This window comes from Tyto alba, unplaced genomic scaffold, assembly GCF_018691265.1.
Source record: "Tyto alba isolate M040663 unplaced genomic scaffold, T.alba_DEE_v4.0 Super-Scaffold_2, whole genome shotgun sequence".
Lineage (NCBI taxonomy): Eukaryota > Metazoa > Chordata > Aves > Strigiformes > Tytonidae > Tyto > Tyto alba.
The window spans coordinates 68,572,364-68,644,452 of NW_024881282.1; the positions used below are offsets into that span (position 1 = coordinate 68,572,364).

General features: G+C 38.3%; 1 protein-coding gene across 1 annotated transcript; it reads left to right on the forward strand.

Annotated features, from left to right (window-relative positions):
* The first annotated feature begins 7,783 nt into the window (after positions 1-7,783).
* IL17REL (interleukin 17 receptor E like) lies at positions 7,784-54,372 on the forward strand. The gene is made up of 17 exons (XM_033011480.2): positions 7,784-7,886; positions 26,496-26,523; positions 32,279-32,428; positions 33,212-33,321; positions 34,861-34,975; positions 36,646-36,690; positions 37,467-37,606; positions 37,771-37,842; positions 40,145-40,199; positions 43,400-43,563; positions 45,874-45,921; positions 46,583-46,640; positions 46,975-47,120; positions 49,706-49,765; positions 50,816-50,873; positions 53,249-53,303; positions 54,273-54,372. The coding sequence occupies exons 1-17, from the start codon at positions 7,785-7,787 to the stop codon at positions 54,298-54,300; spliced, it is 1,434 nt and encodes a 477-aa protein (XP_032867371.2). The 5' UTR covers position 7,784; the 3' UTR covers positions 54,301-54,372.
* The last annotated feature ends 17,717 nt before the right edge of the window (positions 54,373-72,089 follow it).

The following is a 72,089-nucleotide window of genomic DNA, read 5'->3' on the forward strand; positions in this document are numbered from 1 at the left end:
TAATGTATGAGAGTTCTCAACTGGGAAAAAATGTAAAGTAAAAGATGTGCAGACAAAATCCTTTGGGCACGCCAATTTCCCCAGCTGTCCTGTACAATCTACACAGAGGATTCCAGATCCAAAACTTTTCACACCTATTAGTAAAAGAAAAATGGAAAAAGATGCAAATTTCTGGAAAAAATATCATGCATGTCTTCCCTTTCAAAGAATGAATTCTTTTAACTGGCTTTTACACCAGTTTTCTAATATACCAGCTAGTATCCATTTAGTATATATTTAGCTTTTTTAAAGTTCGTGAACTTTTAAAAGTGTAATTTTTACAAGTATAATGCTAATAACACAGTATAAGTCTTAAATTGATTTGTCTGGTTTATTGTACATCTGTATCATATCCACCCTTTGCTTCCTCACTTTTTTATCTGGATCCAGTCTTTCCAGCTTTTTCTTTTAAGGCAGTCTGCTAATAGCAACTGAAAGTTAGGTTTCCTCAAGAGTCTAGGAAGAACTAGGTGGTGGTCTGCCTAAAAGCCTTGTTCTAGGAGCATGTTTAATGCACTAGTTTTGATCAGGTCCATTTAAAAAGTGGCTGTGACTGCTTTAAATAAAGTGCTGATGCCCATGTTTTACATACTAGCCTGTGGATCAGACCACTCACTGGAGAGGATGAGCAGTTGGAGCCTGTGTTGTTCTTAGCTTGGAGGGGTTTTACACTTGTATCTCCTGTCTCTGAGCTGTTGTTTCATAGATGGATAGGCTGGAATAGATGAATCACGTAGAAGTGGAAGCCACCATGGATTGTATATGTATCTAGGGTTTGCTTTGATATCCTCTGTGCACGATTTGGTTTTAATCCAGTCGCTATTAATGCAAAATGTCCTGCTTTATTTCTCTTTCCAGTGTTTAAGTGCCTTAAGAGAAGATATAATTGCCTTTTAAGAGAAGAACTGTGGCATTTGAAAAGTGAACAAAGGCGTATCTTTGCAGTCATAAATGCCTGAGGGGGCAAAGGGTTTGAGCACAGCCTCTTGTTAGCATTTTCCAATAGTCTAGCACTAGGCAGTTCTGCTTAGGGTGCTTGCAACTCTGGACCCTCTTCCCAACCTCTGCACGTGCTATATAGAGAGCCCTAGTAGCTCACTCTGAAGTTGGCTTCAGATTAATTTCTGAGGAAAAAGTGCCTAATTTGCAGCTTAAGCAGCTACAGCCACTGAAAGTCTTAAGAGCACTCACTCACTTATACTTGGATGACAGCCTATATATACTGTGCATCTCTAATAAATATTTTAAAGCTGAATTTCAAGTGGAATCCAAGTGAAATGAGGTTTCATGACTTCTTTTTTCCCCTCTGATGGTATATGGAATAATATGCAGAATAAATGTATCTGCAAACATTTTCAAGTGGGAGAAAATAAGTAAATGCTGCAGCTTGTTTTGCTATTGCAATATTGCGATATTGCAAATACATAGATAAATATAAAAAATATTTATCTGTGAATGCTTGCCCCAATCCAGAAAAGATGAATATCATGGTGATAAGTTGAGACTGTTTTCTGTCCATACATCTGAAGTCATTCAGAGTACTTTGTTTTATGAAAAAAATGTGGGGTTTCTTTATTTCTGGGTTGTTTGTTTGGTTTAGTTTTTCTTAAATAAATAGAACTGTGCAAGACTTTAATACAGTGCTGTTGAAGAGGATGATTTGTCACTAACAACTATCTTGCAATACTATAAACAGAATCCTTAAATATTTAACAGCGTTGTTAGTGCAAAAACTGATCTATGAGTCAGTACTTTGTAGCCAATCTTCTATGTATGGAGAGCTCAGAATGCAGTCAATTACACCATTTTTGAAAGCTTAAAGAGTGAAATCATTTTACTGAAGTGTCAGACTAGTGCTGCTGAGAATATGCAGAGGAAGAGCAGCACTGCCCCTTCAGCTGCAAGAGTTGCTCAGCTTGTCTTACCCAGCTTATACCTGAGGCTGTTTATAGAAACAGATCTGGATGGGGAAGAATGGTATCAGCTCACAGATTCTGTGGGGATGAAAAAACCCACCAACTGGTGATCCCCTAGTAAGTAAAAAAACTTCATGCACGTAATTTTATACCTACCAATTCAAACTATTGATTGTGCTAAATGTCTTGTTAGGGGATGTGTTATAAGGGGCTGCCCCTCCAGCAGCTCTGGGGATGGGGGTACCTCCTGCCAGGCTGCTGGAGCCCAGCCCAGGCTGTCCCGAGGCCCGGAGGTCTCTGTCCCAGGCTGATGGACACAGCTGCTGCTTTCCTCTTTGCAGGTTCAACCAGCAGCAAGGCTGAGCATGAGTCCCAGAGTCACACACACAGAGGACACTGAGACAGCTGACTACACACACTGCCATGAGGAGGCACTGCCCTCAACAGCACCCACATGTAGTACTGCCAGGACTCATGTAAGTGCAGACAGCCAAGTCCTCTTGACCTCTTCAGCTCATCACTAAAGCATACCCACCTACCACTCACAGATCCCTTGAGCATCAGCATCAGTTCTCCATCCACTACCCCTGCCCAGATCCCAAGTCCTCTTACCTGCTCCACAGGCCTCCTCTCAAAGGTCCAAAATTCCAGCTGGTCCAGCTTGATGTGTGCTAGCAAACACACAGAGTCGTCTCACAGGTACCCTGTGTTTGTGGGTCCACTCAAATACCAGCATGGACCCCCTGCCTGTCTGATACCTGTGGTGGGTTGACTTCAGTGAAGGGCTGAACTCCAGCTCCTCACGCCCCTCCTCAGTGGGACAGGGGGATAAAATAGGACAAGAAAACTCTCGCATCGTGATAAAGACAGGGAGGCTGCTTGCCAGTTACTGTCACAGGAAAACCAGACTTGACTTGGAGAAAATTAATTTGTTGCTGATTAAAATAGATTCAGGTAGTGAGAAACAAACCTTAAAACACCACCTTTCCTCCCTTCCTGTCCCAGTCTGAACTTCGCTCTTCCAGTCCTGATTCCTCTACCCAACCCTAAGCGGTGCAGGAAGGATGGCAGGGGTATGGTTGATACACAGTGGCTCCTCTGTCTTTCTCCTTCCCTCTCCATGGGCTGCAGGGAAACAGCTGCTCCACCATGGTCCTCTCCATGAGCTGCAGTGCTCTGCTGTGGTCTCTCCCCAGGCTGCAGGGGAATCTCTGCTCCAGTGCCTGGAGCACCTCCTCCCCTCCTTCTCTGACCCTGACGGTCACAGGGCTGCTGGTTCTCACACTTTTGTCCTCACTCCTCAATGCCATGCAGTGTTTTTGCCCTTTCTTAAATACATTTTCTCAGATGTGCCACCACTAACTCACGTCCATTCCCCCCAGTAGCTGCTTTTTTAGGACACACAATGTTCCCACCCCAGTGGCTGTGGCCAAGACCTCCACCCGCTCCAGCTGCTGATGCCGTTGGCCAGGGGTGTCTGCTTCCCGGGGCTGAGTCTGGTTCCTGGCACTGACTGCAGTCCCACCTGCCCCTCCACATGCTGGCACCTCATCCTCACGGTGCTCCCTCATGCAGGGTAGAGTGCGACGACAGAAATAGTTAAGAAAGGATTCAGTAAGAAGATAGGACAGACTGGGCCCATCAAGTTCAGAGTTTGGTCACACGCATACTGACTGGATGCTGTTTAGATGCAGCTGGCTCCTTTCTGTCTATTCCCTCTTTGTTCTTCCCTGATCCCTTTCTCCTGCACATTCTTTACTGAGTTTTGTGCAGTCCCATAGGCTCCTCTCAAAGGTCCAAAATTCTCACATTCTTCCTGTTTTCCCCTTCTTGACAGCTACTGCATCCAGGCTTGCCCTCTCCAAAGTTATGTCTATCTATCAAGCAGATGCTTTGGCATACCCTTGCATTATCCTTTCCTCAAAAAGGGAAGATTCATAAAAAATGTAATGGAAAAGCATTAAGTAAATGCAGTTTTTATATTAAAACAAGTATCTGCAAAGAAGCAGAGTGACTGGGACAGAAGAAAATAAAACTAAAGTGATCAGACACAGGAAAAAAACCCCAACATGTCAAATAGAGGTCATCATCTTTGAGAGTGATCCTGATTGTACTAAGTAAAAAACTGTATTTTCACAGACTGTATTAGTGAATATAGTACTCAGCAGACAAGTATGTTAATGTGGGTATTTGTATTGGAGGGAGAAGGGTTGGGGGCAGTGACATTTTCAGCCTCTATCTGCAGTTCTGGGTGTGTTTTGACTGCTTTTACAGATCGTAGACAATGCTCCTAAGGTGCTATCTACTGTAACATTTGCCGTTGTTGCTGATACTTGTCACTCTTGTAGGGAGGGCACAAGGTGGGGGAAGTGAGTGAGGGTCCCCTTGGATCATGTAGATGAAATAACAAGTAATTGTTTTTGGACAGTGAAGCAGTAACATGCTGGATACAGGAGAACTGGGCAGCTTCTGTTTCACCAACCTGTTTCGTGGCTCTGTGGGACTTAGGTGCTTTGCTGGTAGTCTCCACTGAGTACTTGCCCTGGCCGTGCAGGCACGCGCTGGACAGGACATGTAGGCACACTCCTGGAAAAGTGCAGCTCCCAAGTAGTTCTGAATCATTGTGAATATTTTATTGTGATGACAGTAGCACCCCACGCAACTTTGCTCCAGAGCTTGCCCAACATGACAAGTAGCTGTTAAGTTATAAACACCCAGCTGTCCCGTGGTTGATGTGAGTGGCCCTGAGGCAAGCTGTCTGTTGCCTGGTGCAGGCAGTACAACTGCACACTAAAAAAAGAGCCATGGGACTGTGCCAGACATGGTCCTTCATCTCAAGAGTGTGGAATAATAATAATAATAATAATAATAATAATAATAATAATAATAATAATAATAATAATAATAATAATAATAATAATAATAATAATAATAATAATAATAATAATAAATAAATGTGTGCCTGTATTGGTGAGACATGAAAGCATGTAGTGCTGTACCACAGAATACTCTTGCAAAATGTAGAGTGAATGTGGCTACTGTGCTCCAAAGAACGCTGGGAATTCTCCAGTATGGATGCGACAGGGTCATGCCTTCCAGCCTAGGCATTGACATGTTCATCTCAGCAACGTCAGTAAATGTGTAGCCAAGGTAGAAACCTGTGTGGAGTTCTGTGCCTGAACTCCTACATAAGTCATGAAATCCATGTCTGGCTGCTTAGGTATGTCTGGTGATACACCTGTCCTAACTTTTATTTCCATGTAATGCTTCTTGAAGACACTTGAGCAATGGTGGATTTATATTAGTGGTCTCTTTTGACATGGGCCAAATGCATTGCCAAGCATGCAAAATTTGTGAAGCCAGACAGCAGTTGAGAAGAAGGGACCTAGGGCAATGGTCCAGGGGTCAGGCTTGACCCAAGAGAAAATGGAGAATGGGAAATACTGGATTTTGATCTGTACTCTAGGGTTCATCTCTGCATTTTATTAAAAAATCCTGAGCAGCCAGACCACCGTCCTGAAATGTACAAGATTTGGACTCAAACCTTCTTGGACTGAGAAATGTTTAGATTTTTGCTTTTCTGTTTCCTTGACCAGTGATCTAATAAGGCTTTAGGGCACAAAGTGTCTGTATTACCAAAGGGCAAAATGAGGCACTTCCTATTAAGGGTTTTTTAGAGAGTATTTATTCTTAAAATGGAGGGAACATTGGTAGAAGCAGGATAGTATATAATTTGCTATCATCTGTTCTTCAGAGATGAAGTAATAAAAACGTAAACCACAAGACAAGTGTTGACTAAAATATAGGTAAGGTGTAGTGAGGAACAAGGAATAAAAGGAATCTGTTATCAAGAAATTATTTTGAAGAATTACTGTCAAGAATTAGAGTCCCATTTGAGCAGGGACCCCAAGAGCTAGTGCCTGTATAAATTTCACATGCATAGCTGATTCTACATAAATGATAGTTTTTAAGAAACATGGCATGAGTCTATTATACTGCTCAGCTCTTAGTGGGAATGTTAGTCTAATGGGGATTCTGTAGCTTGGCTTAATAAAAACAGTGAATGAACACTGTAATTCTAGGATACAAATCATGTAGGAATGGTAAAGTAGATTGTGCCTAGTTTCGACATGATTTTTAAAAAGCTTACTGTCAAATAAAGTAAACAACAGTAAGATTGTTGCCTGCTGAACTTAATAATGGGTATTACAGAAACTGTCTGGGCTGAAATGCTGTTCCTGCATCATTAACATGAAAACAAAGCAAATAAATGTAGTTTAATTGTGTAATTCATTGCCACAAGAAGTATTGAAAACCAAAAAGATAAATAGATACAAAGTTGTTGTACAACTTAGTCTAAGAAGGATCCAGAAACATCTATTAAAAATAGTGATATGCACATGGCTTTCAGTTCAGGAAATCCATAAGATCCAGGTCATTGGAACTGGGCAGTATACAGGTTAATATAAACACTTGTATAGGTTAAAATATAAACCCCGTATAGGTTAAAAAAAAAGTAGCATATTTAACTTCTTTCTTATTTTTCCTAAGCATCTGCTACTGGTCCTGTTAGGCACAGGAGAGTAGACTCGGCAGATATTTGATCTGGGGTATTTTTATGTATAGATGACAAAACTGAATTGTTATTTTTAACCAAAATAATTAAATAACAATGTGTTCAGTACTGTGATTAATACTGCTCTTTATCTTCCAAAAATAGCATCTTATTGGAAAACTGACAAACTGCACTCACATGAAAGTATCTAAAATACAAGTATGATAGATACACTGCCAGAGTAGACATTGTCTTTTACCTGTTTATTAAAAAAAATATTGGTAAACCTAGATTCTACCAGGTGGTGTTAACTGTGTACTCCTTGCTTTAACTAACGTAAAAGCTTTTGCAAGAGCACCTGAGGACTTGGGTTCTGGCACTTTCCTACTGAAAGATATCTCTCTTAGTTGTGAGCAAGCCCTTTCTGGGGAGGAATAACTCCCTATTCCACCTATGGGCAGAGCACACCACATACAGACTCCACAGGAACTAGAGTGTGTGTTTTTTGGAATACTTGTTCCTTGTGATGAGTAGTGGGACTAGGCAAGGTAGCACCCAGAAGGGCATTCCTGGCTATTTTGTTGTGCTAACAGGTATTGAGGTGGTGTGACTCACTCGTACCCTGCTTTCAGAGCTGGTGGTGTTGAGCTGCTTTGGCAAAGCATGCTGTGTTGAAAATCCAAAAACTGGAGATGGGCTACAGAACAAGAGGGTTCTGTTGATAGAATTAAATAATAAGTGAAATAAGTTCATGGCACAGATTTCTAGGGTAAAATAATTTGTTTTTCCTGCTGGTGATAAACAAGAAACCAGTCTTCCAAGACTACCTACCTCAGCAAAGATGTTTTTATTCAACACATTAGAAAACCAGGAAAATAAGTAGACATAGAATGCATTTGGATTCCAGTGAACCTGCCTGGTACATCGCTCTAGAAACAAAATTCCCATTTATACATGGGATTTACAGAAAATAAATTTACTAATACTGATCTAAAGCTGACATGATGAAATCCAGAAGGAAAAGACTTTTACTGTGACTGTCAGAAATTCACATTTCCCATTTTTTACTATGGAACATAATAAATTAGTTGAACATGCTTTATATTTCCCATAACTAGCAATTTTCTGTCTTTGGAAAGTTTTAGAGGGAGGAGCTCAGATGTGCTGTGGGAGGGACTAAAAATCATATTAAAGTTTTGGCATGAGAGGGAGAATTGTCAGAGTAGAAGGTTTCTTCTGAGGTTTTGCCTTTTTTTTTTTTTTTCCAATTTAGGATGATAAGTATTCATGTTCAGATTCTTCTAATAATTCTTTTTTGGAATTCGGATTGTCAGATTATTCCCAGAATTGAAGAATGTGGACTTTCATGTTCTCAGGTAATCTGTTACTTGTTCCTATTTACTATCTAGTAATATAGTAGTTGTATGCTGACAAAATAATTGTAAGAAAAGCAAGAAAGCAAAAATGGAAAAATATTTCAGCTGTTCTGAACATTCACTTTATATTCCTGTCATTCTGAATTAAGTATCCAATGTGGCAAAGATGACTGTTAGGAAGGGAATAAGAAACTGCATCTTACAGTATTTCCAACTGCTGTTGTTAGTACTTTTTAAAATCTGTTTTCTGTATCTGAAAAAAATGATTTAGTTCATATTCATTACTTTGGAGAGTCAGTTTTTACAGCTGCAGTGGTGCCAAAGAGATGAGGGAGGGAGGAATGGGAAGTTTCAGAAATTGCTAATTATGTTAGGAGTATATGAAACACTTGACTTTCCTGTGAAGAAATGAATTAAGCTTGAGAAAGAGTAAAACCTGTTTTTCATTTTGTGGGATGAATGTAACTGCACTATTAAATTTAATGACTTATGTATGTGCCTAAATGTGGAGTGTGAACCATACCATCTCTTTAATAGCTTTGAATTTTGTATGTTTCCAAATATCCCCACAAAGGGGCAGTATGGAGATACTCTGCTGCTGTTGGCATTCTGAAACTGTAAAAATAGAGTAAATTGAAAGATAAATTAAAAAAGGATAAAATAGTAGGGAATCTGACTTTCAGTCTTAGTAGAGGATGATAACTATGTACTTGCTAAAGACAAGTGGAATTGATGGCATGAAAGAATTTGTCTGTCTGTACAGACTTTTGCTTGAAGTTGTCAGCGTTTAAGACAGGCAATGAGATATACTAAAGATTGTCTAAATGTTGTAGTACTACCTAAATATTAAGTTAGTACTTGTTACAGGAATTTACTCTATATTTTATACATGTATCCTAGAAAATATCAGGAATAAAGATGCTTATAAAATACTGGATTGAGGGGAACACCCCCCCCCCCCCCTATTTAAAGTTGTTTAATATTCCTGCATTCAAATTCTGTAGTCTGTATCCACTTAGATAATGTTTTTAGAATAATAAAATATAGTCATGAGATGAATCTCTAGATGTACCTGAGCACTTTTCAATAATTTTTATGTACTTATGTTTATGAATGCAAACACACATGTATTTTAAATAATCTATGCTCCTTGGTCTGCCACAATGAAGGCTTAATATAGAAATGATTTACTGTTCTAATTTATTTCTCCAAAGAGTGTATGACTATCAGTCTCAGCATGTAAAAAACAATAGCAACCTTTTTCAGTGGGGTTAAGTCTAGGGGACAGAATTTACCTCTGGGAAACTTAAAGGGCATCTTTCTCCATCATGTCTTAGGTATGTATGTTAAGAAGACTGATTCACTAGATACCTAATATACAGACATAGCCCTGAGGTATGGTAGACTGCATCCCTTCCTTTGCCTTCAAGAATTTGTCTTACAACTTTTCCAGTACTCTAGGCTGGGTAACTGAGAAGGGTGTATTTTTTTTTTTTTTTAATTTACAAGGGAAATACATGAAGTTAAAGACAGATTCAGTTCAAGTTCTCTACGTAATGTTTCTGCTAGTTGTGTTCAGTAGAATCTTGAATGCATTAATGACTTTTTAAGACAAAAATGTTTTCTCACTGGGAACAATAATGATCTCAACAGGATAAATCGCTGCCAGCTTAGCATTTTCAATTTAGTGCAAAGCATTTTAGTTACATGGACTTTAGAGTCTCATAACTAGCCTGTTAGAGAAAACTCCTTCTTTCTTTTCCTTTGGAAGTAACTTCAATTTCCCTACATAAACAACCACAATTTGTGGCCTCAATCTCATTCCTACCTGAGTTACTTTAAAAGGGAGTTGTTTATCTTCTCCATAATTTATAAATCAACGGTCTTTATAGGGGCACTAACCAGGGGTTACGATTTATCTTTGTCTATGTGCAATATATGCATGCTGCCTTCTGCTATAGCACATCAGATCACAAAGCAGAGAATCAATGCTGGTTTTCCTGGCAATTTGCTTAATGTGATAATAAGATACTGTAATTTTAAGTTTTCTGTAGCTGCTATTGTTACAAGTGAGTATTATAGAAAATAGTCTTTTTGTTTATGAAGTATTCCCATAAGTTAGTCTAGCAGTTTCTCTTTGGCAGAAAAAACCCTGAGGCTGTGTCGTTCTTCATAAAGCAATAGGTAAATGAAAAGCAATGAATTTGCATTTTTCTGCATTTTTCAAACTGTGCGTATTGACAAAAGGTTTTGAGCAGGTTTAATAATGGAAACTGTTGAATTTGACCAGCAGACTAGATTTTAAGGTGGCTATGTCTCTTGAATATTTGTAAGCAGTTTTGACCTTCTTGCTTTACTCCTTACCAGAGTAAAGCATTGATTGTACTTTAAGAGGGAAATAGTGACGTAATTGTTATGAGGTACATGACTTAAAACCCCTTGACACTGAACTGTTTAGATCTTGGATCTTAGTACAACTTTATGAATATTTCTTAGTTTACCATGAGTATTCAGCAAGACATCCTTGCATTGCCTTGTATAAGGCAATATCTAGGTTTCATTACTATACCACAAACTGTACTTCTGTTCAGTACAGGAAAGGAAAAAGCAAAAGAACATTGGGTGTTTATGCAAGTATTACATGAAAATTTAAACAGCATGAAAATATACAATTGTGGGTTGAGTGATGGCAAAGGAATAACCAAGCTTTTGTTATGTATTATGGTTTATTTCTCCTTCCTTACTTTAATGACTTGGCTGTAGAGCTCATGTGATATTCTGGTATTCAAAGGTTAAATACAATGGGCTTGGTCTCCATGCCTCACCCAATAGCAAACGCAGTTATCAACCAAGTTTCCCTGCAAAAGCATAGGGGAATCCCAGCCTGCAATTGAAATTGGGTTTGTGCCCTACTCATTTTACAATCCACATTGTTTGCAGGCTGTACACAAAGAAACAGGCTTATGCCAAATTTGACTCAACAGCTGGTAAAGATCAGGAGCATTACATTTAAAAAAACTCTCCAGAAAACTATGAAATAGTATTTGTATTGTCTGCCATTAAATGTAGTAACTTTTCCAAAGTCCATGGTTAAAGAAAGAAACCCTAAAGTGAATCTGGGATTTCCCTACAATTATAAAGGTTATTGGCAGCAAATTCTTGATATAGCTGCTGCTGGTTCATGCTATTCATAGTCAAAATATGCGGTGTTTTTTTATGGATATTTATGCCTTGGATCAGTCCATTCTTTGCTGAATACAACACACTGCAAAACCAGTGATACAGTACAGCCATTAGGCCGCTAACTCAGCTGATATAAATTGGCATTCTTGTTCATTATTAAGGTAAGCAATTTGTATTTTAAAAATTGGACATGATAATCTAGGTGACATAATTCAGTTGTTCTCTAAAATCTGTTTGAAAACTAGTTTTAGACATGGAAAATATCTAAAGAGACTGATCAGAGACCTGGCTTCCTCAGAATACAGTGTGAAGTCCTGACATAGGAAGATGATTCACCATAGACTTTTTTGTGTATGCATTGATATACATGATGACTGGAGGAGACGCATGAAAACATAAAACCTATCGTCTGCTAATATTTGCTGAGATGTAGTACAGTCCACGAGAGCATGCCCTAGGTACAAAGCCTGAGTTTTGTATCGCTGCCTGTCATTGACTCACTTGTGTGGTCCTATTCAAGTAATTTCCGTTCTCCAGTTTTCACAAGTAAAAAATAGTGCTGACCTTCCTGTGTGATGTGTCTTAATTATGTGTCTTAATTAAGTGCTTTGAATGCTATAATTAAGTGTTAAGTACTCATTAGTCAAAGCAGTCATATTTAAGGGGCTCATGATGAGTCACTGTATTTGAGTGATACTAACTCATTTGCTTAGATATCCCTGCTTGCCTTCTCTGCTGGTAGTCAGGAGAGATGCAGATAGCAAATTTAGGTGACATCTCTTGTACTGTGTTTTACATTTGCTCTTAGGGTCAAAAATAGCTTGGTGATGACATGAGACACTTAGCTTCCATGTCTCCTGCTCTGTCTTATGCTACCGGTTGAGTGCCATCACATTTTCTCACCCCCTGAGAAGAAACCAGCTGGTGACAGGTGCAAGCAGGGACTCACAAAACTCTCCAGTGTTCCTCATTATTAGAGCATCTACCACCACTTCTTTCAGGAGAGGTGGAGATTGAGAAAGCTCTGCAATTCAGAATTTACAAAAAATGCAAGGTTTGGAAGGAGACAAGCCACCAGAGTAGCAAGCACAGAGTCACTACACAGTCATGAAAGTTGAGGGCACAAAATTAACAGGTGTTGGAAGTGGACCTGACAAGGTGTCCTGCAACTGAAACACAAGGCTGTGCAAGAAGCTTCACCACCATGAGACATCAGCATAAGTATGTGCAATCAGTAGGAGGAGGTAGATAATAATAATACTAAAAGAAAGAATGTATAGGGATATATAAGCAAGCTCATCAGGAGGTAGAAGCAGCTGACAGTATTAGCAGCTAATTTCAGCTCACAGATCTCTCTCAGCCCTGATCTTAGGGAGGGAAGGTATCCTTCATCTCCATTTGGACCCAGAGCTCAGTGATGAATATTGAGATTTGGGAGTAGGGGCTTTTCACAGCTGCAGAATGTTGCTGTCTGACTGACTGCTTTGCAATTGGAAAGCTACTTGTAATTTAATCAAATCTAGGCAGGACAAATTTTTTAGGGGTGGTAATAACTTTAATGAGACCATGTGGTGTAACCTAGCTGGAATTCTTGCAGTAAGGTCTAGGATTAGCTAAATTTGTACATTTGCAAGAGCTGGCAATGCTGTACCTGTTACTTTGTCATGTTTGTCTATACTGTCCTGTTCTTCCTCTCTTGCCAGAATGCCTGTGCATGGGTGAGAACCAGGGATGATAAAAAATGAGAAGGACCAAAAAGAGGTTTTATAAGACTTCTTTATAATGATAGCTTTGGATACTCTTCTGTTTTTTTGGCTCAGCATTAAGAATCTAGGTCTCACTCCCAGATAGGTAGGTAATTTGGACCTAAGAAAGGAGTCTCCTTCTATTTTTGACTGAAAATAATTTGATTTCTAGGAGCCATGAATTCCTGCGTGCCATGCTGTGGCCACCAGGCTGTTCAAACTGGGAACCCACATTTGAAGTTCTATGTGTTGTGTTACCATCATCCCCACAAGAGAACACTGGGTTTTATATATCTACTCTGGCACAGATGTTTTCATAACAGTTTTCATACTCTCAGGAAAATATTTTTCCTTCTAAAACCTTTTTCTGATTTTGTTAACATTTAATTGCTGGTTTTTGAAAACCAGGAAATTATTTGCTATCTTAAAAACACAAAACAGAAAATATGCCCTGAACAACAGTGTTGCTGAAGTTCCATTCCAGCTATGAGCTACTTGGCTAGGGATGGTCACAGAACTGGTAAATTCATGTGTATTCAGTTGTGATAGGGACACATCACAGCCCTGACCCTGCCTTCCCAGCTGTAGGAATTCCTTGGGCCAGAGTTTTCTGAGGCTGTGAATAAGCTGGAAAGTCACAGTAACTAATGATGCTGAGTGCTGGAATAGATTGCCTGCAGAGCTGATAGAGATCTCTGTGCGTGCTAAGCAAATACCTCTCAGAGGTGTCTCAGATAAAGGCCATTCTTCCTAAGGCAGAAATGTAGAGTAGATGGTACCTTGAGTTCTTTTCTAACCCTAATGTCTCTGCTTTCATTCATCATTTTCTCTGCTGTGGGATCTAAAGATGGTCTTTCAAGTCATATTCAACTTACTCCCTTGGATCAATCAACAGAAACAAAGATCTGTCTTGCTGTATTATATATCCTGTCCTTTCAACACGCAAAATATGGGACTCACTGTGAAAACTGTATGGGACATGCAATCTCATTCAAGAAGTGTCTATGCAAAATTGAAGAGAGTTTCAGTTTTCCTTTGTAAATTATCTGTGGCTCTTTCTCTTTCAAGAAAATGTTTCAACTTAGTTGTTTTGAATATGTGTGGTAAATTTCAACCATTTCTGGAAAACTGATTGTCCTGGAGTTGCCTCTACATGCCTGCATACTTTCAGAAAGTATGAATCATATAAACAACATTGTACAGTACTAGATGTGCATTCATCATCTTTTCTTGGAAAAACTTTACGGAAATAAAATTTATTGCAGTTAATACATTTCACTGTCTCCAGTTATTTTTCCCTTTCATGCCCATATATGCAAACTTCCTTGACCTTTTTCCCACTTCCTCATCTCCTTGACCTCCTGTTCTTCCTTCCATGACTGCAATGACAGTTTTCTCCATTACTTTTCAAATTTTGATATCTTTGTATTATATTTTTTCCCCATTTGTGGTTTGTTTGCTCGTTTATTTTTTAATTTATTTTTGTAATTATAGTATCATGCTTAGTTTTGGTCAGTAGTATGTGTTCTTTTAATTTTTCCCTCTCATTTTCAATATATTATATTTATATGTGATATAGTAGAATAATTTTTAGAGCATAGTCACACCTGTGGTGCTGTTCAGTCTGCCTATGTAGTTTATTTTCTCTTCCACTTAGCGGTGAAAAAACACATACACTTTTCAGGCAAATGTGTGGCATAGGTGGTTTTCAGTAAGGGCTATGATTAAAAAAGAGACATAGGATGAAGCAACATATAAAGGTATTGAACACTGATGGGTGTATTAAGCTGAGGCCATCCCCAGGAGTTATTTCTGCCTCTAGGGACAACAGCATGATCAGGAGAGTCAGGTGAAACAATGCTGCTGCTGTAAAGTTGGTAGAATCCTGCCTCTTTGAAAGCTTTCCTTTTGGACCTCTGCCTCTTTTAATTGGATTGTGCTGACTTTAGCAACTACAGTATTTGGAAGATACACAAGATAAAGCCAAACTATATGATTATCCATAGTTTGTGGTTTTTTTTTTTTTTTTCTTCCCTCCCCCAAACCCCCACAAAATTATGAGTTAACAGTAAAAAGAGAAATAGACTTTCTAGTGACTTTGAGTAATTAATTTTTATTTTGTATTTTATATAATTTATTCTTCCTTAGCATTTCAAAATTTATTCATATCTAGCTTCTATACCAGTTATCCCAAACTGCAAATTTTTCAGCTGGAATGCACAGTATAGTTATTTTCAGCAGTTCTTTTCTACATGGCAAATTTTGAATGTATTTTTCATGTGTTCACACTGCTAGCTCTTTCAGGGAAAGGTGTTTTTGGCTTTTGTTGCTCTTGATAGGAGGGGAAAGGCATGTGTGCAGGGATTCTGGTATAAGATTTCTGATGTAGGATTAAGACTTTCAGATGCCATAATAATACAAATATGAATAGTTAGAAATATTCTTCTCAAAAATTTTCAAGTACAAAGCTGTAAAAAAAAGTTTTTTGCCTACATTTACTTTTCCTCATTTTGCTGTGGCTAGAGTGTTTCTGTAACTCAAGCAAGCAGAATTAGAGCTAGTCAGGCACCTTTATCATTAAATCTTTAATGGAAGCAGTTCCTTAACTGATACTGTGGCACCAGGAAGGAATGCAGTGGCCTCTCAGGATTGCCATCTGAGACTACTCTACCACTGCTTCTAGAATGGTCCAAGGGATCATTTGTACAGTCTTACATCTTTATACAACAACGTAACAAGCTAAGGCTAGAATAAAACCAAAATCAATATTCAAAAATATTTTTCAGCAGGAAGAGTTATAATCAGGGGTAGTTCCAAGTTTATTTAGGTTTTAAATTCTCTGTTTAAGAAGAAGAGGGAGAAACACTATTTTTATGGGAGGTACAAAAACCAGAAACATGTGCTCCTGTGTTTCTCTCCATGGCTTTGAAGGGTGTCTTAGCCTAGACACGTAGCCTCCAAAGTCTTGAAACTGTTATAAGAAATTATTGCCAAGTGTGCTTTGTTGTTCTAAATTTTAGCATGACTTTGTGATCCGTGATGGCAGGATTTGGATTAGCAAACTCATTTTTATTTTTAAGACCCTCCACCTCCAACATTTCAGGATAGTATCTGTGCAACATTCACCCATTCTATGTTCCTTTTCTATGATTCCAGGTTGTTAAATGCAGATGGAAATGGAAAGCATTAGTGACTTGTCAGGTCAGTAGAGAAACCTGAGGCATGCTCAGCATGGTGCTGCCTCAAGTTAGTCAAGGGAACAAGTTAAGCACCAGGTTAGTCTGAACTCCACTCTCTAGAGACCAGGAACCTGAGTTATGAGCCAGAGTTTGACATTCTCTCTTCACAGTAGCTGCTGAGAGCCACTCTTCCAAAGTTTCAGTTTCTCATTTTTTTTTTTTTTTCTGATGACTGCTTAAAAGAAAATGTATGTGGCCTTTGAAGTAGGGAACAGATCTCCGATTCAAATGTTGAATGCACTCAGCTTTAAAAAACTACACTGCATCTTGCCTGTCCTTCTGTCAGACCATCATTCTTTCACTTTTTTTCTCACTGCTTTGACAGGAGGCCTGGGAAATCCCCTCATCTATAGGGCAATGTGGCAAACAGATATCTTAGGGTTAGAACTGCTTCAGGTTAAGGAGGATGTTGAACCTGGCTGTACCTTGAGGTGAGGACTTGAAAGCTAGACTATGAAAGCTGGAACATGCCCATATTCTGCTCTTTTCTTCTAATATTTCCAGTTTGAAAGAAGCTAGGCTTGAGCTTTGTTAGTTTGATCTCTGTTACTGTTAAATCTCTTCCCGTCACCTGCCACGCTGGGGGGATGTGGATGTCTCACCAGTGAGTGTATGCTAACCCAAAGAGCTTTGGCATGAACTAGGTGTCATTCGAGCTTTGTTCTGGTCATGAACTAAACATCAAACTACATTCATCCAGGGACCTTTCAGATCAGAAAGGGAGGTGCCTAATAAGCTTAGATGTCTCTAGCATTAGGTAGCAATTAACAGGGTATTATTGATCACGGTGTTCAGCTGAGTGTTAAGCACACTACAGTGTGCTTAAATCATGTTTCAGATACCTAAATCCTCTTTTAGATTTGGCTGACAATCTTATTTTGCAAATGACTACAAACTTCATTTCACTGCCAATAGTAATGCAAAATTCGCAGAGAAATTGCCTTGGAGATGATGTGACCCTTTTCTTACGGGCAAAGCTGAGTTTGTATAGGTGTATTGGGTTTGTGTGGCAAGATTTTGGTGGCAGAGGGGCTACAAGGGTGGCTTCTGTGAGAAGCTGCTAGAAGCTTCCCCTATGTCCCACAGAGCCAATGTTGGCTGGCTCCAAGACGGACCCACTGCTGGCCAAGGCCAAGCCCATCAGCAATGGTGGTAGCACCTCTGGGATAACATATTTAAGGAGGGGAAAAAGATGTTGCACAACAGCAACTGCAGCCAGGGAGAGAGGAGTGAGACTATGTGAGAGGAACAACCCTGCAGGCCCCGAGGTCAGTGAAGAGGGAGGGGGAGGAGGTGCTCCAGGTGACCTGCAGCCTGTGGTGAAGACCATGGTGAGGTAGGCTGTGCCCCTGAAGCTCATGGAGGTTCATGGAGTAGATATCCACCTGCAGCTTGTGGAGGACCCCACACTGGAGCAGGTGGATACCCGAAGATGGCTGTGACCCCATGGGAAACCCACGCTGGAGCAGGTTCTTGGCAGGACCTGTGGACCTGTGGGGGACCCATGCTGGAGCAGTCTGTTCCCGAAGGACTGCACCTCATGAAAGGGACCCACGCTGGAGCAATGTGTGAAGAACTGCAGCTTGTGGAAAGGACTCATGTTGGAGAAGTTCATGGAGGGCTGTCTCCTGTGGGAGGGATCCCATGCTGGAGCAACAGGAGAGTGTGAGGAGTCTTCCCCCTGAGGAGGAAGGAGCGGCAGAGACAATATGTGAACTGACCACAACTCCTATTCCTCATCCCCCTCTGCTGCTTCTGGGGGAGAAGGTAGCGAAATTTGGAGTGAAGTTAAGCCCAGGAAGAAAGGAGGGCTGGGGAGGAAGGTGTTTTAAGATTTAGTTTTTATTTCTCATTGTCCTGCTCTGATTTGACTGGTCAAATAGATCAAGCTAATTTCAACAAGTCGAGTCAGTTTTGCCCATGACGGTAATTGCTGAGTGATCTCTCCCTGCCCTTACCTTGACCCATGAGCCTTTAGCTGTATCTTCTCTACCCTGTCCAGCTGAGGAGGTGGAGTTATAGACTGGCTTTGGTGGGCACCTGGCATCCAGCCAGGGTCAACCTACCACAATAGACAAAATGTTTTACCGCACTTGGATGTGATCCAAAGTTAATTCAAACCAGTGGAAAGCTTCACTCAACCATAGTCCTCCACAATTTGTGAATGTGAGCAGGATGGCATTTATAAAGGTCACAGTGTACAGCAGAGCACTGTTCTGCTCCTGGGACTGACTCTAAACGTAAGTAAAATTAGTAGTTGCCTGGAGCAAAATGGTGAGGGCTGCACTGTGTATGCCAGAGCACTGGAAATCTAGACCTGCAATATATTCCCTCTTTTATTGAGCAATAGTATTAAGATGTATGAAATAGTGTAAGGATGTAACTGGAATAGAAAAAGATCTTCAGGCCAAAAGATAAATAAGTATTTCCAAAGAAATAACCACTGCTTCCAGCAGCAGCAGCAGGAAGAGCAATTCTATCCTGGAGGGTCTCTTCTCATAATCTTCACTTAAATTCTTGACTTTTTTTTTTTTTCTTTTTTTTTTTTTTTTTTTTTTCTGTGACAATCTTATTGTCCACTGGTTCCAGTCACCTCTAAGGCTGCAAGTCTCAGTGCTGTCAGTGATGCTGAGGGATCTGGACTAAGTTTTTCCTGTAGCCTCTTCTGTGCTACAGAGATTATTATACCATCCTAACCTCAAAGCGTGGGATATCCATGGTTGTCTGGGATGCTCATGGAATCTATATCCTCCGGTTTTTCAAGAAATGGTCAAAATAATGGCTGACTTGATCTGGTTTGGTGACAGTACTGATTCTAGCAAGAGGCTGGACTTGGTGACCTCCAGACGCCCCTTCCACCTCAACTTTCTTTGATTATGTTTTATCATCCTCTGTATGAGATCTCCAGTCATTCATTGAAATAACCATTAATACTGTGTTAGAATGTCCCTGTCTCATTGTTAGTCTAGAAGTGCTGATTTGGTAGCTTAGTTGTTCTTTCAAGTAGCTGAGTGGTCTGAAATTTTTGACACTCTATGTATGGGATAGTGCTGATTTATACCAGCTGAGGGTATGGCATTCAAAGTGAATTTTAATTTTACTTTGTCTATTGTATGCAATTCTGTTTTGTTAACAACTTGTATTAATATTTTAGGAAACATGACATCAAAATGATTGACAATTTTTTTGTTTTATTTTTTTGGTTTTTATTTCTAAAAAAATAGAAGCTAGAGCATACTATTGCTTCAAGCAAAGTCTGCTTCTAGTCCTGGAGTTGAAGCATACAATAGAACAGGCAGCTATTATTTCAGACTGTCATAGCTCCCTTTGGTCCAATAAATTTAAAAGCAAGTGGTTTCTATGTAGGTCCTTTTTGTATCACATCATTATTTTTGCATACAAGTCACTTAAAAAAAATACAACAAGGGAATATTCTTCCCAGTTGTGTGAGCTCAAAGCAATATTGTTTTGACTGGACATTCACTTATAGGATAAATGCACATCACTGCAAAGAGTTCCCAGAAATATAATTACTGTGCTGCCATCTCTTTCACTTGTTCTGCTGTGTAAAAACGATACAGCCATACAACCACAATAATGGTCAGAAGATGGTATATTCCACATGCAGTCCAGATAAAATATGGGACAGTCCAGTTAAAATATGAGATTGGGATTCCTCTGCATCAATACAGTGCAGGAGGAAATACATAATGGCTTGAAGACAGAAACCTCTGCTATACCTGAGTAGTAGCAGGTAAACAGAAAGACAAAAAAATGAAAGGGCCTGAGGGTCTTGTGTTAGTCATGTGCTCCTGCATTACTGGAGTACTTTTTGACCATAATGGAAGTGTTGGCCTTGTGAAAAAAAAAGCAGATTCCATACATTTGCATATACATGTGAAATGGAAAATGGTGCAGCAAACAAAAATTGGTAAAAGGCTATGCTTTAGACCACTGTGAAGCCTTATTAAAGATTCTCCAATAATCTTCAATAAACCAATCTCTTCCCTGTTTGTTCATTGTCTGTTCACTGTTTAGCTGAGAGCACATCGACACGGCGTTAACACAGGCAGACGTTAATCTTGCTCTGTTGGACAGAAGCCAGCTCTCATCCAAAGTGTGTGGCCTCGTTAGCACTGTACTGAGCCTGAGCTTCATATCCCACTTCTCAGTAGTACTTACCCCCTCAGGTTCAGCACCACACTAATGTGATGGGATGGTTTTTGTTCAGCTTGGAACACACGCAGAGAGACTTGGAGCTGGATAATGCATAGGCATGACTCAGATGTTTTGTTTTTAGCATTCTGGAAAAAAATCCAGCAACATTCAGGCACTCTTGTAGAAACAGTAGTTCAAAGTAGTCCAAAATAATGCTTTGCCGTAAGTTCAGGTGCCTGTGTCTTTTCTGCATGGATAACAATCCAACTGTTTCCTTCTGTGGTTGCTTAGCTGATCGCATTTCACACTGTTCACATGTATCTGATCACCACATTGTCAGTAAAAGTTGAAGAACAACTTTGTGGTTTGCCAAAAATTAAAAAGGATCATCAGTAAGGTAGTTTTACCTTGGCAATGAAAGTAATTACACATGACATCAAAACAAATACAGATGCTCCTTTTAAGAATAGGTCTTTTGGGGACACTGCATCAGCAGTGCTATGAATTTTTAACAGTTCTAATTTTTCATATTATATGCACTAATCATTTTATTTCCTCTGGTTCTCAGTAGATATAACCACACTTCCATTCAATTGCCAGGTGTGTTCTGTAAGCCTATTATTTTTTCTCTTCACTCATTTCCAATAACCTGCTGTTTTGTATAAACATTTGACTATGATATATAGTTAAGACTTTTTTTAGTGGGACAGGAATCATTATGTTATCCCTGTGTTTTCTCTTACTGTAAAGAATTCTGTTTACTTGCATTTGGTAAGATAAATACAGTGGTGACCTTTGTAAGAATAGAAAGAAAAGTCCTGTGAGGTTCCAATCCCTACCAGCATCAAGGACATGTAAAGTGCAAAGCCATTATCTCCTTCATCCGTGAAAATAGCTCTGGAAAAAGCTAAAGCATACTCTGTTGTTTCCATTTGTGAAGTTGTCCCTGGATACTTTCTGGGTCTAACTGAAAGAAATTACAGTTATTTGTTGATAGGCCGAGGAGCTTATGATACAGCTCAGAATCCTCTCTGTTTCCACACAAAGTTCTTAAATTGTACAGATCCATATCACTTTGACTGTGGCTCTCCAGCGCCCAAAGACCTTTTTCTTTATGAAGGTGATTGAGATCACATTAGCATGGTCAGGTTTTTCACTAGAAGTCATGAGAAATAATTTAGGAATCTGTAGGCTCTTCCTTCAAAGAATTGAATGGGGTGAGCAGATGAAGAAAAGAAAGCTGCTGCTGGATTGCTTACATAGAAAGGGGTAAGTATCTCCCTCTCTGTATTGGAGGATAACTACTGATATGACATGGTTGTGGTGCTCCCAATTACGACAAAGGATATTACTGCTTTACAAGGCACCAGGTAAACCCTAGTGGAAAACATCATCAGAACTATATGTGGTTCTGATCACTCCATTTGGACAAATGCATTAAAGTAGAAATAGCTGCTGTGAAGAGTGATGATAAGAAGGAAAGCCTGTTTTATTAGAGAGGAATAAAAGAGCTTGGCTTTTATAGTCTTGCAAAAAAGCTGAGAAAAGGTATATTTCTGGTGGTAGAGAAAAGATATATTACTGGTTGTGGATAACTGGAAAGTAAATTCCAAGGTGGAAAGCATCTGTTTAAGTGAAAAGATAATGGGTACAATCAGAAGTCAATGCAAGCTAACTGTTATTGTGTTTAAGTTAGAAATTAAAAGCTTTGGTGCTATCAGGGAAGAGGGCTTCTGTAATAGTCTTGGCTATTGGAGCAGTGCACGTGAAAGTCTGACTGATTTTAAAATGAAGCTTCACTAGTTTTTGAAAGGGATTAGATGATGTGGTAACTGTGGTTTCAGGGGACTAGACCCATTGGGAGATCCTTTCTAACTGTGTGCAGAATAAGATGGATTGGTGGAGACCATCCCCTCTCAACTGGAAATCAAAAAGAACGTGATTAAATTCATCATCTTTATCAGCATTTTGGCTACAATTTCAGCATTGGTTATTGCAAGACCACACTTTTCCTATGTTGTAAGAATACATACAGTCCCTTGTTTTTTTTCTTTTTTTTAATGGTGGTCAAAGAACAGAAATTGCTGGAATAGGGGGAAACATCAGAATATGGTCATGTTCCTTTTTTCTCTGCCCTGTGAAGTATGAATGTAGGTAATAGCTCTGCCACTGATGTTCTCTCAAAAGGGGGAAAAATTGTTTACTCTACATCCACTGATTTTTCTAATGTAGTCAGCATAATGAATAAATGTTAAGTGTCTGACAACCTGGTCCCAATTAAAGAAAACATTTTAAGCCATTTTCAGGCATATTAATATTCCTTGGTGGAAGAGCTGCCACCAACTCTTCTATTAATGAGGTACAGAAGAGCTAACAGGTAGACAGTGAAACCAAATTTGCCTCAGACTCCTTCCTGCATGACAGAACATTCATGGAAGAATTTCCACAATTCAGTTTCTCTGTGCCCCCAAATCCAAGTCTTCCCCTGCTGATCTCACCTTCTTCTCTACAGTCTTTAAACAAAATAATGTGATATTACAATTGACTTAGATTGAGGAGAAGTTGCTGTGCTAGCTAAAATGTTGGCATCACACCTTCTATTCACAATGCTGCACGTTGGTGGTGTCTGTTCAGATAACCTCTAGCTACAGTTGAGTAATACCACAAATGGGGAAAACCCTAGAGAAATAGGAAAATCCCTAACTGTTTGTGCATTGTGTAAGTGTATTTTGCCTAGGCTCTTTGCCAAAGCACATATGAATCAAACACACTGTCAGTATAGGAGTAAAATGTACTATCGTTCAGGATCTTATTTTTGCATAAAAGACACCCACGGCATTTGTGAAAAGGGAAGAAAATTTCCATTCTGGTTTTAGTGTGTTATGTTTTTCTATTGCATTCATGACTGAAAATTCCTGAAAACAAAAGATATAGAAGGGGGAGGGGGGGAAGGAACTTGGTTAATTTATTTGAGTTCTTCTTTGAGACAAATGGTCTCTTTTGACTATTTTGCAAAATAATTATAAACGAAAAATACTACTCCCACCCCCCTTGGTATTATACAATAAAACAGAAACACTTATTAAAAAAAATGAATTGAGCTGTGACCAAGTGCTCAATGTAACTGGCAAATGTTTGTGCAAATGTTTGATTATTTATGTAAACCTTCCCAACAACTCCTCACCCAGAACAAAACCAAGTGCCCAAGAAAGAGAAAACATCTCTCTACCAGTACAAAAATCACTGACGGATATCTTTCTTTTTTCCATGGAGAAGATGAGCAAATAAATGCAAGATGGTACTGGAAAGAGCTCAGATGGTAGGATTCATCTGAGCAATAGTGAAAAATGATAATTAGGATAGACTAGAAAGTACAGGAGGATTTTTGCATCATTCCACAGCCCCACAGAATTGGGTGTTGTTTTTTTTTCATGTTTGCAACTTAAGATAATTTATTTACACACAATTTTCAGGTGTCATAACTGGGGCTTCAAAGCACTGGCCTTCTTTAAGTAAAAGGCTGAATCCTCTGAGTTGTGTGAATTTTTTGTTGTTTACTTCAATGGGATCTTGATTTTTTCCTAATGTATTTTTGCACCATGACTGTAACCAGAAAGAATGACTAGAGAAGTTAGTTTAAAGAGGATGTTCTAAGAAATTTTGACTGGCAATTGGGAACTTTCTCAAGCCACCTAACCAAAATATTTTCAATAGTCTGGCTGCAAATTGGGAAGCTAAAAATATGGAAGTAATTTGCTAAATTATCAACCTCATGAGAGATTAATTTCTTCCAGTCAGCAGTGGCTCAACAATTAGTTGATTCAACAGTTAGGTTTTCTCATCAAGAAAGCTAATTCCCTAACTCACTCACTCACTTGATTTTTTGCAGTAATTTTGTATATTTGCCTATTCCACTCCCTAAGGCCATGGGATAATCTCAAGTAAAGAAACTGAATTCAAATTGTTCTTCTGCATTCTCCTGCAGGGTTTGATAAGAAATAATTCAAAATTAGGGCTTTGAAACAGCAGTTAAAATTCCACTAGTTTTATATGATCTGGCATGTTCCACTTTTATTGGTTTAGTGTTGCACTGAATTATTCAGAAAGCTATAGTCTTTCTATTGATGAATGTGCATTGGGAGAATCAGCAAACGACCAATTAAGATTTTTTTTTTTGGGGGTAGACATAATTAATAAGTGACAAATATTTATATGAACACGTTACAGCATAAATGAGGTCTCATAAGTTAGATTTTTTCAATCATTCAGGAGGATTTGAGGAATTTATAAAACCAATGAAATAGAAGTATCTCAGTTTTAGAATGGTTACGTAAAGAAGTTTGATTTCCTTTATAGAATCATAGAATAGTATGGGTTGGAAGACACCTTTAAAGGTCATCTATTCCAACCCCTCTGAAATGAGTAGGGACATCTTTCACTAGCTCAGGTTGCTCAGAGTCCTGTCCAACCTGACCTTCGATCTTTCCAGGGAGGGGCCATCTACCACCTCTCTGGGCAACCTGTTCCAGTGTTTCACCACCCTCATCATAAAAAATGTCTTCCTTGTGTCCAGTCTGAAAATTAGTTTAAGAGGATCCTTATCACAACAGTTGACAGAGTTGTCCTATCACAACAGGCCCTATTTCTTTCAGTGTCAATCTAGTATTGTGTAAAAGCAGTCAGAGTAATATCTTTAACAATGTCACAAGTAATTTTGATAAACTTTGGTCTATGAAAGTACATGATGATCTCTAACTTTCTATAAGAAGTTACCACCTTTTATGCACCTGCAGTTTTATGTCATAGTGACAAACTACCAATTGTAAAAGATGACAACTTAACCTCCAGAAGTGATTATTAAAAATAAAAGTGACAAAAGGACCAAGGAATGAGAACTAATACAGGTTAGATACTGGTCCCTGGTTTTATTAAGACCTTCTTTAAAAACAAGCTAATCTAGCTAAAATCTTAAAAGCAGCGATGAAGGACAGAAAACACACTTCTCAGGTACTCCAGGCAGCTGCCACAGGGTAACTCACATGCTGCTATTTCTCACCTACAGCAATAATATGATTTTTCCCTAGAGCTGTATTTATGAGAAGGACAGAATTTCCTGTGGACGAAAGCTTCATGGAAGACCAAGCAATATTTATTTTATGACATGCTAATGCTTACCTAGGCTGCAGTCTCTGTGTTTGTCTACAACTTGAGAACTTCCAAAAGTCCACTAAGAGACTTTTGCTGGCTCTAAACCTCTAAACAAGATCCTAAAATGTTTTAAAAGGACTGGGAGCTGTCAGTCCGCTTGAGAGCAGAGGAGGCAAGGTGGTGCCTGCTCCTTCTGTGGGTGTGACAAAAGCATCTCTGTGAATAAGACACTGATTTTAAGGGAAAGCAGAGGGGAACATATATGCCATATACAAAGGAATACTGGTATGTGCTATGTCCAAAACTTGAATGCCAGAACAGCAGAAAACAGTATTTGCTGGCTAAGTAATAGCCTTTCTTTAGAATGACTTGCATAGTAGTTAAATAAGATTTGCTATTTTTATACTCTACAGAATTTTAGTGTGTGGTTAAGTGTTAATTTTAGTGGGAAATTGGATATATTTTGTCTAAAAGATAGCCGAGAACTTGTTAAAATCTCCGTATCAGGTTCACTTTGCCTCTTACAAAACCACTTTTACACTTGAAGATGGTACATACTGTGCTTGCGTAATTTAATTTTCAGGATTTTGAGCCAGATAGTTCTCAGAAATAAGAAGGCAAGTCTTATTTCTAACCTTCATTTGCAATTACTATAATACTTCCTTCCATTGGCCTAGTGTGATCTTCTAAAAATCATATAATATTCAATAGTGTTCTAGATATCTTCCATTAAAAAATGCTTAGTTTCTTTGCCCTGGTATGAAGTAGTCTATTGTAAAGACTGACAAAACAATAAATAAGCTGTTGGTCAGTGTGAATGACAGTACCTGATAAGATGATGTCTGAATTTGATGGAACCTTTATACTTGCTATAACAATTACAACTCAGTGGAAATACATGAAAATAAGGATAATGCTGATCTTGTGTCCCCATACATATCATGCTGTCATATGCAGTAGTGATGTGCAGTTTCACTGTATTTGAGAATGTATTTTTTATCTTGAAAATGATTTCTATTGTGGACTGTGAATATGTTTACTTGCTTAAGGTATGTTTGTATTTGTGTACAATGATAAGACAATATTTATTTTTATTGTTACTTCAGCTTTTATAATATTTTTGTTTCTGTTTGCAGGGGATTCATTGTAAAAGCAAACCTTCCAGTGAGTATGCATCATTCACATTTGTACTACATTTGTTTTTGAAAGATAAATTATTACAGATAATAAACCCACTTTCCTGATGACATCAGATCACTGTCATGACAGGGTATTTACCACCGGTTTCCTTGTACAAAACATTGGAAATTGGTAGGCTCTGATAAATAATAGGTTAAGAATGACAGTGTATTGTTGCTTTATAATTTTCCTTACCATAAATGGTCGTTGGGAGTATTTGCTTAGTCATTTCGCATGTTTTTATTGCTTCTACTTCTTATTATTGCCGACAGTAATAACACAAACTCTTCAATTACCTGAACTCTGAAGCCTCCACCAGTCACTCCTCCAGTGCACACAGTCACTTGATGGGGAAGTAGGAGGCAGCTGCCTTGCAGGCAGTCCCCTCTGAGAAGACAGTGCTAGCTGGAGGCCCAGCTCTGAGCACTGCTTGTCTCCACAGTGCCTTTCCTGGATCCGCGTGGCAGAGTCCACGGACAGGGAGAAGCCGTGATGCTGAGCCACAAGCGTGTGAGATGCTGATGCTGTGGTGAGGGGCGCGAGCCGAACGTCAGCGGTCATGAGTCTGACTCTGAAAGCACGGCACATACGGGGCGTGTTGAGGTAGAGAGAAAGAACACGGCTGTGGAAGGGCTGCAGTTAAAAGTCCCACCTGAAAAAGTCTATAGTCTTCTGCCAGTGAGCAGAGTGAACCATCAGTGGCTGATTCAAGGACTGTGAATTAATATTTTCAGGATTAAGCAGCTGAGCGGCTAGTTACACGAACTATGGGGAAGAAGAAACAGGGGTGTTGACCTTTGCTCTGCCTAGCTCAAGAATGCCTCCATGCCCTCGGGCAGCACAGGCTGAGGAAACCAAACCATTCAACCCTGCTCTCAAAGGGAAGGACACCTGCAGTACTGTTGGTTATGAGTTAAAATCTGTGCTGGGTATTACACAAATGCAGATCTAGATAGTGGAGACTCACTACAGTACCACGAGGTTGTGATTCATTCCACCCATTTTAGGAGAAGGTGATTTATGTGCTGGGAGGGAAGTGAGAGGGGTTCTCCCTCTTTACTGACTGCCAGAGGTGCTTAGGTGATGCACATAAGCTTAAACTAGATGTTTAGCTCTTAGCTGGATGTAGACTTTGGGCACTGAAGAGTTTGTAAGCTAACGATCCTTATCTTTCAAGGTGGTGTATATGAAGCAGAGCTGATTGTAGGTATTTAGTGCTGCCTGAAAATGACTTATCACTTATCTTTAATACAAGTAACATGTAGGATGACTCAGCCTTATAGGGGTGATGAAAAACCATTTTTTTAGTCTTCAACCTAATTCACTTGTGCAACAGTGGGTGTATACCAATTTCCATACTTCCTTTTCTATAGCAATTATTTCTATTATTTATTTTTTTAGATAAAATTACCTTAAAAGACTTTAACTGTATAATGGAGCACATTTACATCAGTCACTGCTTTTAGCTGCAACAAAAAGATGACTTTATTTCCTGGAATTTGCAGCTATCAGCTCAGTAGTATTTGGCAGGTAACTTTGACTCTGCCTTCTCCCTCCTGCTCTTCTAGACTATTAGTAGTACATAAGGGCTACTGTAGTATTTGAAATTCATTGCAATATATCCAGGCATTGATATCAATATATCAATGATTTTAAAAAAGGCTTGCACCCTCAGAAAATGTATTTGGCACAGTATATTACCATGTTGTCCAATATACTTGAAAGTTTGAAATATTTTCTGAACATACAGTTGTGAAACCCTTCTAATTTACTGTGCATTGAAATCTATTGTGAAAGAGAGGCTGTCAGTCTGAAATTTAATCAATTTAATAATTAGTATAAGTACTTTTAAGTAGTGTATTTTGGTATTTATTAACTGAAGTGCACCATGTGGTTATCTTAGGAGAGCATATCTAGTTTATGAATTTTGTTGAATCATCCTAATGCACAGATGCTGCAGCAGATACTGTGGTAAATCATATGTAAATAAGTTTGAAATGTTACTGTGATTTATACTCATGGAATGATGTTCCAGTGAAGCAATTTTAGTGTCCTTTAGATATGCTCACAGATTTAGTACTGTCAGTATCCTAAGTATTTCAGGTTCTTACAGTTCTTGTAGGGAGAAAATATCAGACCAAAAAACAGTTAGGATTTTCTATTTGGTATTGGCTCGGATCTGTTATTAATGTGTTTTCTCTGCAATTTTTTTGCTGTTCTCCAACTTCATCTTCTTGCCCGAGGCTTCAAATTATCCACCTAATCATTTCTATTGCGTATTCATTGCTCAGCTCTGACTTCTATTATCCAAGTGTACATAAGGTGTGTTTTGCTGTCGTGACAGTTCTGGGTTGATTGCTGCATCATCAGATAAAAAAAAATATGCTGTGGTTGAACTGATGGCAAAAGTACAAGGAAAATGTCTACATGCTGAATAATAAGCCTTGGCTTCTTTATGCCTGGGCATATATGTGTCCATAATTAAGGAATCTTTTATTACAGCAACAATCCTTCTCGCATGTAGGGCTAATTACAGTTATAAACATAACTGTAATTACATAAACACAAAATTTAGGCAAAATTTACTCAGCAGATGGTCTGTGTAGCAAGATGTATCTTTATGTATGCTGGGGTGTAAATCAAACTACTCATGAGAAAAAGAAAGGGGTGTGTGTTCCAGAGGAAAGTATCTAGGGGGGGATTTAAAGACAATAAGGTAAGAATTTACTGAAGAATTAGTCAGAAATGAGTCTCATACTATGGTGATTTACTGAGTGAAAATTATTTTCTGTCAGCTTTTCCTTGAATCATATATTTATTGTGATCCAAAACTAATATTGCCTTTTAAATTATTATTAATGAGTTTTGCAGCATCTTTTGCAATTCTCAAAATGTATCATAAAATTAATGGAAAAAAATCCAAAGTGGAAGAGTAATTTAATTTTATCCAGTATATTACTTATTTGTTCTGTTTGAAGGTAGAAACTGTGATCAAGGAGGACAGCGTCCCTGCTTATGGACAGACAGAAGTCCCTAAAATTGTGTTTGTGTATCTGCCCGATACTGATCCAGTGTCAGTAATGCACCTAGGTATGATTTAGGATACTGCTGAGATAGTTCCAAGACTGTGACATCTGATAATGCCATAACTCAGGCAGTAATAACTAAGGACTGAATTCAATAAGTCATTACATTACAGTCTCTCCTAAAAATTTGTAGGGTCAAATAATATGGTCAAATTCACCCAAACACAATATTTTGTAAAGAACTGTCAGCTTTGACAATGTGTATATATACATTGCTCTTTCCTTATATCATTTCTGCACAGACATGGGAATGGGCAAGATTATAGGCCTGGATCAAGAAATTCACACCAACAACCAAGGAATTAAATAGAAGCAGTTGTTCCCGGACACAATTTGGTATCCACAACTGCATGTCATATGATGCAGTCAAGAAAACATGTTTTTGGGCAAAGAGACAGAAAACTAATCACCACTTATCACGTAACTAGTAATAGTTATTAGGTAGTTTTACAATATAATAACCTCCCAATTAACTGTGAGTGGATTGATTGGGTGTTGTACAATAGTTTTCCATCCTGAGATACCTTCAGGGTTATTACACCACCCATTCTTGGAACACAGAATACAGTGTTCACATCTGGCTCCTGTGCACTGTACTCCTTAAGGCTGCCTCATCTCTGTGGAAACATTTACAAATTCTTCAAATGTCAATGTACTCCACTGCTCTTAAAGCCTAATTTGTATATTTTGAATGATCTGTGTTTTTTCTTTGGTTTGCACAAATTGTCTTCTCTCACTGCCAATATTACTTTGGATAATTGAGAGTTGACTCTACTGTCAGTTGAGGTAAAGTGCCCTTGTTTCTCCATTCTTTTCCACTTCGCTCATATCAGCATATCCTGCTGCCTCCAAAAGGTGCTTAATGGCACCAAACCAGGATAACGGAGTGGAGATTCAAGTGTGAAGCATTTGTCCTGTCTGACTTTTGATATGTATCATGCAGGACTTATTTCTCCTGGTACCAAGTGTGAGGGCACCTTAAGGCCTGACAGATTTAAGCTAAGGTACCACATTTATTTCTACCTATCTTCACGTCCTGCACTTATCATTATCTGGTCCTTGACAATGGGCTTCAGCTGCGACTGGACACTGTGAAAGACAGGATCTCATATTATAGAAGGAGGTCCTGTACAGGTTAATACACTTTCTGTCTTTAAATTCAGAGAACTTCCCTTCACTGGAGGGTTTGGAGGGGTAAGGAAGGATAAACTTTGCCCTTCTTCCTCCTCCTCCACACTCTAACTTTTCTCTGTGAGAACTTCCATGCAAATCATTGGGCATCCATGCTTGACAATTCTTGACTAGACATTGAGGGATGCACCTTTTCCTGATGATTTAAGAGTGTTATCCTGTATTTTATGTCAAGCACAGTATCGTGGAACTGCTGTTTCAAACTATGCTCTTTGCTATACCAGTTGAACTCCTTCTAGGAGTATGTTAAGCAGTGTGACTAATAAGAGTCAAATGTTTTCTGTTCTTCCAGCCTCTCCCCAGGGGAAGGAGATAGTGCAGTAAAATACTTTGTTTTACTTGGGTGTCTTTTAACTTTCATGCTATGTATCAAGGTGGGAAGGGTAAAAAATATTTCAAATAAATGGTTATGACATAGTTACAGCTAAAATGAAGTGTGCTGCATTCTGTGCCACAAAGCCAAGGGACAAACCCCAATTCCCTGGCTATTTAGTCTGGTAGTTTCTTGAACTCTTAATTTTTGGGACTGCAAACAATGTATGTGAGGTAGAGAAACCCAAGGAGTGCATTGGGTATTAAATCTACTGTACCAACATAAATTAATAAATAAATAACTGATTTCTGTGCAGGGCAGTCTGAGAAGTAGAAAGAGATGATATATGGCTAACTGGTGAGATTTGGGCCCATAAGACTGGTTTGGTTTTGTTGTTGTTTTTTTTTTTTTGTTTTTTTTTTTTTTTTTTACATTAACCTACAGAAAGCAGCTGTGCAAACCAATATCCTAAAACTTTGTGATGCCTAAATTTCCATGGGAAAATAAGATGAGACATAGAAACTGTGTTCTGTGCCTACCATTTACACCTTGAAGAAGATCTGGATAACATTTATTCTGCTCTTGCTGTTCTGGTCTAAAGCAGAAGGAAATCCTGTAGGTGCAAGGGATTTTTCCATAACTAGGAATGCAATGGTGCCCTCTTGTGTGAAAGTGATATTTTAACAGCAGTTGAGACCATCAGCCAATCCTAAAATTAAAATGCTACCTATGAGAGTGCTCACAATCCACAGCTAATGGTTTTGAGAAAAAGTTTAAATAAACTATTAGTCTAACCATGATCTAGCAGATTTGATTATTTAAAAATACTACTAGACCAGGTGTGCTCTACTAGCCTTAACTGTTAGAAGTGTGATTCCTTCCTCTTGTGGGTCAACACTTCCCTAAACCATGAAATATATTATCAAACACCGTCAGTAATGTAGTTCTTTCCAACACCCCTGAATCACTAGTGAAGCCAACTAGCTATGTTGGCCATGTGAAAGTCTTATCAGAAGTACTGGCTTTGCTGAAGTCGAAGGTGTCTTTCCTACTGACTTCACTAGAGCTGAAGCTTCACCTTTGATGCTTTCTCTCCCCTAGATGTCCTGTGCACAGTGAGATTTCTCTGTCTTTGTATTTGCATTTGCAGGTGGCGTTTTTAACAGCTTCTGCCATGATGCTCCTGCATCTTTATCTTCTATGGTACTGAAAAGCATGAAGATCTCAACAGTGATGAAATGTGTCCAAGGAAGCCCATGCTCTCTTCATTTAAACATTAAAGGAACTCTGAGCCTGGATGGTAGGAAGTCGATTTGCTACCGAATCACTTCTGCTTACTTTCTATTTATAGCTGTTCGGCTAAAGTTTGTTCCTTATTGTAAGATTTGTGTCCAAGCTGCTTTCATGTAATTATATTAGATATTTTTTGTGAAAATATTTTACTACAAACCAGGATAAAGCCATGGCCCTTCTCAAGGGAATGAAGACTGAGATAATGAGTTCAAGACAACTGAATTTTTACTTCCAACATAATACACTTAACATGTCCTCTACCAATGCCCCAAGAATACTGCTGCCCTTTTCTTTCTTGCTCTGACACGTGTGCGTGCATGCATGTACACGCTAATTCTGTCTGCCCTGGTAACTCAGACATGAGCGACTGCCTCAACAGAAGGAGAAACAGTTTATGCACCTGAAGTTACAATTCTGCACTAAAATAAAATGAAAGCACTCAAACTTTTTGTGCATAGTCTATTTTCACTAGCAACACCTATCATGTGCTTTGTGTGTTACCATTGAGATATTTCCTGGTGTGCTTCACTCAGAGATAGTAGGTTTATTTTTTAAAATTTGCATAAGAATTTTCATAATTAAAGCTTTAATTTATAGCAATCTGTACTAAATCCTTGCTCCTACCTCCATGTGTGTGTTATATATAATGCTCCTTTTTTTAACAATGATAAAATACATGTGCCTTTTGCTTAAAAGGAAAGTTTACGAAATAGTATATTTTAATTTATTTTTTGTTTTTCTTAAAGATTCTCAAATTATAGTTTTGAAATCTATTCCTAACTCATTACAGAAAATATCCGTGGGCTGGAAATATGTTCTCTTTCACTGGACACTCAGCAATGTCAGTGTACAAATGTGAGATTTGCTAGGAAAAAAAGCAAGATGCTTAATGGAAAGAAGGTAGACTCCTTTTTTTTTTTCTTTAAATGTTTATAAACCTTTGTAAAAAAATTGATTTTTAGTATCTCATTTTCTTCTCTTATTGATTTTGTGAAAAACTGCAATGAAATGTATGCTTCAGCATTGTGAAATGAAACTCTGTGACAAAATGTCGTTTTATAACCTATAAATTCAGTTCTCCACCGTTTTCATACTTCTTCCACTTTTTTTGCATGAGAAGCTGCCTCTGCAAAGCCTCATTTTCTTGTCAATCTTGCTAGCTTTCTTTTTGTGCCCACCAAATTGTGGGGAAGATTTTGTAACTCCAATTGCTAGGAAGCACAATGCCACAGGGATTTTAAGTGCCTACATGCTATTTATTTAAGTCCAACCATGACAATGGAATTTACACATCTAGAAGACAGCCAAGTGCATAAACACTTGTACACATCTGTCCTAAACTCATGGTAATAATTGCAACAGCAGAGTACATTTTTTTACTGAACTAAACCCAGAAGTATTTTTTATTAAAATTTGCAACTAGGAAAAAAAAAAAACAACGAACCATCCTTGACCAACTGTTTAAAAGACATGAATTTTTGCTTTCAATTACTGGTGGATAATGGTTATTAATCCCATACAAAATGGGATTACATTAATCCCATACAAAATGGGACACAAAATACTTCATGTGCTTTGTAAATGTTATATGGATTGCACATGTAAAACAATATTCTTCTCCCAAACTGCAATTGCAGTTTATGCTCTGCATTGCTCGATGATCAGATGCACCTATAGGCAATGCAGGGCCAGCAATAAACAATTGGTAGCTTTTAGAGTAAGATAAATTTATAGGAAAGACTCAAAAAACATATTTAATGAAATTTTCTTAGTTTCAGTTTTTCTTAATTTCAGTTCAGTAACTAGAATGGTGACATAAGGTGTCTTTTACCCTCCAAAGTTTGGTACCCATACTGGTACCAAACACCAGTATATTCATCACGAAAACTTATATGGAGTTTAAGTTACTACTATGACTGAGGGAATGACCTGCTATAACCGGACCTTAAGTTTTCTCTTCTAAATTACTTTTTCTCTCACAAACTGTTACTGGAATGAATAAATTTGCTGAAGTTGCCATTAAATGTTTAAGCAGACATTTTTTTTCCTTTTCTGCAAGTGGTTTTGCTTGTAAAAACACCTAGGAACTGGGATATTCAGTAGTACGAAAGACCTTTTTGCTTTTGAAGTTCAATAAGCACTGGGTCCCTGTATTTCTATGCTTTTAGGATTATTTGATAGTTTGTAGATATTTGGATTTCTTGAAGTGAAGAATACAGCAACACCCTGGATTAGAAGTAATGATGCTCTGAAATCCTTTCATTAAGTGGTATCTGCTTCTTTTGCATTCTTGCTAAAATATCTGAGACTACTTTAGTGTTCCTTGTAAATATAAATAAATCTGAACAAAGAATATTACTTGCTTAAATCTGATAACCAGTGGTTTTCATGTATGCTGGAAGTCACACACAAACCTGATTTTATAAATGTTTTAAACAGGTACAGGTACAATTCAATTGCATTGAAGTCAATGTAGCACAACACATCTATGTGACCATGAAAACAGTACCAAATTACTGTGAAGTCAAGCTGAGTCAGGAATACTATGTTGAAGGTAGGAAAACATCTTAAACCAGATGTTTTTCAAGAAAACATCTTTTCAAAGAAAAAGCACAAACCAAACCAAAAAAACCTATATGCAGAGGCAAGTGACATTCTGGGATACACCAATCTAACTGGTAGATCATGTATGCCAGAAACAGTCTCACTCTACATTTCCATGATTTAGTTTGTGCATATAAATTTCTGACTTGCTATAAAAAACAGAGACCAAAGTTTATATCTAAACGTACATGGAAAACTGAGCTACACTATGTATTTTTCCTAATTGTCTTTCTTGTGACTGGCATGTGTTCTTTCTCTGGCTGCAGGTTCAGCCCTGTGTGCCCTCTGTGCATAAGATGGAGCCTCTGCTTCTTTGAATAGTTAGGCCACAGGTGGCTTCAGAGATTGAGAAAAGCTTAACAAGAAAGTGTAAAGAAATTTTTCTTTTTACTTTCATTTGCTAGCTGTTCTATTGATCTTTCCGTGTAACTGGATAAGACGAGGTAGCATTTTTCCATGTTTTGGGGGTAAAGTGCCTACCATATGCATATAAAAATAGGTTCAGCACTGTGGTCCAACCAAGATACAGTGTGGCTAGTGGAGACAACTGCACAAAATGGTGGTGAAAAAAATGATATGAGTGCCTTTGTTTGATTCAGTGCCCGCGTTTGTCCTGCCTTCACATCTCCAGAGCCGGGGGGGGTAGGTCTTGCCCTTGCCCCTTGGTACAGTAACATCCCTTGCACACAGTATCAGACATGTGGCTGTTTTACACTTTCATAGAAGTAAAGTTTTTTTTTTTTTTAAAAAGCCTTTACTTTTCTTGGTAAATCCTGTTTCACTGTTGATGTAGATATGTAATTTGTGAATAAAGAAGGGGGAAAATAAGGTTTTATAGAGCCCAATTTTAAGACTTTACAAGGGTGAGTAAACAAATAAAAATAGGAAATATTTCTCTGGGGAAAAGTACTGTGTTGGGAAATAAGAGCAAAGAGCTGCTCTAACACCGAGTTAAGCAAAGAGCGGTGAAAACAGTAGGCAACACATTATGGAGCTGATTTAGTGTTCTTAAATCAAGATTTAAGTTTTGGAGATACAAATATTAGATATTAGTTCTGAAAGTGTCGCCTGGCCTCTAATTCTGGTAAGCCCCCTGGGAGCTAAATAGGGTGTTTTGTAAGCTTAGAGTCAGAATAGCAAAAATACACAGTTGTTTATAACAGAGGAACAAGCCTGGTAAACGACAAGAGTAGCTTTCAAGTAAAGAATAACTGTTGTTGTTGTTGTTATTATTATTACCATCATCATCATCATTTTCATTATCATTGTCATTATCATTATCATTATCATTATTACTATTATTAAATTATTGTTTGGTACTAGGTAAAGTACTGCAGTGTTATATCCTACATTGCCACCTTAAACTGATGATGAGGTTTTCCAGTAGAAACCCCACACTAGTGAGATAGCTTCTTAAGTCAAGTTGTGATATTATCTCTGTGTGTTGTGAGGGTACTTTTCTTTTTTGCTGTTTATCTAGAAGTGGATGTAAATCTGCCTTTTAAAAGGGGGATAAGAGTTAGGTTTCCTGTTGGGAAGCTACTGGATAATTTGGCAGTTTATTTACACAGCTATACAAATAAAGCAGCACTGAAGAAAACTCTGGCTTCTATTTTGCAGATTGCAGAAACAGTGATGTGGGAAAATATATTTCAGCTTGTTCGGGTGAGCTGATCTACACAATCTAAAGCTGTGAGATATTTCTGGAGACCTATACAGTGATATGTTTTTATAGCTGAATAAGCAGGAAAAAAAATTATGATTTACAACTACCACTACTTGTAATTACCATGTAGTTGATAGGTAATATCCTGGAAAATGTGTTTTTACTGACTTGGAAATGCTAGATAGCAGATAAAGACAATGACAACATATTTAATACTTAAACTTATGAAAATAGGTTTGTGGCCTTTTCATGCACTTCAGATTGCTCATTTTCTATTTTGTCTATAGACAGACCTCATAAATAGACTGAAATTAATTTGCCAAACTGCTATCCTGATTTTGGCATACCCATAAACATAAAAAAAAAAAAAAAAACATCCCCCCACATGTTGCATTTGTCTAACAGAGTTGCACATATTCTCTATGTAATGAAATTGGAACCTTAGGATAATCAGTTTTTGTAGTAGTATTACTGTGTATATTTAAAGTATTTGTACATGAACTACATAACATTTCAAGTAGTAACGTTGAGGTTTAATCGGTAGGTGTCCTGGCTTCTCAGTATTGCCAGTGCTAATTTAAAATGGAATAATATTGCAATATCTCATAAAATAAGAATTCAAACATTGTAGGTAAGAATCTATAGATGTTGAATTTCATCTCCATTAAGTTATGAAATATATTCTGTGCCTTTTATAAAGAAATAACAAAATCAGACATAACAAAGTAAAAAAGAAACAGATGTGATAATTTCATGTTTGAATTTTCTTTTTCAGCTGGAAAGTTTGATTATAATGTAGACAGGACAAGGAAAATTATATCAGTAAATGTATCTAACTTTCCTCGAGATCAAGATTATTATGTTCGTCTGTGCCACAAATGGTTTACCTGTGAAGATGTAGGAGCATTTGGTGTGGTGAGTTAAAGCTCAAAGCAGTTTGTTGAACTGGTGTGGGGGTGACTTGTAGGTGGAAATGCTCATTGATGTTATAGTTATAGGAGATGGCCTTCTAGATCTTTATTTAGCTTTATTGAAAGTCATTTACTGCCCTGGATTCATGACCATCTTTTCCATTTCAGATAAAAGGGAAGGAATCTTTAAAATCAGTTTCTCTGAAATATTCTCAGCTACTCCCTTGTCTTTGCATTGAGGTAATACAGTCTGGAATTTGGTATACACTTGTGTTTCTGATTAAAGAAATTTTATCTGGGATTTGTGCTAATAAAAGAGGAAAAATCTGTAGAAAAAGGCTCTAGACCTAAGTTTTTGACTAAGGCTTGTCTGACCTTATGATTATGTAAATGTAGAAGAGATTTTTTAGGAAACACTAATTAAAACATGGAGATAAGAAAATGGGATACAATTTACATTAATTTATGGAAAGTATTGTGTAAGATTAATTGGACTGATTTTTTATGAGCAGTGAAAAGACAGAAAATTTAATCTGACTGAATTTCAGCATAGCATTTGATATAGTATTGCATGAGAAACTGGAAGAGGAATTGAGGAAGCTGGGAGTGAGAACAAGATTAGTATGGTAGATAATACCTAGCTGGAGGGCTAACTAGACCAATTCTGTTGAAGGGGGCTGTGCTAGGAGGAAGGTTATTCAAGTACCACATTTACAGCATTTCTTATATAAATGTTTTAATCAGTGACACGGGCACAAAAGGTGGGAACACGTTAATAAGATTTGCTGATAATACAGATGAGAGCTGTAATCAAAATGGAAGAGGGTCAGGATAACTGGAACAGACTAGGGGTCTTCATATGTGAAATAACTAAAGGAGGATGAAGTGTAATGGATGAAGTGCAAGTTCATGCACTTGCTCTAATAAAAAGAATTCTTCCTGTAAGATGCAAGTCCTCATTTACAAATAACAGCGGAGGAAAAAAATCTGGTTGTAATCGTTCATCGCAGGATGATTAAACTAACATGCTTACATGATGTAAATGTGAACGAAGGTCTAATGGGTTAGATTATTCCAGGATAACAAGAAAGTATGGGCAAGGTGTTCTTTGAAATACTGTAGAAAATATTGTATCCATATTCAAGAAAGATTAATTCAAATAGAAGATGTGCATAAAAAATCTGGAATGGTTAGGTAATGGAGAGACTGTCTTGTAAAGGAGATTCAAAGAACATGTTTTCATTAGCCTGGTACAACACATGCAAAGAGAAAACATGTTTCTTGTCCAAATACACATCAGATGGGTCACTTACAAGGAAAAAGAACAGATTTTTTCCAATAAAGGTTGGACCAGATGATCCTTGAGGTCCCTCACAACCTGGTATTCTGTGATTCTATAAGATTTTTTTAGGCTAAAGCCATTCTTGACACACGGAAGAAGCGGGATAAACTTCATTCCATGAGTATATTTGGCATAGCTACAGGTTTTTTTCTGATAATCTGAGAAGTGAAATTTTGGAGCATCTTTCATAAAAAGGAATAAAAAGTCACCAAACCAATTTAAAATTATCTTGGTAAGATATAAAGATATTATGTGACCTAGTTTCTCAGTGAATTTTGGGGTAGGATTTACCTTGTGGGTTAAGATGCCTGAATGTACACGTCGAGATGTAGATATCTACATTTGAATTAGATGTCCAAACTCTTACAGTCAATGGAGATCTAGTTAATGCAGTCAGCTACTCAACTGAACAAATGAAAATGGCTGTTTTGGGATGTGCTGATAGCACTGTAGACTCCACTGGCTAGATCTTCATATGCCTACTGCAATAATAATTTGGGCACTTTAACCACACTCAGATGTGTATGTTGTAGGTACCTAAAATCACTTACCTTAATAAGGAAGTTGAACCACAAGGTCTCTTCCAAGCCTAGGGACCTTTTTTATTCCACTTTGAAAGGTATGAAGTCACTGGAAAGATATTATTCTTCTCAACATATACACAGAGAATTCCACAATACGGTTGCTGAGCAACCAGATGGGACCTGGGAGTAATAGAAACATTTGCACACAAATCTAAATAATTAGGGTATAGTGACAGCCATGCACATATACTTGCAGATTGGGTTAAGTGTTAGTCATCAGATTTTAAGGATACATCCATTACCATAACAAATACCAGGAGATCTGATGATTCTTGAATGTCTTTTGATACCCCTAGAGTAATGACACTGTAAGAAACTTAATGAAAACCAAACTGGAAGACTTTCTAAATGAAATTGGGCTAAATACATGACTCAGAAATAGTAGGAATATAGTGCTAGAAGGGATAACCTTAGTTCATCAGCTCCATGCCCTCTAGTGATGAACAATAAAAGATATCTAGTGCAAAGCATCCTTTAAAAAAACTACTTCCAAAGCTTTCTAATAGATATAGCATCTTTATCTTTGGCGGAAATGTCTTCTGTCACATTCTATCTGAAGTGTTAAAAGCTGGTGTATCTGAGAATCTCTAGCTAATGGTCACTTTTTGGGTTGTAGGGTTGGCTGGCAATTCCAGATGCAAGGAGGATACAACTTTGCCCCTTTGAAAATGGCAAGTATTGTGTGATTACTCTTTATATGAGTGATTTTCTGCAGCTCCAGTAGTTTGTCACAATTTGAATTTCATCTAAGGTGAAAACCATGCAATGAAAAACCTCAAGGAAATCATCATATTAGTTTGTTATACTGTGGGTAGATGAAATACCTTACTTTCAGACCAAGTTGTTCACGAAGTTTATGCCAATATAAACACTAAGTAACTTTCTAGTCATTTCCCACATTTTCTTAAGTCACACACAAACTGGCCAGATGGGAGAAAAGTCTCTGAGTTCATCTTTGAAATGCTGATGTGAGAAGAGGGCTTCAAGGAGAGATTTGATTAAGGTATCTGACACCCAATTTAACGGAGGGAATAAGGAGTTGGAAAAGAAGAGTCACCTGTATGTGGGAGTTCCCATACTTAATGGGAAATTATTCACACAAAATCTCAGAGTTTGGTCTGAGACGGCAGCTGAAAAAGAAGTTGTATTATATAGGTCTTTAGTGAAAGTTTTGCCAAGAAGATAGAAAAAAAGCATAGCCTGAAAAAGTGTTTTACTGTGTTAAGTTCAAAATAAGTACAACAATATTTTTTCTCCAGACTATGCTAAGAAGTCCATTAATAAATTTTATTATTTGTGTAGAAAAAAAAAAAAAAGAGAGAATAAACCCACCAACCCATAGGAGTGCAGTTTGACTAAATAAAAAGAGATTTTTTATTTTCCTCTATTTATGCAATAGAGAGCACTTATAGAGATGTTCAAGCTCTGTCTGTAGCTGTGTCTATGTCATGTAGTCAGATCTGGCTTTAAGGTCATCTGCAGTATGAAGTCCTAACCTCTAGTCTTCATAGCTGTTCAGCCTGAGGCTGGGTCTCATGGGGCACAGGTTGTTTTCTTCCATATTTTCTCCTATCTCTACCTATTTCCTGTGCTTGGAATGGTATGCTTTGCACATGCAGGAAACTGGGCTCATGAATCCAGTGATTTCTTTCTGCATTCTGCTTCTTTTTCCTCCCCTCTTACTGCAGTCATTCTCCTCTCTGATGCCACTGAATCAGGACTACGGGGATAGCTGAAGCATAGGTCATGAAGCTTTGTGTAGTCAGAGGAAGGGCTGTATGTGCTTTGGCACGTGAAGCTCTTGAAGCTTATTTCTGTCCATTTACAATGGGCAATTACATTTGAAAACTTATAGCTTTGATAAAAAAGTGAATATGGGAAATACTATTTTACTACTATAATTTTTGTTTACTCAACTATCCTCCTTGCAGGAATCTCAAGCAATTTTTCAGACTCTAGTACCCAACTATTTAAGTACATAATGAGTTCCAGCTTTTGAGCCACATTGTTTTCTTTTTAAATCTTTCTTTTTCCTAACTGACGTACCTGTTTTCTGGAATATCTAAAGTGGATTGGTTCTTTTTTTTTTTTTTTTTGGGCTCATTTAGCATTGTTGTAATAAAGTTGGGATTATAGAGTTAGTTCTGTGGTAGGAGGTAATAAACAGTTATGTATCAGAAGGAAGCTCCTCTATGCAAAAACTGTTTCAGGTTAATGTAACTAAGAGAAGAAAAGAAAAAAGAATGTCTATTGGTTACTAAACAATGTAATTATATGAGGCTGAAGATGAATGAGAATCTTTATTATAATGTAAATAAGTAGATGCCACAAAGGAGTAAGAGAGAAGGAAACTCAGGTAATAAGCCAATGAGCAGGCCTGGAAACAAACCTGAGAAATCTTAACTGTAGTGCTATTCCCTCAACTACTAGGATTACACTCACATTATATCTGCATTATTACAGACTCCTGTAACATTCAAAACATATATGTGAAAACTGTCAGAACTGTTGGGACCCAGGACTTTGCAGTCAGGTTAAATAGTTTCTAAACATTTGCATTATAGTACATATCCATTTATTAAATCAGTATTTTTCAAAAACAATAAAAACTTCCAGCATTTTTTAAAAAACAGAATAAAAATTTCCACTTCATAGAAAGTGTCTGTGTTTTGATGTATACACAACGGGACACAAAGTTAAGACAGCAAGAAGCTTGGCAGAATTAAAAGGTCTGGAAAGTTTCCATTAGAAAATATCAAAAGGTTTTATTTCAGGACATTTCTGAGAGAAGCGATACCAATAGGAATTGTTGTTATGCTTGATGTGTGTTGAATTTGGACATCTGGTGTTTCCACTCTTTGATGCAGACTGTGCTTCTTCACTTAGCTACATTTTCTCATCATGAGTATTGTTTGTTCACTCTTCTTGGACATCCAACTGGCCATGTTTTCAAGTTTTTGCTTCACAAATAGTTGCAGAAATGTATTTTTTCTCCTACTTCTGACTATTAGACAAATGTAAAACTTTCCCAATTACTTCTTGAAGTAAGAACTGAAATAACAGTTTGAATTTCATGATGGAAATTCTCTCATCCACCTGCAGCTAAGTGGATAAGAAAGTCAGTATGAAGTGACTAATTTGACCAATCAAATAAAGAAGGCAGCTTTTATTTAATTATAGTGCTTATTTAAGATATCCCCAAATATATGTCGATTAGCTCTGAAATGATGGTGTGCCCAGTATACATAGAAAGAATACTTATATAAATGCTGTAGAGAAATTATTTATTGTGAATTACTTGCACAGCTTTGTTTACTATTGGAGTTCCTAATATTCATCTAAAGGCTTGAATTTATCCTCTTACATACATGTTGAGTCTCTTACATTGCATGTTGAGTCCTATACAAGACACACAGAATCTGAGTCTCCAATACCACGATCTCTGGTCACTAATGTATGTATTAATTCAAATTTACCATACAGAATTAACAGAAGGCCCTTGGTTAGGCATTTACTTGCATTACACTCCCTCTGTGACTGACGGGCACAGAATGCACTTTCAGGAGTTTGTGCAGCCTACTTAAGAGCCGAGGCATCATTCCCTGGTGATGACTATCTATCGCCATAGTGGGGGACTAGTAAGACTGAGCTCTCAGGTTGAGTACCTCTGATAAATGCCAACACTTTAGTGGGATGAATTAAAGTTTTACACTGTTACAGTATGAAATACTGCAGTTCTGATTGGTGAAAATGACAATGAAATGGAAAAGCAATGCTTTTGATTTTAAGCACATGTATTGGTACCAGCTTTATGAACAAATTTGATTCATTTTTAGGCATATTGAATAATGTTTCCACTCTTTGTGCACAGATACGAAGGCATTATGGGATAATATTGTTTATAGCCCAGCGACACAAACCCTAGCTTGGGAGCCAGCCTGTCCTGTGCTTGTCATGGTTAACCTATGCAGGTTAATGAAGTCTAACGACCACTGTGAAGACATACAAAACTCTTCCAAATATTCTCCTGAGAAAGTAAGAGCTATGCAGATTTATTCAAACTGTGAGATTGAAGGCCATGACCGAGGCATAATGTGAAGAGCTAGACTTTAGAATAAGAACAGTTGCAAATTCCTCTCTTCTTCTCTGATACTTAAAACTATTCATAATCACAGTCTGTTCTTGTACACTAACCACATGATTTATTCAAAGAGCTCACTGACTCACTATTAAGAAATAAAAAAATGGAGATGACTGTAAAACTGGTAATGTTTACTGAATTCTTTGGGGAAAATAGGTTCTGCTTTTCATTTATAGTAAAGGCATGATTCATCTACCCTGATTTTGTGGTCTAAAAGATAGGTGTTCGAGTCTGCTACCCGTGTCAGATTCCCTTTAAAGTAAGTGAAACAGAAATATAGAGAGGATAAGTCTTCCCATCTAAAGATAGGCATATAAGAAAAGTCGTAGGGATTTCTCTCTGAAGGTACCTCTTTCTTTTCACTGACTATCACGAGTGTTGTGATTAGATGATATTTGGATATTTAACTTTTGGACACCTAAAATGTAAGTGAGATGAAGCTAAATTTCTTTAAATCTTACTAGAGACATAATGGTACTTTGGTAGGGCACAATAGCTTTGCACTTTGTTAAGGTCTCTTTGAAGTGCCTTCCAGAGCTGGTCCAATGTCTTGAAATTGTGGGTGTTGTGATACTGAGTTCCTCAGGTTTTCCAGCACTTACATCCTAGAGTTGGTAAGGGTTTTCACTGCATGTTTCTTGAACTGCTTAATAATTCAATCTGAAGCCTCATGATGTTGAATGCACTAGATTTATGAGGTTGGTTAGAATTGTGGATTTCATCTTGAAAAGTAGATTTCAGGCTTTCCTGATTGTGGAGAGAAGCCAGTAAACTTGAGTTAACAACTGAAAAGGCAAATAAAATGAAATAAAAATTCTTGATTTTTGAAACTTTATGAGTATTAGTCTGATGACATGATTTAGGGGGGGAATGACTCAAGACTGTTGAATGTTTTTTTGATTAGGAACTCCTGCCCAAGCGTTTAGTGGTTGTTCAGATTCACCACTTTATGGGCTTCAACAAAGCTTTGATCTTGCAAACCCAAATATATTTAATTTTATACATGAGAGTGATCCCTGTGGGATTCATCATCTGCTGACAACAAACACAACTCATTGCTTGCAGGAAAGGAAAAGAAAAGGGAAAAAAAAAAGATAAAAGAAAAAAGAAACCTAAAATGAGGTTTGTCTGGTAATGGTCATATCTATTATCTTGAACACAATCCAAGATTAGTTTATTACAGATGATGACTGTTTTTCTATATTTATTAATATCCATAGACACGATTAATTTCCCCTTTTTTTCCTTAATTAATCCTAAATTGCTTGGTATTGAATTTAGTCTATTTCTTGTACTGTAACCCTGAAGAACACCTCTATAGTGTGCTGGAAACTACTGCAGAGATTCTTTACACAGTGCCAGGTCCCCCAGCAAATCCACACAATGCCACACACTCTAATACCATGCACACGTAGCAACTTAGGCCCAAAAGCTACATAACTCTTCTCTCTAATTAGGATGAGGCTTTCACCATCCATGGCAATGCTGTCTTCATATCTGAATAGATTCTTACAGACCTATCTTCTCTGACCACATTGTAGACATACCCGAAAACATCCATTATGTTATTTTCAAAAAAGTTGCAGGAAAAAGGTGTTGCTTTGTCCACGATATCGTGTGTTGTGTGTAGGGTCCATTGTGCTCAGTCACTTGAGCAATGGTGTTTATTTAAGTAAGATCACTTACATGGGTAGTAATTGTATATATGAGACAAGGTTTTTTTATGGTGAAGCCCTTGGCAGGCTAGCAGTTGTTAGTCAAGAAAGCATCATTATGTAGGTCACTTAAGTGGATGTCTAAAATTCAGTCTACATTTAAGTCTTTTCTGGAATAGGGAAGAAAATTGAAAAATTTCTGAACTGAAGGTGGAACACTTTTGGGTATATGTTTAAATGTTCTGCTGAGTCACTGATGAATGGTAAATAAGGGACTGAAACAAGATGACTGTGTAATCAGAATTTTGCACAAGTCACCATAGAATCAATTAATTTAGCTCTAGTGGGTCAGACTGACTATAAAAAAATGCTATGTTACAGATATAAAGAAGCAAATTATGCAGTAGTCCAAAGTAGCAGCTGTTTCTGTTCTTACTATCTTATGTGATTGACTTCCTGGGATATTTATAAAGCCATGAAATTTTCGTGTAATTTACATTCTGAAACTAGTTAATGAAACTAGCTAATGCTGAGTGCTCTCTTTTCAAGCAGGTTAAATATTCTCGTGTGGACACTCACCCAAGACTCTGCATGAAGGTAAAGGGATTTATTTGTAAAACACATATTAACTGCGCTCTTTCCGTCAGCTCTAAAAAACTGAGTTGCTAATGTTCTTTAGGATCAATATTTTGATTCATAACTCTCATGAATGGGAAGAAACAATGAAGGAAATGTGAAAGATTAGATTAAAAGGAGGTTCTTTTGAAGTGCAGCAGCAATGATAGGTAGGAAACAGGTCAGATTGTGCCCTCTGTTTTCTCTGATTAAGAAAAGCAGGGAAAATGTGTTTTAGGTCAATGCAAACTCTGAAGCATGCACTAAACTGAATATATAAAGTTTTCCATATTTAATATTTGGTAATAAAAATGATCAATACACTACATTTACTGGAGTACCTTTTATTATTCCAGTTGAAAAAAGAATGCCTCGTAAGGTTAATATAGGCATATTATTGTTTTCTTTTAGATTACTTTTAAGTCAGTGGAACTACGTGTTTCTGTAAAATAAGCATGTGCACAAATATCTGAAGAATTAGGGGATCTAATTTAAATCAAAGGTTGGAAGATACCATAGACCAGAAAAGCTGCTAATTCACCTTCTGCAACCTTCCAGAATTCACTGATCATCTCTAGTTGAATCTCTAGCCATAGATTAAAATTGAAAAATCAGCTTTCCTAACAGATTTCTCTGCTTTCAGTTTACAACCAAGCAAGGTTCTTGGATTAAATGTCCATTTGCTCATGAGGGATTTCCAGGTAAATAAATATTTTCAATTACATAATACTAAATTGTGAAAAATAATTAAATCCATCACTAGATATGAACCTTTTCCAGTAAGAAAATGAGATGTGTTCACATCACTGTAGCTTGTAAATTATGGCAGACTTGTCAGCTTGCTATTTCTATGTACCCCCAGCAGATCAAGTGTTTATCAGTATAAAAAGTAACTTGTGGGGATCAAAATAATTACTTGCATATCATTTGATGGCACTTAACTAAATAAAAAGGCATTTATTTTAAATATAACAATTTAGAATATGATATGTGGTCCTTGTACATCTAAAACTAAGTCTTTTCCCCTAATATCAGCTTGGAAAATGAGAACTGCTGCAGTTGCAGAACAAATACAAGTTTTCTTCACATCCCAAACCAAGGCACAGTTCTCAGTGCTTGTGTGTAACAGGACGCAGCTGGACTCATGTGAATCTGTTGGGATGCACCACTCAATCTCTGTGGTTTGTATATATTATTTCTTAAACACTGTAAGACTTTTAAACATATCTGACTGCATTAATTTATTATTTCATTTATCGCTCTGCAGCTTGAAAGCATTAATAAACACATGCATGTATGTATTGGAACAATTACTGGAACATTTTTAAAGTATGTAGTTCTAATTCTGATCTCATGCTGAAGCAAGAAATAAATAAGGATCCTGAAGTCAAATGAGTCACATCAAAGGAAGTGACTATGAAGTGGAACCTTGATATTCTTTTAACATCTTTGTGGTGTAGTATTTCTATTATGTACATGGCAAATGTTAGTGTTAGTATTTCATATATGGGTCACTGATGCAACTGATCTGGCAAATCTCACATGAAATGTAAGACTTGAGGCATAAATCCATGATGATCTTGAGCCACACTAAATCTCACAGCTGCCAAAACAAACTCAACAAACAAAAAAGGTAAGTTTTCAGCCAAATTAGCTTTTGGAGCTGGCTGACTGTATTTTACAGTCAGACACAACTGCTTCTTCCAGCAAAGCAGGGGAGAGAGGGAAAAGTTTATGGGAGGATGAGAATTCTGTTTCAGGCAGCAGCTAGTCAGGAAATGGGAACCTCATTCCTCTCTTGCGACTAAGCCTGTATCTCATACACTTTCTATACAGCACCATGGCTTGCCTTTGTCCTTCAACCCTGCCAACCAGAGTTACTTTGTTGGCCTGACTTGTGATCTACTGAGAGGTACATCTGGAAAGCGGGTTCAAAGAGCAGAAGAGTGGCCATAGCATTATTTTTCAAATAGGGGAATATTAGCAGGATAGGTCCTAGGTACAAGGACCACCATGCTGAAGGGGATCCTGCTGGTTCAGCAGTCCTTGGTAGTCTTATGTCCACCCCTAAACGTGTGCTCCTGCTGTCTGCTCCACTGGCCAGATATAGGAGATGGCATATGATGGACTTTGAGAAAGCTGAGAAATCCAGATGCTGTGATTTCTACTGTTGTTCCTGACCGTGTCCACTGTCTCCACTCCACTGTAGGGGCATGTGCTTTAGAAGACACAAGCATGCTGTATCTCCTATACTTGTCCTTTTTTTTTTTTTTGAGGATATATTCTAGCTGTACTTCTATGCAGGTACATGCTACAACTGTGACTTTTTCAAATCCCTCTGATGCTTTCAGTGTGCACATACCAGGGGGAAGCTGACAAACAGGCAGCTATGAATAAGGACTTCTTAAACTCAAAGGGATGGACACTGAAAGCTGAATTTATTTTCTAATGAATCAGTTTAGGTCTTTATTACAACTCTGGTGCTGAATGTAACAGATCAGCTGTTAAAAGCAGAGTTTCCCAACACAGTTTTGCTGCTCAAGCTAAACACATGCTCAAGTGGAACATGATAACTGCTCCTGCAGGAGATCCCAGAGCTGAATAATCATGGGGAAAGGCTGGGAAAAAACAGCTATCCTGATTAACATAGACCACAGAGGTCATTGGTGCTTCTATCAAGAGCCTGTCCTAATGTGGCAAGACATCTGGGGAAATGCTGTATTACAGGCAGAGATGGAGATCTGTATGGCAGAAGAGCTGTCAAACACTGCATTCAGTGAGCGCTTAGAGTGGTACTTCCTTTCAACTGGCTTATTTCACATGAAATCTCTGGAGTTTAGACTTTCTGGCTTTAAAGGTTCCTTGTGTGAATTGCTAAGTGAGAAGGGCAATGGTGGAGCACCAATAAATCACAGCTAGGTATTGAAATGTGCGTTTCATGAAGGGCACTGATGCGTTTAAAAATACTGTTTTCTTCCCTCCAGTATAAAGCTGTTATGGCCTCTGCTACTGTGACAGAGTGGGAGCCCACATAAATTACATACAGTTTCCTGTTTCAACACCATGAGCAATATACACAAAGTTTTCATCAAGATGTAGCTCTGTGTTCCCAGAAACCAATGTTCATTCTCTGCGTAGTAATCCCTGTTCAGTTGTGTTCAAAAAGAACATACTCACCTAATTTTCCCCAAATTATTTTAGGAGTTTGCCACAATAAAGAGAGCAGTGTAGGATTCATAGCTATTAGTGGAGTAGCTAACATTATTTTGAGGACAAACCATAAACAATCAAATGTTAAGTGTCAGAACAGTCATTTAGGACAATTTTACCCTAAGGCTGAACTTGTTCTCAGCATACAAAGTGATGGGAAATCCAGAAGAACTGTAAAGAAAGGGTCATTCCTTCAACTCGTACACCAGGGAAAAGAAGTGAACATGTTCAATGGCTAGTGTGGTGTGAGCAGCCATGGTGGAGAGGGTATCCTGCCTTATGAAGCTTCATAAAATACAAGAACATTAGGCTTCTTCCTGTGCTGCCCAAATTGTGGTTGGCAAAGCTACGCCAGCTGTTTATGGTCATAAAGATCCAGGAATATCTCTGGAAATAAATAACCTCCCCTAATGAATATATACTTTATTAATTTTCTGACACAGTATAACATGTATCATTATTAGCAAATGAACCAAAGAATTGGAGAATCACAACGCATTTTCATTGTTCCAGGGTACAGAAAATAATAGTTTTCGATTTTTTTTCTTTTCATTAGGGAGATTCTGTATCAATCAGTTTGTCACAGGAAATGTGTGGGTCAACAATTTGCATTCAGGTACGTGTCTTGATTTTGTCAGGTACTCTGTACAAAATAAACAAATCCTCAAAAAGAAAAGAAAACCAGCAGGCACTCTCACTGCTTTCTCCTCCCAGCCAAATCTTATTACTGTGCGATCAGAGTTGGCAAAGAGCATTATTTATAGCTTGATGTGCTGCCACCACCTCTTGTTGAGATGACATTAATTAACAGAGAATTTGCTTTCCATGATCTTGCTCCCTTGTCAGTGTCAGATAAAGGGATACCTTGGAAATTGTTAATCTTGTCTTTGTACATTCTTTTGTAATAAAAAGTTCCAAGGTATCAAAAGATCCAAGTAAATCTTAGATGAATTTTTCAAAAATTGACATTATCTGGAAAAGGTTAGACATACAGCAAACAGCACAGTAGATGCATAGTATGCTAGAATTAGCACTCTTGAAAACAGAGATGAACAAATTATTTCTGACATTTTTGCACACTGTTTCCGTAGCTGAACTTTATTAAGACAACATTAACAGAAAATGAGCACGAAGCCGATTGATAGGTTTATCCCTCTCTGAAGTTAATGTTCTCGGCAGACACCAGGACAAGAGAGACAGACAGCCAGAGCTGTGAGGCTCCAGCAGCTGCCCGGGAAGGCCCTTGTCAGCTTCACTTTCTGCTGCTAGGAAGAAAGGGGCAGGATGAAAGTGAGATTGGCAAAAGCCTTCTGGGTAATGAGAGTTGTTCTTCTTTCTCTAGTGAAAAATCAGCTTTGGTGGTAAAATTGATGTTTTCCTGCATAAATCATTTATTTTGTAAATAAGACATTATCTGTCAGAATACAGTTCTCCCTCCCTCCTGAAAAAAAAAAATCTGAATTGCTTCGTCATTTAGAAACCTAAAAGTGATTGCAACTCACTAAATATACAGTAGACCAGCAGCCTCCATATGCATTTATTTAAAAACAGATTTAAAAATGTAGTCGCTTGAGTAAAGTAATAAAGCAATCTCATTTTGTCAACACAAGTGTTTAGTAACAGTTCTGCTGAAAGGGGAATAAGACTCAATTATTTTTTTTAAAAGGGCTGGAGGACTGATGTAGATTATTCAGTTCCAGTGCAGATCTGTGATACCTACTGTGGTAAGTATGAATGATAACAAAAGAAGGACTAGATCTTGACTGTATAGAAGAGAGCATCTCAGGTGAAGTGTGTTTTCATTGGGAAACTGAGGTGGGATTCACCTGACTTAATGTGGATGTCTGCCTGTGAGCTAGCCATGCTCAGCTTTCTTGATAGACAATGGACTTGTGTACCTCAACTAGCTTGTAAATAGCTACTGCAAGGGCAACTTGTGTGGCTGTCTGTTTTCTCTGTTTCCTGGGTGAATTTTCCATCCTGTGCCAAGTTCTGCATGCCACAACTATATTTACCTTGCCATCAGTACATGAGGTAACTAGTTAAAAGCAGTCCTTGGCGAGTAGGCACACAGTGCTACTGTTAATTCCCCACCTCTGCAAATGGCACAGCAGTACTTCCCTCCACTACAGGAGCATGGTGAAGATATGATTTGAGGCACGCTCAGACATGCTCATGGAATCAGATTATTCTGAAATCTCCAAACCTTGAAAATAAGGTGTTGTAGAAGTTAGTGAGTTCAGAGTGAACTAAGGCTGTGGGATTTATGGTGAAGAACTAAAAAGTCTAAAAGGGGTCAAGCTGAGAGAAGGCTCAGTCTAAGCGTTGACAAAACCACCTCCACAAACCCACCCAAACAAACTACCTCCCCTCCCAGTTCACTGTAAACATAGTGATTTCTATGAGAGATTTTCTCTGTTGTCTAAAAATATCTGTCAGCTAACTGTAGCTTCAGATTTGGAAGCCTGATACTAAAAAGGAAGAAGCTTAAATTTGTAGTCTAGAAGTTGTCTGTGCAAGCACTTGCATAATCCTAGTTCAGGTATCTTCTCCACTTAGAAACTCATGCCAAGCCGACTCAATGTGAATCCATTAAATAATCAGAGTGTTGTGATTCATGTATTCTGGACACATTTTCCTTATTCATATTTTCCTTTTAATGAATGTGAAGGGTATGATAAAAACATGTAAATTAATGAAAGATTCTGGACATGGCAGTCCGGGAATTCCTCTCCACCTTACAGTAGGAGAGAATGAGGCTGCATATTGAATGAAAAGGGTGGATCACCAAAAGCTGACTAAAGAACTTTTTGGGCACAGTATTTCATTTAAATGTGGAACTTTTTAAAATAAGAATTTATGGAAATTCAGAAAAAAACATATATGAATGACTGTGCGCCTTTCAAGAATATCAGAACTGTAATATATGAATACTGTGTTTGTTGTATAGAGGATATTAACCCCATGATTCATGGATCCTGCCATACTTTATATTTTTGGGATAATGTGGTCCACATTAGTGGGTGGATAATTCCATCTTTCAGCTGACCAGGAGGGGGTTCCCGAAACTGGCCTCTGAGGCAGATAATACAGGTCAGTGTTAGAGATGGGACACTAAACAAGGTCCATCTGACTCATTGCTGTAATTCCTGTGTTCTTAATGACTCATCAGGAGCCATTAACTGCTTGTCATGGGTATGATTTTTAATGTAACAGTAATAGCATTACTACTAAGGACTTTTGTATTCTTAAATGCTTATTTTCTATAACAAAGATATTTTCTCAAGTACTAGCTTTGTAAAATCAGGAAATAATGAAAGTTTATTAAAAACAATGTCACTAAGGGTTATAATTCTTACACTGGGATGCTATTGTGTTTGAAGCTAAGATGTTAAGAAAATCCACATAAAGGAAAAGGGAATATTAAACCTATGATTCGTCCATAATTTGTGACAATTTGGATTGTACAAAATGTCAAAGTATGTGAGAAATAATCTTATAATAGCATAGTGAAAATATTACAGCATACATCTTTGCAAAATAGAAATGTACATCGTTAAATATCACTGTTAAAGATACCAAGCAGCATCAGTGTGTCCAAAAGAACCATGTTATTAACATGTATTCTGTTACTCAAAACCAAGATTCCAGTGATGACAGTATCTATTATTAAAAAATCAGTGTAGTTAACCATCATGAAGGCTACCCTCTTTCCAGCTGCAAGAGGAGCTTTCTGGCACGTAGAGTACATTATACTGAAATGCATTGCATTTTTCTATCAGTAACCGTGCTTTGGAATTAGAATGGCTTAGCTTCATTTGCTCTATAGAGGCTGGTAATGGGAAAAAATCTTTTTTTGCATTTAGAATCATTGACTTAGAGGCGAAATTTTGTGTTCTTTTTAAATGTTATTTTTCCTTTGGCTACTTTTCTGGATTCCATTCAAAGTAGCTAAACATTTTGAGACATTATTTCACCTATTAAAAAGAAACTTATCTATTCTGAATGAAACGATAACCCAGTCCAGTTAATGTCAGAATAAATATGTGAATCATAATGAAAACAAAGTGGCAACCTTCATTTTAACTTGTTTCTGCAGGTTTTCATGGTCACACATACGGTGATGGAAACCCATCAAAGGTCATGGCACACAGGTATCCACCCAATGTATAGTTTAAAACATCTTTGAGAGTTGATAGAGTTGTTAATCCCAAAAACATATCATTGGCCTCTCTATAGAACAGAAGAAATGTCTGAGTGAATTTTGTACTAGCCAGCAGGAATATCAGGTTCCTATATCTCCCCTTTCCTTGTCCCCACCGAAGACATCTCTGGCTCCTGTGCTCGCGCTCTCTCTATTGCACCACAGTGCAATCTGGCATCAGATGTGGCTGCCTTGCTGCTGAGGAGAGACAAATAACCATTGGAAGTGAGAAGTTTGTAAAGTAACAAGACAACCTTCAGGAGCCCTGAAACAATCTGATTTGCTGAGTGTGACATTCACATTATTAGGACCTGCCCCCTGCTTTCTCCCAGACATTTACAGCCAGATCAGTCCCCTCTGTGCTCTCACTCATTAGACATGTCTGCTCAGCTGTTCCAGTCCTTCTTTTCATTCCCACAGTCCTTTGAAAACCACCTATTCCAAGGTTATAAACAAATCAGTAATTAATTCAGCCCATGGATGTATGATTTGGTAGACCCTGAGCTCTTAAAACCACTCTTCCTTTAAGGATACACTTTCAGAGGCAACCTAGAATACTGGGAGCAACCTATAACTCCAGAGAGAGTAGAGATGCTCTGAAAAGTCCTTGTTCAAAGATGGGAAAAAGATGCAGCCTTGTAGAAGTTATGCAAGTCATGTGGTTTAGAAGGGACTACCATTTTGCTTTGAGGCAGTCTTTGGCTTTTCCTTTGTCAGAAGATACCATTACAGAATAAAGCATCTTGGTTTTGTTCACTTGTTCATATGAGTTCTGTTTGGATTGTGACATTCAAGTCCACAAACTGTAGACAAATTGTTAGATTTGTTATTTAACTCCAACTGTATATGAATGCAATGGACTTTCTTACACTACAGAGAAAAAAATCCAATCTTCTTTCCTCTTCTGTTTTTCCCCTAGAATGAAGAGTGTGCATTCTTTGCACTGAATTTAACACCACATTTTCAAGGTCCTTAGTATCTTCTCAACATCAAGTTGTATTTTGGTATAACTTGCAAATCTTGTCTACGTGGTAATCTCTCATGTTAGTAGTTTCTGCTAATTACTATGAGATGATTCTCATGAGTGAAGAATTTAGCAAGTTAAGCCTACTCTAACATGTCCAAAAGAAGCTGGATTACTGTGCCTCATTTCCCAGTATTTCAAAACAAAAAAATGTCTTAGATCACTTAGAGAACCAGGTTCACATTTTCTTTCTAAATTAATATTTTATATACAATAGGCTATAAGTGAGTACTTTTATAGTACCTTGTGTACCTATAGAACATGTATTTCAGATTTGTAACCTTAATTTTTAAACCATAAGCAAAATTTTTTTGAGAAATGAAGAATGAAGGTTTCTTAGCTTTGTTACATTATCCTTCTTTGTAATCTCATTTGTTTTCTGATGCCATTCTGCTGATCTCACCAAGACTAACCATATTCCTTAAATATATCTAACAACTGCTTTCTGTGTTTGCATTTATATTTGGAGATAACTTTCCTATTTGTCTGAGTAGGTACATGTCTTTGGTTTGATAGCTACTTAAAACTGTCACGTTGAAATCCAGCCTAGAAGGAAATAGTTTAGTGGAAAGAATTTAAGTATTTTTTTCCATTATATCAGTATTCATACTCAGTTGTTGAGAATACTACACGCTGTACTGATTATCAAACATTTGGCCTTTATTTCACTGAATAGTCCTGTCAAACATCCTTACTTCCTGTTGTGTAACAAGGAAATAGAGTCAACTAAAAGATGATTAATAGCAAATCTTGAAACCATGTGGAATTCCTCATGTGGGATCAGGAACATGGGTGGGGAGTGAGGGTCTGGAACAAGAAGTTGATCAATAAAAAAAAAAAAATCCATCTGAATGTATTTTTTTTGTGTCAAGACTTTCAAAGAACAATTTACAGGAGACAAATATGGTGCAAGAGATATATCTGCTGTTTTGAAACACAAGGTTTTTGAGGTGCCCTGAAGAGGACAAATTCTGCTTGGGAAAAAAAGGTTGGAAAAAGCTTCATTGTGTAGACTGCACATATGTTAGATATATTCCTATCCCAAGCAGTGCTACATCTCCAAAAGCAGAGGCAGCAAGGCAGCTTTCCTAAAGCATTTAGTTACTTGCTTTGGCTGTGAAATAGAAGCACTGATCTATTCAGACATCTGCTTTTCCTTTAATACCCTCTAGAGTGCAGCCAGAAATAAGACATTTAGCCATTCAACTGAGAGAGCATCACAACATTACTTTCTTCACTTTCCTCCAGTGGAAAAATCTTTCCTCTATGAAAGGTTGATTTGTACAGTGTGTTTTTTATTGCAGTGAAGTTTTAAGATCAACTTTTTGAATATGTCCTCAGACTGAAAATGAAATAAAATTTTACAGCTGTGGCAGGATCTGAATACCTAAGTGTAGCTAAGACAAAACACCACCTCCAATGAGAAGTTTGTAGGAGGTCCTGAAGCAACAATATCTGTACTGAAGCTGGATGTTTTCAATGATAAGCTTCAGCTGCACAGACACTAAATCTCTTGCAGTCTGACTTCTCTTGTTGGCTGCAGCAATAGAAATACCGAAGAGAATGTCATCAGCCATGGTCCCAATCACTTTGGTACTGTTTTACTGGAAAGCTTGAATGGTGAACATGTCAGACATGTCACTTAACTGACTGAAAGTAAAGCATTCATTCAAAGGTAGTAGTCTAGGCTCCCATGATGGCCACTGTGGAGAGACAGGTACTTCCCAAGCACACTTCATTCTGCTTGGATACTTGTTTTAGAGTGAGCCTAGACAACTTAGCCTAAATGCCCACCATTAAGACATTCCTGCTTATGGCAATGTTTGCAAATAATATTTCCATACTTTGGCTCAAGTCCGCCTGTTTGCATTTGTGTAATGAGAAAATTGCTGGTGGTTTTTCTAACTGACTCTAAAGCTGATCTTTAAGTCTTGTTTCTTATACACTACTTCAGGTAAACATTGTCTCTTCAAAATTACAATTTCCCACTCCACCTGAGACCAGCTCTTTCCACTCTCTCAAATAGTGACTGGACCACCCCATACATATAATGCACTGGAAGGAGTTCCACTCAGGTTGTGCCTCTTCTAGAGAAGTTGAGTTCTGCATTACTAAACTACCAGACAGTACTGTCCTTGTGACATTTCAGCTACAAAAATAAAGTGTTGGGTTTTATTTTTTTTTTTTTTTCTTTTTCACAAGGCATTTTAAACATTGGTAGGTCAATCCAGAAAGAAGGTATGAGAATCTTTCCCAACTCTAAAAGTATAAATTTCACTCTGCTGACCACTGAAATGTGTTCTTTTTCTCACCCAAACTACGCAATAGTGTTGCAATATTGACCAATGCACAAGTAAATGTGCTGTAATAACATCCAAATACAAAAATCCCCTATGTGATTGCCTATAGGCTTGGCTAATTCTGTAAAGCCTCCATTCTTTTGTTGAGGTAAATTCCCCTCTTGCTTATTGTGGGCCTAGTTCCATCACCCTATTTTGAGACAACCTGAAGTTATTTGATTTTCATCTCATCGGTACATTCTTACTATTATCACAGAGCATCAACGTCCCAGTTTTTCTGAGATACTAGCATATATCAGAATATCATTGAGGTAAAGCAAAAGCATTGATGCTTTGTAGCAATCTCTTCAAAAGACTTTCAGTTGTGCCTACTGCTTTGCACAAACCTGAAACTAACATTTAAAGTTGTCACATAAGTTAAAGCAGTTTTTATCTACTTATTTAGGGACATATTTTCACTTGCCACACCCAACCCGGGTCTATTGTGGGAAACCAGACTGATGCTGCAGCAGTATGTTGGATGTCTTTATTTGCAGTAGTGGATATATTTCCTTGATAGCAAGTTATAGTTCAGCGGTGTGCTTGAATTGCTACATCCTAAGGAGTAGCTGTGTATTCACTAAGCCATAATAACAGCCACAGCAGATCTAGTCCAGTGCTCTGCAGGCTGTGTTCCTGACCCATCTCTTTCTGGACTTCTGATAAACTACTTCACATAAACAAACAGGAAGAGAAATAATAACTACTTTTGTAGGGTTAGTTTACTGCTGATTTCACTCCCTGAACTACAAAGTCAGGCAAGTATGAGCCAGAAGGGAAGCAGTCCAGCTATAGGTGAGTGAAAACAGTGCTGGTCCTGTTAGTTCCTTAGATAGCAGATTGACTGAACTGTAATGTAACATTACAACCTGATCACATACCTGTGCCTAGCAAACAGAAGAAAATGTATTTTCTTCAATTTACTGTGAAAAGTTGCAATAAGCAAATTCCCTTTGTTCATATCCTGTAGCAGCTGGCCTTAAGGAATGGTGACTTTATCTTATATCCCATATCCCCTGTAATTTTTTTATTGTACACATAAATATCTTTCCTAGATTAAGAAAACAATTTCTCTCTCTTATCCAGAAAGCCCTTTACTGCAAATATGTAATGCTGCTGTGATTAGTGTAGTACTTGAACAAGTCCAGTAGCAATGATGGGAACTAGTACTCCCATCCCTCTTCTGGTTTTCTACCAGTCCAAGCCACTCTCAGTATCACTGGCTCATATTTTTCAGGAATAGACCCTTTTATGTGGCACTAAGTGTCACTTTTAAAACACTTTAACTAAATGAGCAAGGGTCAGTTCCTCTACTGGATTCACAAGAACTCTAGAAGTTATGATTTCCTAGGAACCATCAGTGTCAAGACAGATCTCATCTGCTCTCCATCTTACATTGGACTAAACAACTCCTTAGTACACAGCTGATACAATAAAACCAGGACAGCTTATCTACTGAAAAGCAGATGATAATTTCTCTAGACTGTATCTTTCAACAGATGGAAATTGTAAGATATATTTCCTGCTATTGACTGCCTTCTGACTAATGAAACCTAAACCATCCTCTTTTAAAGTCGTGTAAGTTCCTATCTAACTTCTAAAGGTACACTTTTAAAAATCAGCTCAGGATGGGATCATGTTCCACATTGCTGTCTCCACAAAATGCTGTAAGATTTTGGACCTTTCATATTGTGTGATCAAAAAACTCTTGCCTTTGAGCCAATAGACACTATTCTTATATATTTCACAGATTCTAGTACATGCTCAGTGGCTGAACATCCACTGCAGAGGTTTCCAAGCTTTTTTCTCGTAGCTTAAATACATTCTGAAGTTGGGTTTGTGCTTGGCCAACAGTTTTTGCATGAGAAGTCTAGGAGAAGAAAGGATGAAAGGCAAAAGAAGGCCCAAAGGTAGGATGACTAGATAAAAGATGGGAAGAATGTACTTTGAGCCATCTATGGGTGCTGTCAGGGAGAAACACTCAGCAGAAGACAGTGTATATGAAGTCTACAGAAGGAAGCCTACAAAGAGTGAAGGATGAAGTGGACAGGCAGAAGTGGAGGAAGGGATGACTAGAGGTGGGGCAGGGGAGATGGACTGGAGGGGAAGAAGAGTGTGAGGTAGGAGAGAAAAAGGTGAGGTGAAGCCAGCCAGCCCAGGTATGATTCATATTGCTGGATCAGATCTACTCCTCACTGAGAACCTCCAGGTAAAATGGGAAACAAGTGGAGAGGAACCAGGCATGTACTGTTCGGCATCCAGTGCGTACATTTGCCCTACCTTGTTGCTTCTCACCTTCATTGCTGTCCTATGCTATCTTGTCCCCTCCTTCATGGACCACAATGTCGTGGTGAGTGGGAAGAAAACAGACCCAGAACCTCCTTGTATGACAGATAGTCCTCTTCAGTGTGCTTATGGGCTTCTTACCTATAGGACTTCACAGTTTTGTCTGGTCCTCTCATCTTATGCTTCAGGTTCTAAGTGCAGAGCATAAGTTAGAAGGGATGTCATTTTTTTATTTCTTCAATAATAAGTCCTAACACTGGGGAGAGAAAGCAAAGGTGTGGTTCAAACAAGTAGAGAAACACTGAATTACACAACAGCCATATATCTTTAATAGTCCTTTCATGACCATTTTCCCCTTTAAGAGCACTGGAACTTGACAGAGGTGTTTCTTTCATTTTTTTCATTACTGTCAATTTCCCTTTATTTTTAGAAGTAGAACCTTCACTTTCTTTAGTTACTTAATATTATAATGAATCTCTTCCTCTCTTGCAGTGTTGGACTTCCATGTCAGTCAGCTTCCTTGCTGGTGGCTCTTCCTCTTCTGTTCTCTATTCACATTCTTTGTGAAATCTGTATTTCCTACTTATTTATTTATTTATTTAATTATTTATTTTTAATCTGCAAGACCCTGGCCAGCTGAGAGCCTTCAGATTGGGCTGTTGCCAGCTCACCCTGGAAGATACTGTTCTCTGTATGTCTGCAGATAGCAGTATCACAGTAACACTTAAATGCTCTGCTTGTTCCATTGATGTGCTCTTTCCTTTACCTAGTTCATTACCTGTGCCCTACCCAGGCTACAGTGATGAAGCTTACTACCATAAGTGTCTGAATATCTCAGAATATTTCTAGTCCATGCAAGCTGCTTCTGTCTATGCTCTAATATGGCTGTGTATCTGAGTCCTGGAAGTCACTTAACTGTGTTCATGTTGGAATACGCCTAAACTAATAATATTTACTGAAAGGCAGGATAGATTGTTTCGATCACAGCACTAACGTGGTCTCCAGATTGAGGATAACTTGCTCTGGCTAAGTCAGAGAAGATACAGCAATCTGATATCTGTCCTCACCTTGCTATATAAACAAAGCTTCAGCCTTTTTTTTTTTTTTTTTTTTAATATATGTTCTGTAGTGTTATTTGATCTGTGTTTCCCAAATTCTCTCTTTCTGTCTTGGCTTGTTTGAGGTATGAGATTGAGCTGAGCCAAATGAACCACTGCGTTTGGGGTCCTTTCCATCAGAGACAGTGTTTTTTTTTTTTTGTGATTCAAGATGTGGCATATTCCTATGTACCTTTAAGTTTCTGTGAGTTAGTGATGAGCAGAAAACTGTGATAAATATCTAGCCTGACTCAAATCCTTTGGCCTGTTTTCAGGCAGCTGAATTCTGTGGTGTTTTGTGACCCTCAAGTTTCTTTCTAGAGGGACATTTCTAGCTCTTTAAGGGTGTGTTACAGATCACCTTTATTTGTAAACTCTAAGGTGATCTAAGCAGACTTCATCTGCTTCTACTTCCAGGAGAATATTCACCAAATAGATAGCTGTTGATGGCCAGCTCAGTATACATCATCCCCACTTCCAAAAAGTGATGCAACAGGGCTTCCCAGGCCATGAGTAAAAACTGCAGTCAAATCCAACCAACATTTTTATTCTGCTTGACTTTATGTCCTTCAACTGTTGCTGCAAACCCTTCAGATGCCATTCTACTGCATTGTTTTTTAATTTTGTTTGCTAATTTTCATTCCAGCTCCATCTGGCCTCCACATGAAAATGAGCTCACAAGTTCTTGAATTGGATACCTTGGGGGATTTTGGCCTTTGTGGCATGCCCAAAGTCCAGCAAAAGCCAGGGGCAACTCAAGAACCTATGCATTCACAGCTGAACCATGTGTTAGGTCCTTGCTGACGAGCAGTATTCTGTCTTTTCTTCTGTGAGCACAACTCTCCAAGTTCAGAGTGACAGTTTTGTTCCTCTGCCTTTCTCTAGTCCAGTAATGGTTTTGGAGATCTGTTCTTGCATGAGTTAAATTATTAATGAGTTTATCTCTTTCTTTCTTGTCCTCCTATTTTTCCTTATGTCCCATGACATGGAATGCCTCCAAGAAGGTAGCCTTTTCAATTACAGCCAGCTGTAACTAACTTAAAGGAACACTTTGGAGATACAAACACCAACAGGATGCTGAGGTAAATATGTTCTAGTTGCTACAAATTTCTTATCAGGCATTTAAAAGTGATGCATGGCCAACTTTCAGGAAACTGGGTCTAAAGAGGCATTGTGAAATGACCCCCAGTCTTTGGGGAATACAAAACTCTGATATTTTTCTATTTTCTTTGTCTAATAAATATTTTGTAGTCCCTAGGGTGAAACTTTATTGTTTCAGTTTACTTTGGGGTTCTGATCATCCACATTACATACATATTAGTTCACTCCAGAGCTTTAATTTGGAGCAAACTATCTTTTCACATCTGGGACAAAGCATGGGCACAGCTTAGTCTCCACTGTATTTTCCCTCCCTTTGGGGGGTATATAGCCAGTCTGCTCTTGAAAGAGCCCTGAAACAGTATATATATACAACCTAGTCTGCACAAGCTGATATTTCAGAGTAAGATCTACTCCATGGAAGAGATCACAAAGATAACGAAAATGTACTTATGATGGCTGTTTATCACTTGCCATTATTTGCTTGGTGCAGAGACATTGGGTATCAAGGGAAACAGCAGTACAAAAATTACTGCTGTTATGTCACTGCCTCAGATGAAAGAGGTCTCTGTGATTCCTGAATGGATGCTCTACTGTACTCCAGCTTAACAGTGCTCTGTCATCATTACAAAAGTAGTGACTGTTTGAAGAATGCAAGCCACCATCTATGTTTCTGGTATAAGACTCAAACAGGCTAATTTGGTTTAGATTCTCACAAGATTTCATTCTCTTTATCCATTAAATAATATTGTGGTTCCAGTTAACAAAATGAAGAATCATTGCATCAAGTCTTTCCTGGATATAGGTTTGTGTAAGACTCAGCATACAGGGTAGCAGCATTCCCTTATCTGTATCTTAAGGTCTGTAAAGAAACTGCTTTTAAATGTAATAGGCAATTTTATGGAATTCTGAAAAACTCCAGCAAAGTGGGAGGGTCACTTAAAGAATGTTCATTGTAACATAGTTCACAACCACAATTCCCATCCCATGTCTAATCTGACAGTTCTGAATTTTTGTGAAGGGTGTGTGTGTGTTCATGTATGTGAAGTGTGAGACAAAGGGAGATAAAGAATGAACATCACTAGAAACTTTCTTTTGCACATTTTATGCCCTGTGAACCACTGCTTGATGGCAACAATCACTGTGCCTGCAGAAACATCGTTCACTGCTTGCTTAGTATTGTCATGAAGAAAACACTTTGTTCCACCCAAGGAAAGTACGCCTCTGGTCTGTAAGTCATCTGTAGTAATGAGTAGTAAATCCCAGTCAAATATGGATTCCATTTGTCTTTTGTGCTACTTTTTGCTTGACAATATATGTGCACTACTGAGTTTCATTTCCCAGAAGCACAAAAGCTCTTAATTCTCCTGTGAAATCCAATGATTCATTTCCAGGTAAGTGGAAAGCAAGTTTTTAGACTATGATACACAGAACAGCTTTTGAAATGTGGGTAACTACAGGTTTTGTTCAGAGACTACAAATGACGTATATGGTTGTGAGAGCTGACTTGTAACTCCCTGAAACAGTGTCTGAGGAAACCAGCCTGAGAGAAACAGGGACTGAGAAAAACAGCCTGAGAAAGAGATTAGGGATGGGGGGAGCAGAGGCCTTCCAAGCTGAGGAATGTCTCAAACACTCTCAGATAATGAAACTATAGTCACATGGTGAATAATGTGGAGTTTGGAGCTGATAAGGTGGCCTGATTAGCACAGGATGTGGCTGGAAGAGGGAGTCTTGTGAATGCAGGTCAGCTCTGCTCTGGTGCATCTTGTAGTTTTGAGGGCCATCTGTCCAGTGAATGACTTTTGCTTCATTATCCGAGAAATGTATATTAAAGTTGACACCCCTGAATAAGCACCTTACCCCTCCCCATACATGTAACATGTATGTATGTGGGTCGACCTAGTGGATGGACCCAAGGAAAGTGTGTATAAATTGTCAGGGAGTGAGGAGTCAAGCAAGCGAGTAAGCAAGCAAGTGAGCAGGCAGGAAAGCAAGAAATCCACAGGTAGAAAGAAGAAAGGAAGCAAGATGGATGCATCCCTGACAAACTCGGACAGGACCAACACAGGACCCCAGACCGATGATCTCTATTTCTCTATTCCATCTCTTGTCTCTCTTCTTTTCTTTTACCCCTTTTTCCTTCTTACCAGTAAGTAATGCAAGGCATACTATATTGCTTGACATAATTTGTTATATGCTTAGCCAATTATCGTGCATCCAATTAGTACATTGTAGGAAATTAATAAACGTTTGTGCATGGACTTTGAGACTTGTCTTACTGTTGCCCAATCCATTGGGGACTTATGAATCTAAGTCACTTGTCTCTCTCATCTGAGTGGGATGTGACAATGGTATAGAAGCATGAGAAATCAAAGTCTTTTCCTCATGAGGCAAATTTTGATGTCCGCTGGGTAAGGACATTATGAGCTTCAGTGCTTTTGCTGTCATCTTTGCCACTTTCCCTAAAGGCTTGACTTTAGGTTTCCATCGATACAAGTCAGGGAAGGATGCAGTCCTGATATTTTGTGGGGGTAGCTACTTTTTCACAATTGCCAGGACTGTGTGCTGTGACAAAGATGCTCCTCCTTCAACCATGTTGTATCATATGATGAGACAATCTGCTTCCCTTTATGCCATCTCCAAATCAAGTCCATCCTGGAGGAGGATTGTGGGTCTGGAGCTAGAGGCACACATTTCATTTTTGCCATATGACACTGCATTTTCTTTCCTGCTCTTGGAGCCCAGCTGGTTGGCATCTGGGAAACTGGGGCTGAATAGCTGGAAGAAACAAAAAGTACTGTCTAGGGAATGTAGGGAATCACAGACAGAGGTAGAAAAAATTACTTCCCCCTGTAAATTCCATCCTTCCTTACCTGTTGCTGACCACTCTAAACCCAATCTTGATGAGTTAGACAGGATTTCAATGCACACTGTCAGCAGAGCTTCTCTGCACCATTATCTTTTTCACATTTCTATCCAGGCACCTCAGGCTTCCCTGACTTTGTATAAGGACATATTAGAGCTTATACTGAGTCAAATCAAAGGTTCATCTAGCTTGTACTCTGTCTTCAATGAGTGCATCTGCAGACAATCAGGAGAAGCATAAGGTAATATTTCCTAACTTCAATGCCCAGTTCTTAAGAACTTGATGAATGGATTTTTTTTTGGTGTTTAATATCTCTAAAAGTGTTTTCTTATATAAATTCCCCCAAGTATTTTTTTGAACTCACATAAACTTCTCAAATTTTCTATTTCTTGTGGCAAGGGACTCCACAGTTTAAGCAAGTGATGTGTGAAGTATCTGTCTTTTCTTTAAAGCTGTCACTAGCCACTATGCCATTCACCTGGCTCTACCTGTCCTCTAGCTATTGCATCAAAAGGGCAATGAAGTTTCTCTGTACTTACTTTCTCACATTCCTTAAACTTTATTGACCTCTACGTTACCTCCTCCTGAGCTTTTTTGTCAGTTTGAGGAATTCAGGTCTATTTAATTGTTCATTATATGGAAACCACTTGAACTGTATACAGTATTCAAAATATGAGTGCTTCATGAATTTATACAGTGGCATAGTGAAGTTCTGGCCCGTTCTCTGTTCCCAATTGAGTAATGCTGACGACATGCCTGCTTTTAACTAGTACTAAGTATTGAACTGTTGGCAACATGGAACAGTCAGAAATCTGAGATCTCATTCCTCAGTGCTTATGGCTAAACCAGAGTTTAGCACAATGTTACCAAAAAATGCAGGTTTATGCTCTGTGCAGGCCCTGCTTCTTGTAGACTGGACAGAAGAGAGAGAGGCTTCATTATTACTTCTTTAATTAATCAAAATCAGAAGGAAAAAAGAAAAGACAACTGCTGACACTTCCCGTGTATTAAATGTTTTATAGTAACACTTCCATGCTTGTTAATATGCCCCTGTGCCACTCTGCAGGGAAGACCCAGCCAGAGGATGGTCTTCACCTGGATGTTTGTATGATAAGGAAGTTGTTGTATATGGTGGCACACATGCACTGTATGCACTGTTATAACTCTGTGCTCTTCATATAGTCAGCTTTCAAGGGAAAATAGTCCTGATCCTCCAGTCCAAATCACTTCTATCTAGAGCAGGCTGTACATGACTATATCATATAAGGACTATAATATTTTCCTGCAAGATAGGTATCTTTAGAAAAGTTTTCTAACCTACTATGGTAGCTTTTTTTTCATGAGTCTACCTAGTTACGGCGAGCCAACACAGGATACATTCTGCATGTAGTTAAGGTTTCATGGTAGGGGTGGTAACGGTGATGGTGGTGTCAATGATGTTTTCTGTAGCTGTGAAGTTAGAATTGTTTTTTCCCACACACATCACTTTATTTATCATCATTGAATATCACCTATCATTTTATCACCAGCTGCTCACTGTTGTGAAACACATTTGTAATTTGTCATATTCAGCTTGAATACCTTAGGATCATTGGCAAATGTTTTATATCGGTGCCTAGATAATTTATGAGCATGTTGAACAGTTGAGAAACCAACATGAGCTCCCTCTACAGCAGTAAAAATTTACATCAATATTTATTCTTAAATTGCTGGATACGTTTTCCATGCCCTCTATCTCATCCTCAGTTTTTTGTCACTAGAAGACATCACTGACTTCAGATAGATTGCTTAATAGCACAGCTGGGGCCAAAAATGAAAACTGTGGAATGGCATTGCACTGACTTGCAATTAGCCATAGAGTGCTCCAAAGGGAAGTGCTCTGCAATGAATAATATGTCTCCCTGTATTTATTTCTTAATTTATGCAAAGTACTGTTTTCTTTGGATTAGTCATTCTCCTTCACCTTCTCAGCTGTGATTTTTATCAAGTGTTTCTTAACAGCTGCGTAGGTTTAGCATTTATTTGATTAATTGTGAAAAACTGAACACAGTATTCAAACCATAATGACTGGGAAGGAAAGAATAGACTACCTGTTGGGCCCAGGTTCAAGTCTTGCTGCATTTGGGAGTCTGATAGGAAGAATTTCAACCTGTGTTGAAATATACTTCAATAATTGCATGGTTCCTCTGAAACTGCAAAGCAAAATTCTTCATACAATATCCAGGGCACTTTGTTACCTGCTTGTTTGTTTTTTCATTCATTTGTTTATTCAGTCCTTGACATCCGTCAGACTCTGATTTTCAAGATAGGCCATTTGGAAAAATATCTGGACACCATTGCTCTGTGTGTTCCCAAGGCCCAGCGGGACTCCTCAGCCACAGTATAGTCTCTCTTTCCTCTTTGAAGTGACAAAGAGAAGAAGAAACAGAGGCTTTCCCTCTCTTGGTCCATCTGAGTACTGGAGGTTATGGTGTGACGGTTTGGAAGTTAGCTTATCCAGTAGCTTATTCAGTAGGACCTGAAGACGGGTGATTGCTAATGCCATGTGTGTCCAAGCTCTGGTATTAACTTTTTGTACTGCCTCATCTCCAGAATTTGGGAATTGCACAAATTACCTTTTGGGTCTGACAGAAAATAGGAGGGTGAAGAGGGACTCCCATCCACCCATGCAATAGTAAATGCAAAGCAGGGACTTGAGGTACAGTGAGAAGAACAAACAAGGCTGGAAATTCCCTTTGAGTATGGATGAGACTGAACCTTAATAAAAACTTGCTATGTCCAACATCCCAACAGTGGTGTGTCTGTCAGCTGACTTTGCCTGGCAGCTCAGTAACTCATGGAAAGGAACGGGAGTCCCTCGCTCAGAGCCCAAGAGCTGGCCCCTCAATATATGGCTGTGCTGTGGTGCCTGTAAAGGCAGAAATGCAGCTTCGGTGGGAGTGAGTCTTGGGCAGGTGGGGAGTGCAACATTCTTCCTGAGTGTGTTGAAAATAGACTGCAAAACCTAGGGCCTGGGCCAGCTTGCAGGCTGAGAGAATGTACTGTGTTCCAGGAAAATGTCTCCAAAGCATTTATTTGGAAAAGAGAATAGATAATAGGTACATGAAATGCTCTACTTTCCTGTTCTAACATGCATTTCATAAAGCAAACACACATACGCAATGTTGATTAATACAGGAGGTACCGGGAGCAGGCCCAGGTGAGGCTCTGTTTGGGTTGTTGTTCATTCCAGAGTAGAGCTGCTCATCCTGAGGTGGAGGGGTTACTCTGGGGGTGACTTCCCTGCTACTTCACTGGAAAAGAAATATGGGCTCATAAAATAAAAGCTAATTACAGATTGATCCTTTATATTGTGGTGCTTCATGATATTATTTGCTGGGAATTATTTTCCTCCTGAAAAGCTGTGGTGGCTTTGCCATGATCGCTGTGGGGCTTGATTACACTCTGCATAGGTGTGGCCTTTCTTGTTTCCCTGGAGTAACATATAGCTTTCAGAGGAAAAATGGGCACGTGGTCATGAATAATCATAAAAGTTTTTGCAAAACTTGAAATCCACAGTTCCCTAATATTTTTCTGTCAAAGCAGCTAAGTAAATTTTTCAGATCCCTTTTGTTTCTCATCTCTCTTCACACACCCACTTCCTACCCACTTCTATCTACTGTATATCACCCTCAGCAGTTTCCTTTTCATGATGCTTCTGTTTCAGTTCGAGGGTTCCTAAAACATTCTTCCAATCTGAACATGAAACCACAGTCAGAACAGCAGGTACTGCCATTTTTACCTTACAGCTTTTTAATGCTGAATTTTTTACTAACTTTACTTATTAATATAGCAACATCAGACCCTGCAGGAGGTCCTTCCACTTTGCAAAGACAAGAATGGGGAAGTGAATGCAAGTTTGCAAATGCTTTTTTTTCCTATTAAAAACTCAATCCCACTTAGGTGCAAGGGGAACAAAAGGAGAAGAATGCTCAAGTGATATATAAAGGGGAGGAATGTGCATGAGAGGAATGTGCAACTTGTGAATAATGAGGTACGTTTAAAAACAAAATACAAAGAAGGTATCTGCTGTTGGATTATCTCTTCCTATTAGGTAATGACTGAGGTATGAATTGCAGAGCCAAGTTGTCAGGGACCACACAGGCACACATTAAGAGGTAACTTCTGAGCAGAGGGAATTGCTTGATTGTGAATCCTGACTTTGAAAGTGACCTGGCTTCACTGCCTTGATTTTCCTTATTACAGAGGTATTAGTTTGTATTAATACTTCTCCCAGTATTGCACAAAGAATTATCTCTTGGTCTGTTCATAGCATCCTTGGATTCAGCCATGCAGATCAAAGATTGGCTTCCAGCTCTGCACCCTCTCTAGCCCTTCTCTTTTCTTAGCTTCCACTAAGGAAAAAAAAAAAAAGCCCATAAACATAATATTGTTTTATTGCATTGTGATGACACACTCTTTTTCCTACTTTATTTTGCCAGAGATATTCAAATGTTTATTTTGCTCATACATGTTCCTTGTGGTGAGAAACTGGCTTCAGAAGTAGTTTCTGCATTTTATTCTTACCAGTTATGTATTTTAATTTAGTAATTTGTTATCTGTTTTACTTTAGTCATTCGCATCCTCCAACTTATATGGAAAGACATCATTTGTCATTGAGTAGGAAGAGGGACATAGTATCAGTGTTTGTTTTTCAAGTGATTTTTACTTTATTCGATGTAGTCTTTCAGAATTACTTCACTGTCAGGCAGGAATCTAAAAGCTGAAATCAGTTATCTTTTCTTATCTCTTTCATGATCTCTTTCCTAATTTATTTTTTTCTAGGCCTCCCTGAAAATTGTTCAAGTCCTTAAACTGTGTTAACTTCAGGCTGAATTAATGGACTGATTTTCACCAGCAATAACAACCATTTAAATGTAAATTCTTATTCCAGAATTTGATTTTAACTTCAGCTGATTGCATAGGAGGATGCTTTGGGGTGATTCCAGGTGCTCTTTCAAGCTGATAATATGAGCAAGAAAATCATGTCAGAGATTTCAGAGGGAGAATTCATATAATCAATGCCTGTGGCATGGTGTCTGTGCCACTGCAGGGAACAGCCTATTGTTATGTCCAGGTAATTACACTACTTCCTTGGCTCCAATGGCTGCATGCTATGTCAGGGAGCTGAGCCTTGGCACAGAAATTACAATAACCAAGGTTATGATCTAATGTACAACCCATTACAAAACTGCTTATCCTTGGCTGCTTTCCAGTTACAACACAGCTTCTTTTAATTTTCAGAGGAGGGTAACACAGGGAAAGTAAGACAGCTAATTCTAAAAGCATGACCTCTTCCCAGGTTCTCATAAGAAAACTAGGCAGATATAGTAGAGACTGTAATCTGTGTAAGTTTGTTCAAAGTTGGGAATTTCCACTTGACAAGTACTTCTGAAAACTGGTGCAATAATCATGAATGATGAACCCTGTGAAGAATAACAACAGGAACGATAGTTTCCAGTAAGACAGTCATGATAAGACCAAGTTAGCTGGTGCTGGGAACCCCTGACAGAACTAGAGAGCAACACGATGTGACAAAGAGAGAAACCACCGCAATACGGCAAATGCCATTAGTGTCAATCATCTCCAATGTGGGTGTGTGAGGAAGTGTGACTTCCTCTTCTGCTGGTTATGGGTTCTTTCAGATGAGAAAACCCCTTGGATTTTGCATAGATAACACAGATCAAATTCTGGCCTTTGCAAGTTGGGCTCTTTCTGTGCTCCCCAAGGGACTGATGTTGCTCAGGCTGTCCTCACCTGAATGGTCTTAACTTGTTCGTTGTAAAACTGAAAAAAAATCATTGCACCTAAGGAGGTCACAGTTTCAGTCAGGAAGGTCTACATCACTGGTTTTTTTTTGCCATGCCAATCAATATGGTTCTCAGCCAGCTAGCAGCAACTCAAATTGCAACGTTAATGAAACTAAAATAAAAAAATTTAAAACCCTCTACAGATTTTATTCTTCTTAATACTATCCCATGAAGGGAACAAGATAAGGAACCTCCAGAGGAGGTCAAGGATATGGTATCCCAACTCCCTGGATATTTGGAACACCCAGAATTTGAGGAGGAGGCTTTAAGTGTAGCAGTAACTAGCCTATACCATGCTGTTGGAAACTACTACCTCCAGTAGGCTGTTTTCCGCAGGAGATAGGCAGAAGGCTTTGCAGTGGCTGGGCTTATGACTACCCACTTGCGTTTTACACTGCTGGGATTTTGAATTGGAAATTTGGGGTTTCCCAGTGGATCGATAACACATGGAGTTGCCACTCTTAATCTGTAGCAGTCAGGAGATATTGGAATAATTTTGTTTTCCACAGAGTTCTAGGGGCATCAGAGATCTGGGCTGAGTAGGACAGTCATGCTGAACACACTCCAAGCTGTGTGGTTTATCATCACTCCTCTCCACATGTGTGTTGAAGGAATGAATCAGCATTTTCACTTTTGATGAGGCATATTAAGTATGAAAGTTGAGAAAGAGATCGATCACAGACTGGATATGCTTCTTTTGCTGTAGATGTTTGCTCTTTTGCAGGCTAGCTCATGACAGACTGTTGGATGATGACACACCGATCTGAATTATGAAAATACTGAACAGGAATTTGTTGCTGATATCTAGTAAGTCACAGAATCAAAAACAAATCAAAGGTGATAGAAATGCCTACTTTCTCTTTTGGGTGAATTTCTCAGCTTTCACATGTATGCTGAACTAATCATGCGGTTCTAGGCATTAAAATGTTATTCTTTGGCTAATGCACTGTGTAATGACTTTTTGGGAATATAATTACTTATGACTATATCAGTCTGATTAGACCTATGTGAAATATCAGTGACAAATTTATGCTAAACAGGAGGGGTAACAATTTTTTTCCAGCTTTTGAATCATGACAGAGTTGATCACAGTTATAATACACATTTAACATTTGGTATAGAAAGGGAAAATATTTTTTTTTCATAACTAAAAACTCATTTGGGGTGTACTTTCTGATCAGTTGTTCTGGCCAGGAGTGCCCTCTGAGCAAAAAAGATTTACAGTAGGTCTTTTCATAAAGGACTGTGCCCCTTAATGTAATTTGTTATATAGGGTTAAATAGGAAGGCGTAAGTGTCTTGTGAGTTTCTTTTTCAAGCAAGAGCAGACCCAGCTCAGCAGCAGAAGAAACTTTACAATTTCTGTGCAGATACAAGCAGTAAAAAATCATGTGGGAAATAGTAAATAAAATTAGTGGATAAGGCCATATTCATACATGTTACCAGGCTCTTTAAGATCTAAGTACAATATGTTGATGTTGTGGTATAGATAGAAGTGCCCCTGAAATGAGGAAACACATGCCTTTCTGAAAAGGCTTCTGTAAACTGAATGTGGGTTTACAGAGCAGGGACAGGCAGGCACAGGCTTGGGGACCAGAGTGTGGGTATCATCCTGCTGCCACTCCAGGGAAGGTTCCCTTTTGGCAACACCAGCCATATCCCGTCCAAAGGCTTTTTAAGGGACGGCCTCAGGCAGACAGTTTGGTGTGTTACATCTGTGCTCTGTGTTTGTCTCTCTCTCTGTAGCTAATTCCAGTAAGGAGCTGCCTCCTGCAGCTGGCATTTTTTCACTAACTCACAGGGTTATTTATAGAAATTCTTCCTTCTGCTGTCTCAGAAGCATAATATCCCCACTTCCTTGTTTACTTTTACTGTTTTCTCTTTCATGAAGTAAAAGGAAAGATGATAAATTTTTGCTTTCTGTCGAAACCAAAAAAACCTTTGTTTTTTTGTTGCTGTTTTTGTTTTTGTTTTTTTTCCAAAATGGGAAAAAATAAAAAAAGAAAACTATTTTCATTCTGAAAACTCTGAACTGCTGGATAACCTGAGTCATTTCAAGCCATTCTAGCTAGTAACTGATTTGGTTTAAATATGAGTAGAGGATATGTGGACTCAGGGGTGATAAAACTGAATTACAGAGACACAGTCTTGTGAGACTGGCAAAATGTTTGCATG

Bases quoted from the DNA above. Each gene is read 5' to 3' on its own strand.
- IL17REL (XM_033011480.2), top strand. From the start codon at position 7,785: ATGATAAGTATTCATGTTCAGATTCTTCTAATAATTCTTTTTTGGAAT. The intron at 32,429-33,211 runs GTAGGAAGTCGA...AACTCATTACAG, and splicing joins AGGAACTCTGAGCCTGGATG to AAAATATCCGTGGGCTGGAA. The intron at 40,200-43,399 runs GCAAGTATTGTG...CTTTGTGCACAG, and splicing joins ACTTTGCCCCTTTGAAAATG to ATACGAAGGCATTATGGGAT.